At 42.2% G+C, this 72,089-nt stretch overlaps 4 protein-coding genes across 5 annotated transcripts in view; 2 read left to right on the top strand and 2 right to left on the bottom strand.

The window, feature by feature from the left end:
* SFRP2 (secreted frizzled related protein 2) overlaps window positions 1–1,538 on the top strand; it is a 6,569-nt gene extending 5,031 nt beyond the window's left edge. The window contains exon 4 of the mRNA XM_026847953.1: window positions 470–1,538. Coding sequence (XP_026703754.1) covers window positions 470–774 — 305 coding nt within the window. The 3' untranslated portion in view covers window positions 775–1,538. The remainder of the gene's footprint in view (window positions 1–469) is intronic.
* Window positions 1,539–22,764: 21,226 nt separating this feature from the next.
* RNF175 (ring finger protein 175) lies at window positions 22,765–34,584 on the top strand. Its single transcript, XM_026847952.1, is given in 9 exon segments — window positions 22,765–22,837; window positions 22,840–22,874; window positions 29,835–29,986; window positions 30,887–30,980; window positions 32,622–32,692; window positions 32,694–32,754; window positions 32,757–32,783; window positions 33,426–33,559; window positions 34,392–34,584. Coding segments are annotated over 9 exon segments (840 nt in total).
* Window positions 34,585–37,722: 3,138 nt separating this feature from the next.
* On the bottom strand, window positions 37,723–42,129 carry TLR2 (toll like receptor 2). Its single transcript, XM_026848117.1, has 2 exons — window positions 42,039–42,129; window positions 37,723–40,090 (listed from the first exon to the last, which is right to left on the bottom strand). Exon 2 carries the CDS (start codon window positions 40,080–40,082, stop codon window positions 37,731–37,733), a length of 2,352 nt encoding a protein of 783 aa, XP_026703918.1. The 5' UTR covers window positions 40,083–40,090; window positions 42,039–42,129; the 3' UTR covers window positions 37,723–37,730.
* Window positions 42,130–45,496: 3,367 nt separating this feature from the next.
* LOC113479805 (toll-like receptor 2 type-1) lies at window positions 45,497–55,646 on the bottom strand. 2 transcript variants are annotated; one of them, XM_026848114.1, is made up of 3 exons: window positions 55,528–55,646; window positions 50,085–50,215; window positions 45,497–48,245 (listed from the first exon to the last, which is right to left on the bottom strand). In XM_026848114.1, the coding sequence occupies exons 2-3, from the start codon at window positions 50,096–50,098 to the stop codon at window positions 45,860–45,862; spliced, it is 2,400 nt and encodes a 799-aa protein (XP_026703915.1). In that variant the 5' UTR covers window positions 50,099–50,215; window positions 55,528–55,646; the 3' UTR covers window positions 45,497–45,859. The 2 variants fall into 2 exon arrangements, with proteins under 2 accessions (XP_026703915.1, XP_026703917.1); XM_026848116.1 differs by lacking the exon at window positions 55,528–55,646 and adding an exon at window positions 51,416–51,445.
* Window positions 55,647–72,089: the final 16,443 nt, after the last annotated feature.

Raw genomic sequence — 72,089 nt, 5'->3', positions numbered from 1 at the left:
AGCCTAATAAATTAAGTTTAGAAGTTTTTGGCTGCAGCAGAGATCAGGTTTCAGATTAGGTCTAGGTACTTGCCTCCCCACCTCCCCTTCAAACTCTAGTTTCAGAAAGACTGTTCTCTCCCAGCCAAAACCAGAGCTCTGCTTACCCTAACCTGCCCTCTCTCTGTTTGCAAACAGGAGAAAAGCTGGAGAAAATATTAATTTGGAAGGGAAGGAGAAAGAGGGGGAGGGGGAAGAGGAGAAAAGAAACCCAGAAAACTTCAACCCTAAGGTTGATTCAAACTGAAATGACTTGCATGCCCTTTGTGGCTTTAGAAATGGAGCCACCTGCTGCCTCTTCTGTCAGCCCTGACAGTTTAATTAGCAATAGAGCACCTCCCTCCCCAGGTCCTCTTTATGTGCACTAATGGGAAAAAAACCTCTCAATCTCTCTCCCTCTCCCCGCTTCCCCCTCCCCTCACTCTATTAGCCTTGAAGATAAAAGTGAAGGAGATTGCCTACATCAATGGGGATACCAAGATCACCCCCGAAACAAAGAGCAAAACCATCTACAAGCTGAATGGGCTGACAGAAAGAGATCTGAGGAAGATCGTGCTCTGGCTCAAAGGTGGCCTCCAGTGTACCTGCGATGAGATGAACGACATCAACGTCCCCTACTTAGTAATGGGGCAAAAGCAAGCTGGGGAACTGGTGATCACCTCACTGAAGCGGTGGCAAAAAGGGCAGAGGGCTTTCAAGCGGTTCTCCCGCAGCATCCGCAAACTGCAGTGTTAGTGGCTTCGGCTCTGGCTGTCTCCAGCAGCCACCTCTGTCCTGAGCTCTCTGGGCCTCCTGCACCTTCTTGCTTCGGCCCCTCTGAGCCTCGAGATGCCATGGGCATGAGACATGGTGACCACTCTCCGAGAGGGGAGGGAGCCCTCCGTTTTTTGTACATAGGTTAAAATGTAATAAAAAAAAAATCATGACTATTTTTGAGAAGTATTAAAGTATCTTGCTTAAAGCTTTTCTTTTTTTTTTTTTTTTTTTATGGTTGCAAATGTGACTTTGGTCTGAGGTTTTTCCCTCTTCATTTTTGGTAATGCTGGTTCATTTATATTGCTGCTTCTCTGTATACATGCATGTTTGTTGTGGAAAAGTAGAAGATGCAGAGAAAGACAGCCATGTGTGCGACTGGCCTGTTACAGTGGGTACGACTCTTTCGCCAAGATGAAATGGCTTGCCATCTATATTAACGTAATAAAGGTCATGTTACGACTCTTGCATGTGATACATAGGCACCAGTAGGAGTATATTAACCATTCTCACATTTTATTTTCACAAGTCTGAGCCCTTCTCAGAAAAAATGAACAAGTTTTGAAGGTGGTTGATCTGAATGCAACTTTTTCTTATTATTATTTTGAAAATTAAACCATCTCTAGCCTAACTGTAATATACCTAGTGGTTAACCTGAAAGAGTTGTAAAATATTGCTTTAATTAACCTTGTAAATACTCCAGATAAATGTTATATTCTTGTATATAAACTTTACATGACAGTTTACACATTGTCTTAGTCTGTATTCACTTTAATCTGTTTTGGGAGAACTGGGAGAAAGCTATCCAACTGACCTTTGTCATGGCAAAGCAGAATTTAGCCTTTTTCCTCAAGTGGCCAGTAGAGAAGCATGAAGAAGCAGCTAGTGCTGCAATCAGAAAAAACATAGTGGACCTCATTTCCCCAAAGATGAACCCACGAGCAATGGGACAGAAGTTCAGTCAATCCATTATAATATGTGTCTGTTGAGCTCTTAGAGATGAAGTTTTCTGTGGCTCCTTTGTGTTGACTGCCTGCCTTTTCATCTCATCTTCTCAGAAGACTCTGCTTTTTGCTGATGTGGAATTGCAATGAGACCGTTTGCTTAAAAATCAAATCCATTTATCCATTTCTTACACTTGAAAAAGACATACTAAGGAGTGCAAGAGTAGATAGAAAAGTCTCATTTGCAACTAGCAATTCAGAATAATGGTAGAGCAAGGTATGTTTTGTCTGTATGTACACTCACTATTCTTACTGAGAAAGAAAATAAAACCTACCTAATAGTGCAACTAGAGGAATGTTTTTCAGCATTTTTCTTACAAATGTTTTCTGATGAAAAGCATTACCTGCTAAAATTTTGTACTTACCCTGAAAAACAGTCTTGCTTCCCAGTGCTGTCACACTTAAAAAATTCATCTTAGCTTCACTGAGAGGATGAGCAGTCCGCTACTCCAACAACAACATTTTACACTAACAATTCACAGAAAGAATGCAAATCTAATGCTAGATTATTCTTTTAAGTAAAAAAAATCCTATTAATATGACATATTCAGTGTGATTTTTTTTCTCACCATCAGGATAAAAAGGTAAAATCCAATGATCCAACATGTTAAATTTGTCTTAGAAAAAATAATTGTTTGCCCTCTCCCAAAGACTTAATGCACTCACTACACCTGGTACAAACAAGAGCAGGACTCTGAACAAGCAAAAAAAGATCATTCCTCACAAATATCCTCAAAATAATAATTAAAAAAACCCAACCAAACAAAAAGCCCCATTCCACACTGGCTCTTTAAAGTCATTAAAACTTCTTAATGGATGTGGCTTCCCCAGATTTGAGTCTTTTCATGCTATGGTGTAATTATTTTAATACCAGCACTATGTCCATCATCTTACAGAACCATCAGCATCCAGATGTCACATTGCTCTACCCATCTCACTCAGCATATAATGTACCTTCCCCTCAACAGCCTTGGGTTTAGAGGGAATGTGTGCACAGATGATGAGGAGCTGGCTGAAGGTGAGCCTGCAGAAAATGGGTTTGTGAGGCTGGTAGAGGAAAGCACTTTGAAGAGGCAGTCTCTTTGTTGCAATGCAGTCTCTGGGGACCAAAACCGAACAGCCAGGACTTCTCCACTCAGCGTGCCTTACAGATACTAAGTCCTCCTACAACAACTATAAGATTATCTTAATTGGGCTGTTCTAGAAGGCAGCAGTACTGATGCTGATGAGGACAGACAGGTCACAAGTTACTCGCTCTGGGGTCATGTTAAGGCCAAGACTACATAACAGATTTTTGCCAAATCACTTAGATGTATGAAGACACATTACTTATGACCAACATTGCTCTGTCTTAAAAGAACCCAAACATTCCTCTTTCTCCATCACAAAATAAACACCGTTACACTAGCAAAATCCTGTTCCTGTCAGGACAAATTCAGGAGAAGAAGAATAAACTAGACTGGCAAACATTCAAATTTCCTAGTATAATCAGTGTCCTGGATTAAAAGCATCCTGCCATACAGCATACCACTACTGATAAAGCTTTCTGCATGTGGCCCTGGCCTGAATCACTGGGACCATCCACCCTCAGGGTAAAATGGCAGAGGCCGGATTACCTTTCAGATAAACAGGCTTTAGGCAAATGCGAAGGGTAATGGGACTCACATTTTCCCAGTTGAGTTCCATTGCCTTGTTCTAACAGCATTGTATTAAAAGATGGGTCATATTCACCTTCCCAAGGAGAGGGAGCATCAGGGTTCGTTATACTATTTGTTTCCAAAGGTGTATAATCCAGACATTGTAAACTATTAACTCAAAAATAGGATTTTAAAGTCACAGCATGAGGAAACATCATCGCTCAGATGCTGGCAAAGAAGTAAACACATACATTTTCCACATTTTTACCCTTAGTCTTACTTGCTCAACAATAACTGAAAATCTGACTGTGCCAGACAAATAGGGAACCAAACATGTAACAAAAAATTATGAGCCTGTTACTTCTTATCAGTGTGTCACATACACTTCAGAGCAACTTTATTACCTGGTATGGTATGGTTCAGTTCTAGCAGAATTTTGTTTTGTGATTGTTGAAAAAAGGCAACCCACTGTTGCATTTTTCAGACACTTTTTGTCGTCTTCTAATTAAAACAACATTGTTAGGCAGCCAATTATGTAGCTCCCATTGTATTTGCTTTCATAAAAACTATAAAAGCAGTTGACTACAATGGATTAGCTTAAGAACAATAATAATGATACTTGACATTTATACAGAAGTTTCCATTTAAGTTTCTCAGACTGACTTCACAAAAATAGGCATTAATATCCCTATTTTGCAGATCAGGAAAATGAGGCACAGTGAAGTGAAATAACTCATTCAAAACCACCCAGCAAGTCCTTTACAGTCATGAAAAGCAGCATATTTTTTGTCTCCAAGTTTTATGCTCTAATCATTAGGCCACAGCAATCAGAATGGTGTATAATCAAGGCAGCACTTAGATTATGATTTGAAAGCATAACAGCAACCAAGGCTCCCTCCAACTTCTTCCCCTTGAGTGTGTAAAAAAAAATGACTGCCCCAATTCAAATTTAAAACCCATCAGCAATATTCCTTGCAGTCTTTTCCTTTCTTCCTTATTTATCATTCTCTCTATCCTTTAATTACTTCTTAATCCTTTCTTTTCTCCCTCACTTCTCATTCACTTCAGACACCCACAGAGAAGCCACTCAGCTTCTCTCTCACCCCTCTCATACAGACACTTTCGCCCTCAATATGGTTTATTAAAGAACTCATGCAGTATAACTGCACACAAGCCACAAAAATCCTAATGACCATCTTAAGACATAAAAAGACCCATGCGGGAAATTCAGCAAGAGGCATTTAAATTTAATTAATGATTTTCTGTGAGGATAGGAGGGCAGCTAGATGCCACAAGGAGCACCACAGACACATGCTGGTTGCCTCAGGCATGGCCACTATTCCTATTCTGCAGCAGAATATAAACATATTTAAAGAATATAGTGAGCATGAAGAACACACAGATAAAGCACGCCTTTACCTCAGCTCCGTTGTGACAACCCTGTATTACCCCAGTGGGGATGCACCTCTCTCAACCTTATTTCAGATGTCTCACTACCCCTCTTCAGCCATCAAGGGCAACAGCCAAGAGCAGAGCCAGCTCAACTCAAGAATGGGCCACCTCATTGTCCCCCAGGTGCCTGCTGGGGCATGAGTGACCCCCATGCAGTCGGCAGGGCAGCTCCTTTTTTCTGCTGCTTCTGAAGCCTGCTGCCATTTTTGCCACACCTACCAGCCCTGCGAGCCCTCGCAATGTGCCCACAGTTGGCAATACCAGAGGAAGGGTGATGGATTGATTGCTACCAGAGCAGTAGGCAGACTTCCTTGGGTTGGGCAGCCCACGCTTTTGTTATTGGAGCCAGAAGTTCTTATTTCTAGGCTTCAGAAACATGCCTGTATGATTTATCTAGAAGTTGCTTTCTTATCAGCAGATGTAGATTCAGTACAGCCTGACTGTCTGATGAAATGACCACAGGTATGGATCTTGTTTGCCTCTATGAAGAGGAGAGTGCAAGATATTCACATCACAGGGATCCAAGACCCCAAGCTGTCTTACAAACATAAATTAGCCCACACTACATCCCTTTGGGATGAGTTTAATAGACTAACATTTTCCAAATGCATCAACCCCTTCAGGGTGAGCCATGGGCTCCTAAATCACCTAGATGCCTTGGAAAATATTAGCCGCTATCTCCCACCAGAGTTAAAGCCAGTTGGCCGAGGTCAGCCAGCAAGCCTGTCACCCAGCCAGGAGGAACACCTCAGCAATCAGCCAGCCAGCCCATCGCTCTCACGACTGATCAAAATAACCAACTAATGCAGAAATCTGCACCATGAAGCAGCTGATGGAGCAAACTTCAAAACCAGTTATTGCACACACAGGGAAGCTGTTGAGCCAGGAAGACCAGCACAAGTTAAAAGGAATGCTCAGTGTCTTACAGAACAGATCCAAGGAAGAGCATATATACGTTCTAAGACCCACAATAAGGCAATACTATTAATGCTGCTCATTCAAATCCCAAATGCTGCACATCATTCTTTTGAAGTAATTTTCAGTCCACAAAGGTGAAAACCACAGAGTATTTTCTATTTGGACACAACAGGTTGCCATTAGGCGCACAGTCAAAACTGGCAGCAACTCACAGATTTAGGAGTGATCTGAAAGCATAGCAGAAATGTTAATTTAAGCACACTTTCAACTTTCCAGATCTTTGGTTTCAGAGATTAACCCCAGCAATCTTCATTAGACATTAAACTTTCCATATGGAAGGACAATTCAGGAGTTTTCCATTGATACCTGCTTTTATCAGGCAAGAGATAACTAATCTTCGCTGGCAATTTCCCTGCATTGTTAGGTTGCTCCAAATCCCTAACACTGTCTAATTGCCTGTTTTGTTATGTGAATCTCCAACCATGCACAATGGTGAACCCTGGCCGGTTACACACTGAGACAGGTGCTTTAGTGGCTGCAGGGCTCACATCATTAGGCACACACAGAGCTATTAAACATTTCAGTTTACTCTGAGGCACAAACCTGAATTAAGTCAGGCTACTTTCCTAAGCCAAACAATAGCTTAATTGTAATAGGTAAGGCAAAAGAGTTTTGAGAGGCAGAGTTTCAGAAACTAGAGCAACTCCCCCCTCAAAAAATAATCAGGCAAGACAAGAAAATACACTGTAATTTATGAATTAGGGGGGTTAATAATTTGTTTTCAACAAGGGAAGAAAATTATTTTGAAGATAATCTTATAGCCTCACACAGCCTGTTTTCTTCAGAGGCTGGATTCCTCAATATGGGAAAAATTTTCAGTACTCCCATTTACATTCTGTGATCTGTAGCACTGCAATCATCCCAGTGATATGAATGGCAGTGTTTTTTCACACAGTGTGGATTTTTAAATAGAGCATGTGTTTTCAAAAGAGTCTACGAAACTAAAGCATAAGCTCAGTTTCCAAAGTATTCTTAGGGTTTGATTTTTAAGTAATTTACACAACAAAAGGACAAAAAATTAAATTTGTTAGAAGCAACGTAAGAAGGCATATTTAAAATCCCGTTAGATGCTTACAGATGCTTATCTGTTGCTTGAAGTACCCACATATATTTAAAAATTTGGCTCCAATGCATATATCCTTAGAGAGTTTAATGTACTTGGCACCCAGGGATTTTGGAAATGAGATCTAGACTGTTGAAAAAATAAGCAAGTAGTAGTATCATAATCTGTCCCACACATGTGAAATGTTAAAATTGTCTTAACCCTTTTGTTTCATCATTTGACTAGAATATGCGACTTACTGGGAGAGCTGAAATAAGATGTTCTGGCTTCCCCACAGAAACAGACTTTATACATTTGTAAGGTACCTCCAGAATTCTAAAGCTAGCTAGCCCTACCTTCACAAGAAAACACTGCAATGGAAATCAATCCCTCAATCTAGAACTAAGCTTTAGAAATCTTACTGGAATGATTAGCATCCCCCTCAACTTTTTGCTGCTATATTAAGTAGATGCACAAGAAAAGATTTGTGTGAAATACTGCCTTCCACAACACAATGCAGCAGGAAACTACATTAACTGTTAAGATTTGCCTTGCGACTGCTGCAACTAACTACTACATAGCAAGGAGTAATACAAAAGCCAGAAATCCAGTTATATATACTTGTAGTTCATAAAGGGTCTATTACTTAATGAGATTTCTCAAAATGGAAGATGGAAGAGGCACTGCATTTTCTCCTATCTGAAACTCAAAAGGATTACTGGAGACATCTAGAATATGGATTACAATATAGCACCTCTATGCTAGTAGAGTGCCACAGCCTACCTTAGGGTGAAGTTCACCTAGCAATAACTGCACTTAATGGGTGCATATTGTATCTGAATGGGAGCTAGCTGCTCCACAGAGGCTCCATCTTCTGCACCCTACTGCCAGCTGTGTGCTCCCACCACCTTCCTCAATCACACAAGGCAGACAATGCATCATCTCAGCTCTTTTACTCAACTCCAAATGAGCCCTGAATGAAAAGAACTAAATATTATGAGTGGCTTGTGCTGAGTTCAGCAGCTGAGCAGAAGACCCACCTAGTCCCATGGCTGCACCATCAGATGTTCAGGGAGCAGATGATAAAGGTGGCAGGTAGGTCACACAAAGCGCATCCTGAGAATGGGCCCTCACCCCAGACATTTGCAAAGAAGAAAGTATGTTCCAGCAGGCTTAGTCTCAATTTGCTGCTATGGCTTGCCCAGCATCAAGGGAAGTTGGTGAGGGCTATTAAAGAGCTTGCGGTACCAACTTTGTCTTGGTGTGGTCTGTCCCTGAACCACATGAAAGGGTCCCCCAGGGACCTATCCCTTCAGAGCAGGCAAGGAGCAAGGGCTGGGGTGCTGCTCCAGCCCTTTGTGCTCCCACGGGACAGGAGAGCAGCAGGCTGGATCCCTTCAGATGGCAGCCTAATGACCACCTGCAGGGCTGGTCTCAGCGCACTTGCATCTTAGACATGAAAAATACACCTTTTCAGCCTTACGGTTATCTTGATACGGCTGAGTACCTGAGGCCCAGGCTTGCTGAATTCGCCAGCTGGGCTCTCCTCCTGCTTGCCTGTCTCCCACACTCATTCTATCTTTGATCCTCTTAAGGAGCAAAAGGCTCTAGAAGAGCTTGTGGAAAACTTTACACACAGCACCACTCGAAAAAGAGATAAGAAGAAGGTGCTGGTGAATACTGCAATGGCATAATCTACTTCAGTGGGAGATTCTCATCTGGCTGGTGTATTCCATTTCTGACACACTACTGACAGGACTGTACAGAAACAGAGCTTCAGGGAAAACAAAACAAAACAAAACAAAATTTGCCAGGGAATTTGGTACCAACACACATTCTAGGTAGACTTTATGAAGTGTGAAATGATGGCCTAGAGCTCGTCCTAGGGAAATCAGTGGTAAAATTCCATATACATTAACAGAAGCAGAGTAAATCCAGTATTGACTGCTTTTGAGGAGTCTGACTCTTTAACAGTAAGAGTATTTATTTTCTGAATGTCATGCTATATATAAATTAAAGACATCAACAATACAGAAGAGCCACTTCTGCTCAAGCTCCAATTAGAAAAGAAGCATTTTGAATAGATTTAATAGAGCCCCATTGAAGCCACTGCTCTAAAATAGTATTAATACAATAGCTGATTAAGTCTGAATAAAACATATAGTTGTATATAAATGCAATAGCAGAAGCTCTCTGGAAGAGAAAACAGCAGCCCTGATTGTCTCTCTTTCAGCACATAAAGAGGTGGACAAGTGACTGTGGTCAGGATGAAGTCATTCTCACCGTATAGCATCAGGCAACTGGCTGAGTGCAAAGCTGCCTGAGGTTCAGCGAAGTCAGCCTGGTGACACGTGGAGCAGATGCTGAAAGTCTGACAGCTGGAAATGTTGGAAGCTCTTGTCATCAGGAGGTGGCAGGAAGCTTATGTCAGCTGGAAAAGAGCCTGGATGCTTGTTGCTAGGGCAGCAGAGAGGGTTTTGACAGATAAAAGTGTTGGTGAGCAACGACTAGAGATAAGAGTGCAGATCCCTGGGAAGGCAGAGGAGGGCTGGTTTTTCAAGTTTATCTTTAAAGATAGGGATACAACAGGCCACAGTGAACCCCTGGTTTGGGGCAGGGGCTTGCATAGTCCTTAAGTCATCTGCCACTACCTTAACCCCAGACGGGAATTGTTAGTTTTGACATTTCATGCTCATTCTCAGTGTTATGGTATAAATGCTACAGCTAGCAGAGAGGCTGTAGATGAGGAGGAAAGTAAGGGGTAGGGAAAAGAAAATACTCATCTTTGGGAAGAGTTAGATTCACTAGACTTGACCTTGAGAATCTGAATGACCAAAGTTTGCATACACTTAGGTCTGTGCCTGGCAAAGTGCCTTCTTTTTGTATTTTACTTTCCTCTGGAGGCATTCAGAGTAAAGCAACAAAGACATAGCAGATGTGTCTTTGAGTAAATCTTACTTGGACCTGAAAAAAATAGAGAAGAGAAAAAAAACCCAAAGGTTCTTAACTGAGATTGCTAATATAGAAGTATGTTAAAGAACAGGAAGAAAACCTGAGGACTATGTAAAACATATAGACTTCAGAAAGACTGAAAAATAAGACCTTGTTAGTAGCTGGTTTTATTCCAGATCCGTAAAAATACTAGAAAACAACAACAAAAAAAATAAAGTCTTTGGCAAGTTTTTTCTTTTTAAACAAGTTTCCCAAAATGTACAGTATATCTCAGAGATTTTTAGAGAACAAAAACCTCTTCAAAAAGGGTTATAAAAGTTACAGGATTGATAGCAATTTCAGATAAATGGAAAACCTAAGGTCTTTGTCAATTTTCACACTATGAGGAGTTTCTTTAACCAAGTGCAGCTGGCTGAACTTTTTTTCATTAAATGGTTTATTGGTTTGGATGACTCAAATAAATTGTTTCTTTTTCATTTCCAAGCTTGGGAGTGGACATTTCTGAAACTAAATATTCCAGTTTTGGTAGCAGACTTGCACAGTCACTGGCATCATCTGTACTCACTCATGCACACTCAAATAGGTATGTGAGACAAGATGGCAAACACTTTTCTAGGCTGTGGGAGATCTAGGTTTAAATCTGTCCCCTCCTCCCCTCTGTGCTCTGTGTCCCAGTTCAGATCAAGAGCTCAACCAGTAGCCAGAGATTTTGGTAGCTACACACTTGAATGAGAGTATGCTGGGTGTTTCACTCTCAACTTTTACTACTGAAGCTTTTTCAAATTCTATAAAGTTATAGAATAAATCAGCTAGAGAAGGAATAAGCTTATGGTCTGATGACTTACTCACTTTGCACAACAGTGGCAGAACACGAAGTAGAGGGGTCAGAGCCCATCTCATCCTCAGCCTCTCTCTTTCCCCTGTAGGTGTGTGCCATAGCCCCATGTCAGACTCATAAACAGAGAAGATCCAGCACAAGAAAACTGACCAATGAGTTCTGATTTTGCCTGTTGGATCTATTTTTTAATCTAGGCATCCTAGGAAAGAAATAGAGGTCCACCCCAGAATACTTCATTTCCAGTGTTAAGACTTTCATCTGAGTGTTAGGCAAACCTTACCAAAAGCTTCAAGCAGTTTGGAGTCTTGAATTTAAGTTGTTAACGTCCCAGGTAAATTGCCCTACTCACTCAAGCAGTAGATAAAATGGGAGAGCTGGGACTACTTCCCTCTCATGTTTATGATCCAATCCTTTGCTTTTATTAAATGTACCTGAAATCCAAATGAAACAGTTTGCCAGGTGTTAAAGAAATATTTCTATAACCTCAAATCAATCCTTGTTGCTGTGCTGACAATTCTAAAGAAATGAAGTTTCCATTCAGTCCATAACATCTTTTTTTCAGTTCAGCTGCCAAAATACTTTAAACCCAGCAACTATTTGCACAGCCCTATAAATTAGGTTTACTAAAGGAAACAATTAGCAAGCCTGTAGCCTACAGGAATTTCAATTGGTGCTGCCACAGTGCATTGTTTAAGTAATTAGAAAATGATTCCAACTATTGTAAGTATTTGCAAAACAAGTGTGGGGCACATAGATGCTGTCCTATTAATAATGGGAGCTATAAAAAGTCTGCAGAGGAGGTCACATGCTTATTAGTCTAACCAGTATATGCTTTTCATTGTCAGTGAATAGCAATATTAAAATAAAATAGGACTGTACAGGGAAAAGTGCTCCCGCACTGCTAAATTTGTGAGAAATCAAAAGATACACATGTGTCACTCCATTTGAGCTTAAACAGATGAGCATCTGGATAAAGACATGAATATAATAATTAGTGAAGTTAGGGTGTACCACCAGACTAGAATTCTGTACGAAACACTAAGTGGAGCTATAAAATCAGCAGCAAGATGTCATGAAACTGAAATGAGTTTTCAGATTAATGTCTATTTCCAAATGGAAATAGCATCAATCATAAATGTTGATCTTGTGAAAACTAATTTAATGGGAAAACTCAGCAGAGATGCTCAAACCACAATTTAATACACTCTACAATCCTGAAATGCAATTAATCTGCTTAAACTGGTAATACTTCCAAGTAATAATTTGCAGCCTTAAAAAAATTCTGCACTTCAGATTTAGCTATTAAGCTTTAGAGATGGGCTAGCAGCCAGATGTTTATAAACTCTTTTCAGGTTACAATTTAGTTACGGTTACAGGGTTAGACAATGTACTCTCATTTAGCCCTCCAACTGACTAGCTTAACCATTATTTGCCACTACACTAGGCATATGCACCCTGCTGGCTGCTACTGTCCAATGCCAAGTCATCTATTTCCCCGCTACTGCTAGGCTGAGGCTGCTCCATTCATCCCCTAGACAGCCTCCTTTCAGGGGAGCATTACAGGCTCAACAGAACTCTTTGTTGGAGTTCTATTTACACCACCATTTTTTGTTACTTGGATTGTGAATGGAAACAACAGGAGATGGAGAGGAGACGGACTGCTAACACAGTGGACCAGAAGTCATCAACCTCGGTTCTTTGAAGTGATATCCACAGTAAACATGGAAACTATACCAATATGTGAAATAACCTGGCGGTCTAAGTGCCTTTCCCAATAGACGCGTGGATCTATATCTACAAAAAGTCAGCATCATAATCAGCAATAACTGGCAACTTTCCCCATAATTTACAAAGAACTGCAGTGTAATTATTCACCCGTCTCCCATTGATTATAATGGGATTTGCTGGATAAATCCCCATGTAACTCTTTGAAAATTTGGGAGCTTTGGAGCAGTCGCTGCTCAGAGGTGCAAAACCAAACACACATTCAGATGGAATGTGCTCCCTTCCGAATACAGCTAAAATGCAACAGCAAGTACTGTGAGCCTTGGACTCAATTGCTGCTGTCTCAAAGCTGTTGTGAAATGCACCTCCCTGCAGCAGGATGGCACAATGACTGTGCATCTCCCAGAAACATGCTGAACTTTGAAGACGTTTTCAATTCGCTTTGGCTTCAGCAAGACTAAAGCATGCACGTGACTGCTTTGGGGCCTGGATTTTGGCATGTGACCTAGGATGTAAGGCACACAGCAATGGTCCAGAGGCCTCACAGTGGCTTCAGTTGTCAGGTTGTAGCTGGAGAAGCTACTTTGCATACACACCATGCTGCTCAGCAGCTGCCTCCCCAGCACGCCGTGGCCTGGTGCACTCCTTGCCCACACCACAAAGGCTTTTGCAGCCACATCGCTTCACTGCCATGATTCAACTCATCAACTTCAGTGGGAGCAACACTCTGCATTTCAGCAAGCGATAGCAAGACCAAGGCTCTACATGTCAAGGTGAAAGACACACTATGTTGAGCCACAAGCTGAGCAGGAATAAAGGGCTTGGGTTCAGTGAATTCTGCACTGTTCAGACAGATTTCCTACACCAGACAGCAGCTCCAGCCAGGGAACATGTGTATCGCTCATTTCTTTGCTACATGTACTCTGCCTGGAGTACACCTGGTATCCCCTAGCTGTGTTATCTTCTTTACTTAGTGCAGCACCCTATTTAGTTTTCGCTCTAGCCCTCAGCTACCCTCCTCCTTTCTGAGCTTCCCTGAAATGCAGCTCCATGCTACTTCAGTTGTCAGATTTTAAGTTTGCAAGTGCATGGCAGCCTGCTCCCACTGATCATGTTGCCCCTCGGCCTTCTCAGCACTCTCCTGCTCTCTGCTACTATATTCCAAAGCAGTGATGGCTTAAACAACATAAATACCACCAGAGGCAAAAGTAATGTTGCTTCTCTATGATAATTATTTCCCATTTCTACCACAGGACAGATGCCAGATAGTGCTATTGTGTAAGGTAGGTCTACAAGTGTTGCCTTTAGCATGAGTCCACCGCTAGTCTTTCAAAACATTTTACAGGTGCCCAGATTCCGGGGTCCTGGGATTGATAAAGGTCTCACTGCTTTCATGTCGTGAAATGCATATTTTTAGACTTCCTTTTTTTTAAAAAAAAAAAAAACCCAAAAAAAAAAACCTCTAATAGGTAAAAAATTAGAAGTTACTAAGAAGAATGGTACTGTTATTGCAGAAAATTTTCTCTTCCTAAACCAGTCACAAGGAGGTGGGAAACAAGGGGTTTTGGCTCTTGAATTTTCATTATTTAAGGTAAAGAGGTTTGCTTCACTAACTTTGCAGATATAAAGAGAAACACATTTTCATGTCCTGCATTATGGTAGATTTCTATTCTCCCTTGCCTGGCATGCTCTGTTGCTTTTTAAGAGTACCTCCTTCACAAAATAAAAATGTTCTTCTCTTATCTGATAATATCCAGAGGCTGGACATAAAATAGACAATGCACAGAGCACAGGGTGTACATGCCTGTTTCAGCGCATAGAAATTTGCACTTTTAATTTTAACTAGTGCAAATGAAAATTAAAAGCAATAGCCTTTCAATCTTTGCAAGAAGAGATCCCATTTTTGCATTTTATGGGGAAGTTGGAAAAAGAAAATTTTATTGCCTGTATAGGGGAACAATTTTCAGTGATTTAAGATTATAGTGAAAGCAGTTGATGTCCATCTTGCTTTATTCATATTGGTTTATTCTTGTTCATAAATGTATCCAATGAATATTTTTATGTTATTTTACTTTCTTGATAAATTGTGTGCATCATGAGATTTTAAAAAGTATATTAGTTACTATAATCTTTCTAATGGGTTTTCCTCTCCAGTACGGTATTGTATTATAGTTATCACATAGAAAATTTGCCAAAAATTATCTGACCCGCTCTGGAGCTTCAGCAGTTTTGACATTCCCACAAAAGTTCCAAGAAGAAAAAAAATCCATTAATTTTTGCTTCCCAGGAGTCCCAGAATCCAGCCTAGTCAACCAGAAAAAGATGTTCCCTTGTAAGACCAAAGCAAACCTTTGAAGCATATCAAGTTTATTAAAACATAGATGAATCCAGTAAAGCAGTCTTTAGGGGAGAGCTCAAAGAATAAAATTTATAGTGGTTTTTGTGTTGCATTGAATGGTAGGGTAAAGCCAACAACTGACAGGGCTGATTAGTCATCAGGAGATTGAGATGGAAAAACAGGGCCCCAGATGTTAATTGCACATGTCATTTAAAAGCCTAGATTTGGTTTACACTATCTTACACTGCTCCTTACCTTTGATTAGATTTCTGCCAAGTGCTCCAAGACGCTTGTTTGATGTTATAAAGGTACAGTATGCACGTACCAAACATGGGCACTATTAATTTATGCAGAAGCATTCCTCTATCACCTAGACTCACTTTGACAGCTTAGCCCTATTTATTAAAACACCGAAGAAGGGAAGAAGTAGGTTAACAACATATACAAGCTTTCCTTTGAATATTTCCGCTTTGAGAGAGGTAAATGCTCTTTAGCCTTCCAACTTTCAAAAACAGAGATCCTGCTGTTGAACACTTAAAAATAGAAAACTACTACTTTTATAACAAAAATACATTTGGTGATTCAAGGTTAATTGTGAATGTTTTGATGCATATTCTGAGTTAAACAGCCAGTATGGAAGCTATACAATGAAACTGCATAACATTATGACATGTAATCCACTGTATTAAAATATATATGGGGTTTTTTTAATATGGAAGATAGTTTTGAATATTATTATTCACACTGGTCAGGGGCCACAGTGTAACCTCTTTCAGTTGCCCAAGTATCCCACTGCTAGGCCTGTACCTAGTCTTAGGTTCAATTTTCTGCTTTCTGGAAGAAAAGATTGTACTGGTTTCCAGTGATTTTTCACTAACTCTGGTGATGTAAGAGAAAGTATATACTTTTTATCATGTTTAAATTCTTACAGCAATGTAAATATATATCTACTCATAGGAAAATAGCTAATAAAGGTACCACTATCCTTCCTAGATAAGGCCTTTCTTTCCTAGCAGTGACTGGTATTAATTATCTATATTACTGTAGCATTTATTCATGCACCTGCTAGGGTCTGCACACACTGAGGGAGAACTTTGTGGCAAGGGCTGCGCTGGTCTTTCTGGCAATAGACTTCAGCTGGGGAGTTGGTCAGCTAGGAGGGAAGCCGCCATAGCCAAAGATCACTCATTTGCAAACCCAAGCCCCAAATTGCTCCCTACTGGTGCAGAGCTGAGCTGTCCTTGGGTTACTGCAGCAGGTGCCAGATGACAAGGGTCAGCCTCGGCTTCCTTTCGCTGCAGGACTGATGTCTGCTGTTTGTGAGTATGCACTGACTAACTACTGGTATTTGTCCCCCCATACAACAGAGACACACTAAAAACCTCCTCCAGCACCATACAAAAAGCAGAGGACCAGGTGTGAACCCTCGGCAACTTTGCCACTTCACAGCTGTCCGAGACTTGCACAGGTGGCCGTCTTTTTAGGATCCTCAGTAACAGGCCCAGAAAGGACCAGGAGAACACAGACCACCTCCATTCTGGTGTCTCGTGCATCAGATAATGAGATTAAGTAAGTATCTGGCAACAACAACCGATAATAAAGTTCAATTTGCTGCTGCCTTGGCAGCTTGCTTGAGTGACCTCTAAGAGGCTGATTCCCCACAGCTACTTGTCAGATGCGTGAAGCAAACGCAACAGAGAGAAATATAAAGATACGTATGTCCTCTCTCACGTTTAAAATGGATAATGGAGGTGGGCGAGGCCAACAGTGGCAGTCTGGGCTGCACACAGCGGAGCGCTGGGTGAACAGACCAGGGTGCTGCCTTGTCCGCTCCCCAGCCCAGCTTGGGGCATCGCTGCTGCTCATCCCCCGGCCGGCAAGAGCAACGCCAGTAAACCTCAGAGGAAAAAATCCCAACCGTTTTGCATAACGCTTCTGTGACTCGGGCTGAGGGATCGGGGACGAGTATGCAAAGCCCAGCCGGCCCGGCAACTCCCTGCCCCAGCGCCAGCATCTTGGGTCTCCGCGCCCCCCTGCTGCACTGCCCACAAATGGCCGCCCAGCAGCGCTGCCGCGGAGGGGCCGTGGGTTTGGGCGGGCACCCAGTGGCAGCACCTTCCTTCCCACCCACGGCTGCGGGCATGGCTACCGCCACAGCTCTGGCACAGGTCCTGGAGGTGCAGCAGCAGGGCCGGAGGGAGGAGGGTGGCTGGAGAGGGGCTGGCAGCAGTGGGAGGTGTAGAGCGGCTGTGTTGGGAGGTGTCTGGCTGCAGCTCTGCGTGTGTGTGTCTGGGTGTATACAGGGGTGTGTGTATATATATATATATATATATACACACATGCAGGTGCATATGCAAGAGGTGGTATTGGCCATGTGATGAGGAGCCACATTTTCAGCCCCATCACCCCACAGGTTGTGAGGGAGCAGGCGCCATGGGGGAGGCCAGACACTCCCCAGGCCTCTGCAGGCAGGAAGGGGCAGAGTCAAACCCGCACCTCTAAACCTAAACCTGCAGCTCTTGCCCCAAAAAACAGGAGCATTGTGCTTCTCGGCCCATCAGCTCGGTATGACCTACCTCTCCTGGCCCAGTTCAGCAGGGCTGGGCACCCCACCACCAGCCCACTCTTGTGGAGTAAGGCTGTCAGGCCCTCATTTGTCTCTACGCTTTTTACCTTCCCTTTTGGAAAACTGAGCCATCAAGAAACTTTAAATATTTCCCTGCCCACGTACATCTTTTGCAGGATTTTACAACAGCTGGCACAGGGTGAGACAGTAATTCTCCATACAACGCTATGCATTAATCATAATTACTCTTCATTAGGACTGTAGTAGTATTGAAAAGCCCAGGCACAATTTCTGGGTGGCTAAAGCATACATAAGAACATGTGAGCCTTCCCCCAGCAACCTTGCAATCTAGTTTAAAACTAAACACAAACACTGGAAAATGAGTACAACACTGCAATAAAGATGAGATCAATGTTAATAAGCAATGCAGATGTATTTGGAGAAATTACTTTCCTCAAGATTAAAAAACTCCTGAAACTCTCAGTCATCCAACTGAGGAAGTTAAAGCACACCTCAGTGCGTCTGCTTGCCTGCTCTGAAGTTTTTATTTCATCCCAGTGTAAATAAACAGGGATTCACCTGTGCTGTCTCAGAAAAATAATTCTTCTACAAATATAAAAGCTATTCTGCCCATTCTTTTAAGACAGTATTATTTTCCTGTCCTGTTCTGTCCAGCTTTAGGTGGATAATGTTAGTTTACACTTCATTAGCAAGCACTTTTTACCCAACAGCCAGAAGAGGGGCCCTGACTGCACAAATGGCAGCTAGTCTTGATCCCTGTCTGCTGCTGATAGATGCTGGGTTTAGAAAAGAGTTTAGCATTTATACCAAATACCTTTTTGCCAGGTCACAGTTTGCCACTACTGAGGGAACACTGTCAAGGGCAAAGCCTTGCTCGTGGCCATACATTCACTGATCATCCATTACATGCTGATGTTACAGGCCCTAGCTGGGTCCAAAACCTTAAATTGTCCTTTTCCTGGAGGCCAAATAAAACCTTCAGATACCTTAGTCTGTCTACACATTAAAACAGGGCTTCGCTGTCCTCTACCCATTGCCAGCAGCCACAATACTGTCCCTTGTTTCCATGCCACACAGCAGCCCCCAGTGCTCTCCCCTCAATTGTGTACCCAACCTTCACGGCCAGGGTTGCTCAGGGTTACTACACCCACTGCTGCACACACAGCACCATGCTGCCACATAGTATTTGCCTCTACGCACTGTATTTCTCCATGGTCACTGTCAACATACTCCACCGTTCTGCCTTGTGTACATTACTGTCATTATTCATTCTCCCAACCCCTGCACCACAAACTGCAGCACCCAGGTAGCAGTATCCCACAGTACTTTCCCTAACCTCTCCTGTCCATTTTTTTGCCCTAGGGACAAAGTCCATCCTAGTTGCCTTGTTGTGACAAGCCTTCACCTGCTGCTCTGGTCTTTGCCTCATGCAGCACATCCACATAGTACAGGGCAGCCCTCATCACCAAGCCATTGCCACCCACTGAAGGGGAGGAGGAGGACAATCAGAGTTTAAAAAGAGAAGATGTAGATTCAAGGATTCATTTGACTGTGCATTATTCAAAATAGTGTTTAAAACACTGCATGGACTGTAATTTTGTTTCCTTTTCTTAACCACTGTCATATCCAAATTCTGGCACAGATAAATGGATATTTGAAGAAAAATTTTGGGGAAAAAATAAAAACAACAACAAAAAAAACCCACAGTATTTTGTACAAGTTCCTCACTTTAATAAGTTGGAAGGAAGTATACTAATAGAATATGATGAAATACTAGCGAATGATCTGCTGTCTTTGAAATAAAACTAATTTTATTTTTGAAGGCCCATTAGCCGTCCTCTTAACTGGTCCCTAGCTTGTTACAAAGTCAAAATGTAACAGCATACAATGCTGAGAAAATCAGGATGTAAACTATTCTAAGCATATTTCCAGTTTTATTGCACAGTAACAACAGAAATCAGGGTCAATTAGCAAGATATAAATGCATTTTCAGAATCTGCAAGGTCTCTGTTACTTGCCAGCCGGTAAACAAATAAATAATGCAGCATGAATTGAAATGCATCTCTATTTTGAGCTGTATAATGTAATTGTAGCAATTTAATTTGGCTGTAATGAGATTAGAGTCTGCAGATGTGTAGTCCAGCACTTTTGTAAAGGTACATTAGCATACATATGAACTACAAAAGCAAGTCTCCATTTTACAGTATTTGCTGACTAAGACTAGATTGTCAATGCCTTTACTTGACTTTGCAGCAGTGAAAACTTTTTTTTCTTTCCTTATTTCCTCAATTTGACCTTCATGACCTCCAAAGATGAGAGATCAGGAGCCAATTGCCTCATACTTTTTTTTTGATAGAAACACCAAAAGGCGCTGAGGAAGCAGAGTGGCAGCTTGGCATCTAGATGGGTTTGAAGTGTTTGCTAGGTGCAGCTGTAACTTCTTCTAAAAGTGTAGATCTTTCCACAAGTGAATGGTGACTTGCATTCCCTGTTCCTCCCTTAGACAAGTACAAAGTGCCAGACGGTTACTTAAAGCAGATGGTAAAACTGTAATGTATCCCTCAGCACTCAGAGCAAAATTCAGGGACGCATCACCCACAGGGCTAAAATGTACATGACAAAAGCCAACATAAAGTGGCACCCTGACACTTCAAGTTATATTAGCAACAACTACCACCACCACCAAAAATGGTCATTTCAACTGCACAACAGCAAACACTCATAAAGATCAGGAAAAAATTATCTCCTTGAATTCTGGAATTTCTATAGAAAATTTAAACTTATTTATAGAATTGGAATACATTGAAGGAAAAACAAAAACTAAACCATCTTTGATAATGACCTTTTCTGATAGAACCCAGTTTAGAACTAGAAGTACTATCTTTAGACTTCATTGAATGCTCTTGAATTCCCCTTTTCAACCTTGTGTGTGTGTGATCTATTCCACAGACTTTATGGTGTACCTGTACAGCTGCTTAATCAGAGCAGCTGAAAGATCAGACCTAAACCTTTTTGATTAAGTCTAGGAGATATTTCATTTAAACTTCTGCTTGCTAAGTTTGTTGCAGTGATTTTGTCCCTGTGTATTGAAGAAGAAAAAGAGAATTCACTGCCACAGGAGGCCCAGAGGGGCAGTGAAATATCCATCCATGGAGACTAATTATTCAGTTGGACTCAGCCCTGAGCAAGCTGATGTCCTTCACTCTCTTTTGCGCTGGAGGTTGGTCCAGATATCCACCAAGGTCTGTTTTGGCTAAAGTTCTGCTGTAGGTCTCTCAAGTATGCCCTCATCCCTGTTGGTCAATCACCCTGAGGGGATTCATTAGGGGCACCCATTGTACATCACAGCCATTGAAACTGCATGACTGCCATCCTTGGCACAGCTGCAGGTTTCTAAGCAGCTTCCAGGCAAGGGGGACAGAGGGAACTTGCCAACATGTCCAGTAACTCACAGGATGGAAAGGGTGGTGAGAGTTAAGAGAAGAAAACCCATCTGGCTGTTGTTCACCATGAAGTTATAATACTTGTTCTGAATGTGTTTCAGGAAAATGATTTATTATCAACAGAGGAACAATGGAAGTAAGTTAATTTACATATTGCTTGCAAATGTTTTGTTAAATGAATTGTACATTTATAGCAATACCAGAAACCTTTAACATTTTGTTCACAGAAGTGTAGTTAGTAAAGAATTTTCTTTTCTTGAAAAGTTTTACTGGAACTTTTTATTCTGTCAGTTTAATCTGTTTCTCAGCAAAACAATATATGGAACAGCTTTACAGCGATCATTACAGAGACTGCTGTTGTAGTACAATGTTTTCCTTTAGGTACAATAAATATAACGCTTCCTGTTCTTGCAAGTCTAATATAAAGAAATGGTGCTTTAGCCATCTTTTTAATGACTGCTTGAGGGGGGTGGTGAGGAGAAGCTTGTTATCTCCCTGTTTCTGCCTCCCCTTTACTTAGGATGCACATTAATTACGCTACCTCCATCTATAGGCTTGCGCCTCCAGCATACCCAGCACCAGTGAGCCTCCAATAAGGGGCCATCCCTGACAGCAGCCTGAAGGACACCAAGTGCATTACACCAATGGGCTGCTTTGAGATACTTAAGCACACTGTCAGCAAAAAAAGAAGTAGTACTCTGTGGTACTTGCATAAAGCTGGGAGGAAAGATGTTTAACACTGGTATCAGTACCTTCTCTGGTGCTGTGGCATCTGAACGCAGCATCCAACACATAGCAGTTTCTTTTAAATGGAAAAAAGCGTGGCTACTGTTAAACTTTTGCCTTCTGAAGGGATGGGAAAGAACCACATGCTTTAAACCTCCATCGAGATTTCTGCAAAGTCACAAGTTTTAATTGGACTCAAAGTTTGTCCAAAATGGAATAGCAAGTAATAGAAGCAAAGAACAGCTTCATGCTTTTGTGTAGTTCCTTGCTCAAATCTGGATGCCAACTGGTTTAACAGCAACTGTGTCTGAATAGAGTAGCTGCTGCCCATCAGCCACTGTGACACAAAGTCTTGATCCACAAATCATCCAGGGCAGGCATCAACCAGAACATGCTGCAGCTCCCTTCCAGCCCATACCCATGGTGCTTCTTCCCACAGAGAGCAGACCATGGAAGGGGAAGTGAGACAGTGGATGTCTCTCTCTAACTTCGTTTCAGGGTGCAGCTGGGATGCACTCAGTGCATACACAGATCTAGAAGCCAGGAGGTGCTGTTGAGTACTGAAATGTAGGCCTGGAAAGCTCCAGTTCAGCGGAAAACTAACATCCAGATTCAAGATCAGATGAAGATCAAGATTCTTACTATAAGGACATGAAGCACCATTCTAAAAGAGAAACTTACTCAGCTTTAGTTATGAAGGAGGCTAATTTATAGCTCCAAGACAATCCCCTCCTTTCTTAGGGGCTCAAAGAAACTTTCATTAACTCTGAAAGGAAGATAAATACCAGCTACACTTCTCACTTTACAGGGAAGGAAGCTGAAACAAGAATTTAAGCCTTCTTCTGGGTTTGCATTTACCTTAAGCTAAAAGATTATGTGGGACTCAGATCTGTGATTATGAAAGGTCTGCTTAAAATTCGTGGTACTATATAATTATGTCTATATTTATGTTCAGGACTGAGTTACTAGAAAAAGAAAAAAACCCACAAAACCAAAAAACCCCAAACAACACTGCCCATTACTTTACATTTCCTTTTTCAGGATAATTGTTCCAGTTACAAAGACCAAATATTCTTATCTAGTTTGTTATCTTATATTTTCATGCATAACAACACTAACCTATTTTCTCATAACGTATCTCTCATACAGAGGCTTACTGTCACCTTTAGGTATAACAAATCAATCTAGATTTTTTTAAATATCATAATTTCTTTTCAGGTTGCAACATCAGAAGCTGCCCGTGAAGCACCATGGCTGTGAATCAGATGCATTGGGAGATGGTTCTTGTTCTCATTGCAATTTTGGTTGTTGCCCAGATTGTGCTTTTAAGTGGAAGCAGAGCCACTGTTGATCATACAATGTGAATAACTTGTCAGAAAGACAGCAGTTTTGGAGCTTTCTCAGGTAACAGTTGGGTATCATGACATACTCCTAAGGGTTTACATCTAGCAAGACAACTGAGCCTCATGGAAAGCAGAAAGCCATGGGTTTTGGTCAGGTGGAGAATAGCTTTTATGTAGGTAGAGAAAATAATTTGTATTTTATTTTCTGTGTATGCATGCTGATGCTGTGGTCAGTCTTTAGCAGGTCAAAGCTTTTAAGGAAAAGGCTTTGAGTTTTCATACAACTAGGAGAACAGAGTCACTATCCTTATCTAGCTGAAGTAATGCTACAGAGTGTTTTACTGAGAGAATCCAAGGGCCCTATTCATCAAGTTACTCATGCACATGCCTAATTAGAGAGAAAGCTTGTCTTGTGGTTAAGGTGCTAAAACTGGGGCTTATGGTGCTTCAGTTTACTTCCTTTCCCCTACCACAGATTTCTCTGCAAACCTGAGAAAACCAGAGTGACATGATTTCCATCCCTGACCTCCCTATTCAGTAGTTCTAAAAAAGCTAGACATCTCAGAAAGGGCCAGTCCTCTAAAATGAATTTTAAGTAAATGTTAAACAGATAATGGGGATTACATGGGTATTTCACCAGGCAGAATTTTAAGCACACAAGCATCTGCTTAACTTTTTGATCTTCATCTGTTGAGGGGTGCCCTAAACCACCTGTAGATTGAAATCCAGTTTTTGGTAATTGAACTTCTTAGTAGCAGTGATGTCAATAACTGATCAATACTTTATCTCTTGATAATTGCTCTTCTGACTCTGAAGCATCCTACCTTCTCATTTGACAGGTCTATTAAACACTGAAGAATGAAACCTTGATACAATTTACAGAAACTGTTTAGTATAGAATATAAACCCAGCCTATTTACTGTTAGTGGAGTTTCACAGTGGCATAAAATTCCAATACAGAGATTGTGAAATAAGGCTCTTCACCTATACTTTAGAGTTAGGAGCAGTGATGAAATGTTCATCATGACAACATACATACAGGTGAAGTGTCTAATGAAGTCACGGGTAGCTCAATGAGGATTTTAGCTTCACGTCACTAACTCTCTACCTTTACAAACACACATGCCTAACCCTGAGCACTTATAGCATAATCATATACAATAATACTTTATCATTATGTTCTTTTTAACTTCTCTTCTAGACCAGTTCTGCTGTATAATTCAATTATTTTAGGTTCATGTTAGCATCTCAGTTTAGAGGTTTTCAAATGTTTCTTTCCTACTAATTTTTGCCTTACTGATTTCAACAGACATTTAGAATGAAGAACACAACACTGAAGTGACTGAAGTCACTCAGACTGTGCATGTCTTTGTTTTCCATTGAAAATATTTTGCATGAGACTAGTATTTAATCAGTGCTGAAACACACTTGAGCTCTACGTATGCGTACAATGATGAGCAGCTGGGGAAGTCCCTGTCTGCCTGGGAAGGCCTGTGGGAGTCTAAAAAAGCATATACTCTATGTTGCTTTGGCATTATCCTCCTCAGCAGTACTGAAAGTTAATGTGTACTAAATAGACTTAACCTCTGCCAAAACTGACAGTAGCCTACATGTTACAGTTCTATTACTTGTGTAACTTAGTCTTCAGCCACTGAAGCTTCATTCCCAACTAATTTCAACATTAGTTTACAGAAGCCAGTCACACCTACAAAGTGACATAGCCAATATGAAAAAAAAAATACACTTCAAAATGCATTTAGTCTCATTTAGGGAGGCTCCAGTACATCACAACACTTTGATAAGATTTTGTGATTGTTTTTGTAGTGCATTTTAAAATAAACAAAACATCTGCACCAGAAGCATGTTGGGTCCTCAATTTTCAGTGCATAGCTGTGTGGCAGCAGGAAGGCCTTCTCCAGTAAAAGAGGAACTGAAGCAGAAATTTTTTCAGTAAAAATAGAAGTATCGTTCACTTTGCACCGAGTTTTGGCAGTTCCGCTTCATGCTCTGTTTAGTGGGGAGAGTAATATATTCTCACATCTACTATCTATGTATGAAGTTACTCTATAATAGTGAACATTACTTACAGTGGGTCTCTGCCAGTAGATGGCTTATGGCATGTATTCCACATTTGGTAATCGAAGAGTGTTTGTCACCAAAACAATTTACAAGTTTGGGTATTAAGTTATAACTGCCATCATGTTTCATACCCAGATACTTCTGTGTAGCTTTCGAACACGCTGCTGATGTCATTGCATTAGCTTGCTTTCTTTAAAAGCATGTCACGCAGCAATGTTGAAAGTTACAAATTCCTACCTGCACTGTAACCGCCAAAATCTCATCCACTCTACTTTGAAGGCTAACAAACAGGACAAACATTAAGATACAAAGCTGAATAACTAATAAGATCCTTACACAACACAGATGAAAAATTACTAGTATACACTGTTGCATCAGATAAGAAAACTTTCTGACAAGGGCAGAAACCGTAAAGATGGTTGCATTTAGGATTTAAACAACTCGGTTAATGCATACAGGAAATTGTCCATTTGACACAAAAATAAACAACAAAAAAACCCACTACTGCTCCCTTAAGTACAGGCAGGTCTAGACTTCTGCATTACAGTTCTTCCAGGTGGCAGTTATTATGCTTGCATTCATGTGCATATCAATTTTGTTTGATTTGGTAGGAAACATTTAAATAAGTCAAAATTTGAAAATCAACCATGTGCTCACTAAAGAGGAAACAGCCCTCTACTTTTGCTTGCTTACGCATTTCTCTTACTTGCCATCCAGTTTTTGACTGCTTGGTTTATGCCTGTGTAGTTTGTGTATAGGTTATGCACAACAGCGTCTAATACTGAATAGAAGAAACCAAACACTTTCCCCTACTTGTAACAATATGCTTTCAGTTTTTGGAGCAAAAGAGAAGCAAAGTCAGATGTAGAAGTAGAATACATTTTTTTTTTCAATGGGAGGGGTAGACCTATGGCTCCTTTTCTCTCATCTAAAATGGCTTGCTTTTCTATTTTCAGCAAAACAAGTAGCCAGCCCTCCATTACATATCATGGCTTGGAAGGCAGCATCAGCTGGCAAATCTTTCTGTCTGATTTGTTGAGGTCATGTGGGTGTTTGCATGTGTACATCCCTGCTCTGAATACTCATGCTATTCTCAGACATAGTAAGAGCTCAGAGAAAATGGCACAGTTGTATCAGTAGAACTAAAGCAAAGGGTTGCAGTGATTGACTCCCACCACCCCCTTCAAAGTGCTTTGCAAACATGTAAAAAAGAAAAGTTCGGTTTCCCACCCCCTTCAAAGTGCTTTGCAAACATGTAAAAAAGAAAAGTTCGGTTTCTTTTTGAAAGAAAAAGGAAATGAAGGTCAAAAGGAGCATAAAACCAGCCCTAAATGGAAAGGGCATTCATTAGCTTGCTCCAAAGGAACAAAAAATAAAACACAGCAACTACTTACTCGATGCAAGAGAAACAGTGATAGCCTGTACCTTCCAAAAGAACCTTATCCGGGCTTATCGAGAATGCAAAATGTCTCCTAAAAAGAAAGAAAAAAAAAAAATAGGCATGCTAGGGAGAAGGCTCGTATTTCAAAGAGTCAAGAGCAAAAAAGTTGCAGCAAAGCAACCAAGACTCAGCTGGGGATAATTTTGGCAAGAGGGAAGAGGTTGCCCTTCACCAGATGGCTCCATATAAAGTAACATGGGTGTGATCCTAGCATGGAGGAGGGAGGGGAAAATAGGGAAGATGTTTTTCTAGTAAGTCTTAGCCTGAAATAAAATATAGACCACTGACAATTGTGTTTTTTCTGTTTTAGCTGACTATTTGGGGTTACCTTCTACATGATGAGGAAGCAGACTAGAGAAAATGATCATTTCTCAGTTGCTTTTGAGAATTTTGTTATTTGAGATTTTAAAAAATAAATATGGAGCCTGTGTTCTGCTAATTCACATTGTAAAAACATAATTTTCAATAGGTTTGCCTCTGTGTTAATACTCATTTCTCCATTTTTCTCACAAATTTTGTCTTCTTCTAATTCAGTGAGGTGCAAGCAATTATGTGCTTGCAACTTGTATCATATGATCTGTGATGTGGAGTGGCAATGAAGAATGGTAGTCAGAGAATTACCATCCTTGAAAAGCCATTCCTATCCTACTCTCTCCTATCAATTTTTCTCAACATAAGGGCAGTAGTCTGGCATATCAAATGGAGAAGGAAGGAAAAAGCACATTAGTGTTCTGGCTGTGTATTTTCCTAAAGGAAATTCTGACTATCAGCTACTCAACTGATTCTTATAATGCAATTTGCTTGTTGTTGGAAGCTGTCCATTGATGAAAATTAAATAAATGTGATCTATGCAGACGAAGTTGTTCTCCCCTGGCATAATAGAAATCCTAAAATATCTGAGATAGAAAGGCAGATTTGTCGTGGTCTCAGAACAATCTCAAGTACAAAAACCTTACTTCTGGTCCCATAGGTGGTTGCCCATTTGACTGATTATATATCTTGTATCATGTGGCAGTCATGTAGTGAGAACTTACTTCGGAATGTAATAGTTGAAAAAGGGAGTAGCATAGTTATGACGGCATTGATTTCTGTACCTAAGTAACGAGGCCAATCTTGAAAATAAGGTTCGTTGATTTACTTAATACAGAAATCCCTGCCAATTTCCATTGTACTATCAAGTATAAGCATATTAATTTAAACCTTTAAAAAAACCAAACAAACAGCTGACTTATTATTGCTTCCATGCATATGTTTTTGAGTATTTGAATATGTCTGCATCAAAAGAAATTAGAAGTTTAGAGAGCCAGTTAGCTTGCATTGCCAAGTTAACAAGTTCTGGTAAGGTCAGTCTCTTACAATAAATCTAATTATTTACACAGTTATTTTCTTTATGTATGCAGTTTTCACCATATGCTATAAGATGGAAAGGATAGTGGAATAATGCTCCTCTGTTGAATTTACTGGTGATGGGCATTCTTACTCACTCAGAGTTGGGGGAGCATTGTGAGGGAAGCAGAAGACAGATGGGAACTTTTCAGTTGGTGCTTGTATGACCTATTTAATCTGCATAATTAGAAAATGGGAAAGTTGTCTATGACGCTGATGCTGACTTCACTTCTAGGTCTTTTTGAGCTCATTTAAAGTACGGTAATGAGAAAAACATTTTACCTTTGGGCACCAATCTGATTTGTCAGGAAATTCCTCTTGCTATGATGGGTGGATGAGGAAAATTTTGAATAATATGATCCAGATGTTAAAGTTCCCATTTAGCAGCAATGCAGATGTATTATTTTATGGAATTGTCCAGATGGTGACCTTCCAGTATTAATAATAAATCAATGCTGGGGTTTTCATCTGTATGACTTGATTCCTATCTTTGTCCTCATTTACATGACAAAATACTCATGCATTTCATGTAGAGGCTAATAGTATTAAAATTAACGATCTGGAAGACATAAAAATCAATAAGAAAATTTGAAACAATTACTGCAAACAATATATACCAATAGATTTAATAATGGTATTGCCCAAGAGAAGATGGTGAGAACATTTTTTAATTAATTAGAATTTCGTTTTGCAACTAACATAATAACAAAGTTCTGTTATAGATTTGTATTAGAAAGACATAAGATGAAGATGTGTGCCCATTAAGTTTTGGCTTTACCACTGAAATTCAGACTTTACTTTCAGTCTACAGGAAAAAAGCAACCCACAGTATGTAAGCACATTGGAGAGGGATCACACTGGACAGTAACAAGGCAGGCAGGCAACAGGGAGCTTTTGGTAGCCCCCAGTGAAGGCCGGGAGACCTCAGGCTCTGCAACCGGGGATGTGTAGGCACCACTGACCAGTGACATGCCAGAAGGTCTGAGTGGCATGGAAGGAGCTCTGTCACTTTTACAGTCACAAGCAGCAGACTGTGGTCCCATAAAGGCAGGCCTGCAGGATGGAGAAACGCATAACAGTGATGTGACCTAATGATAGTGGAAGATTCAACTTCCATAGAAATAACTTTTTACTCTAGATGGATTGTGCTTTTTGTCTGCTTTTAAAATATCTACCCTCCCCAAACCAAACATAAATTTGGAAACAATCTCCCCTCAGATTTTTTTTTTAATTTATTTTTAGTATCCTTTTTGTAAAGATGCAGGATCTAACTCTACAAACACGTATTAAAGTCAGTCTTGCTTTTACCTTTGTCATCATCAGGCTTCCACAATTCCAAATCCATGGTTTATTAATGTGATCACGGAGAGAACTGACATTACAGGGCTTTTGACTCCAGTGGCTTTCAAATATTTGTTTATTGGAAAAGAAATAGTATATTTCATCACTGTGAGTCATTCAAGCAAATATACATATTAAGTTTGATATAATTTCATTTAGGAAGAAGTTTAAAAGTTTAAGTCACAGCATTTTGTTGTGCTGTAGAGTTTTTAAGAAAAACCTTCAGCAGTGTGGTTATGTAACTGAGCAGCATCCCAAATTAATGCAGCTAAATACACCTTTCTGAAAGTTTGTGAGAGCAGCTCTAAGGCTTAAAGGCCAAACTGCCTCCACTGATTTCAGAAAACCTGCTCCCAAAGCTTTAGTCCTTTGGTCACCGTATATAATTTGAGTTAGAAAACAAACTTTAAACTTTTTTTTTTTTTTTTTCAGTAGCATCAATTCTATCAATAGACAGTTTAGATTTTTGAGGATAGGATGTGGAGGCCTGATGAGTTTTATCTCAGTGTTATAACCATTTACTACACTGGGATCACTAATTATTTACAGGGTGAAAGGCAGACTAACATCATTATTCTAGGGTCAAAGGCTCCGGTGTCAGATGCTGTACAAGTCACGTTTTTTGGTATGAGTTTTACAGTTTGGCAATCTCTTAATCAAACCTAACCATGCAAAATAGAACCACAAGGATGTCATTACTTTGAAATGAATGTCTCAATTTTGCCAACAGTTAGTCACACTGCTGCAGATGTGGGTTGTTCTTTATTTCACCACCAGACTTTACTGGTAGAGATCCCTGTCCACATGGGGAATACTCTCAGTTATTACCAGTTACATCACTTTCAGAGCAACCTGCAAGCCTCTCTCAGGAAGAACATCACAGTATGACCCTTTTTTTGTTGGTTTTGCCTTGGTTGGGGGTTTTTTGGTATTGTTTCTTAAAGGAAACCTGTAGAAGGAGAAGAATAAATAAGAATTTCCCTGGAACAAATCTTCCCAGATTACAAGGGCCATTAGCAGTTGAATTTGAGGGAATCTTTCAACTACAGTATGAATAAAATCCTCTAAATCAATGTTGATCAAACATGACATGCAAATGAAAAAGAATTAAACAAGAGCTAAAATTAAATTAATTCCATCAGTTCCATGTCGTTTTTTTGTTCTGCAGACTCTTACCATCAGCAGTCATCCCAGGTGTTATTAACCCTGAAGGGCTCAATTTAGTATATATACCAAATAGTCTGAATTTATTTCTTCGAGCACCCTCTGCCTACCTAAAAAGAGGTCTGTATTCTTCCTTCTCCATCTTCTGAAACTCTGCCTTTCTGCGCTGGATTTGCAAAGACAATTATTAATGGTTCAGAGATTGCTTCTGCTAACAACTAAGTATTTTAGATAAATTTCATTATGGTATACTAACTTGACTATATATAACTTATTTCAGTTGTTTTTTACCTGTTCTTGCCCTGTTCTGGCCTATGTCTCCCTCCTTCACAATTCTCAACTGTTAGTTTTAATTATGTTAGCAATCTGTTCACAATTACCATTTCTTGTGAAGACTGAAGCAAAACAAAAAGGTTTTGGTGGTGTTGGGTATTTTTCTTTTTCTTTTTTTTTTTTTTTCTCCTGTACTTTTTCCTGTATTATACATTCTTATTCATCTTTAGGTAAGGGAGAAATATAGACATGTAAAACTTCTATTGAATTTATATGAATACTTCAGTAGAAGCTACATATGTGGCATTTTGTACCACTCTGCAAAATATGCAAAGTCTTGAGCAGTCTTTCTTTTCTCTTATCCATAGGATGGTTCCTCCTAATCTGTAAACTGAGTTACGCGATTGGAATTGTGGGTTATCTAACCATAATGGATTTAGTTAATTCTTCAGGTAGGTATCTCCAGGTAAAATTGGGATTGGCAACTGTTCTGATTTCCTGTTTGATAGACTTTACTTTGTTTGCAGTGAAATTGCTCCAGGCTGGTCTTTTTACCACCCACCTCAACATATGAAACCTCTTCTATGTTGTGTAGCTGTACATTCTCTTACTGCTTTATTTTTATTTTTGCATAGTTGATCTGAAGTTTGCTATTTAGTCATTTTATAACATATGTTTGTAGTGTGAAGAGAGGTGGGGAAAAACCTTAAACTTCATACAGCCACCCTGTTCATTCATTTAATCCCCTAATTTAACTGCTGAGTTAATTCTCAGTCCTTCATTTATGTACCTGAAGGAGATAAGACATAAAAAGGTTTGACATAAAGAATAAAAATAGATAAGCACATTCATATCAAAACCACATTATAATTCTTTCTGATAACCATGATTTCCTGCTCTACCAGGCTATAATGTTGCTAGGGGATTCTCTTCTTTTTATTTTGGCTGTTGACAAAGACAATAATGTATGTCCAGATGATTCTCTACCTAACCACTTAATACAGCTTGAATTTTTGCCTAGGTAGGATTTGAATTTTATTTATGTTTATCCAGGATTTCTCTCTGACTAGCAGCCCAGTCAGGGCTACTGTACTGGACTCTGAGGCACTGTCTGACCAGAAATTCCAGAGATTCCTCAAAAGGATGTAGACCAATGGCATAATGATTCTGCTTTAAGTCCAACACTTCTTGGAGGTATTGGAGATACTGCACATAAGTAAATCAGCTGTTCCTTTAAGTATCAGATTTATTGCCCATACATTGTACAGTTGATTAACCCAGAAGTACATAGCTCTGATGGAAAATTCTTGGCAGAAACTTAAGAGTCTTGTGTTACCAAGACTATTAAGCTTTATTCAGTTGAGGTATTTTATTTAACCAGCTAAATTCCACCACCAGTTTATTTCAAAGATATAACTACAAAATTTGTTAGGCCTATTTTAAATGTTCTTACTTTGTGCCCTGTTGCAGCAATAACAAGTCCTTTTTAATGTTAAGAAGCTCCAGTTTTATGAATATTTGGTAGCCAGGTTTCAGCCTGCCAAGACCTGCAACACATACAATCAATCTCAGAGAGATGACAAGAGATGTTAACATTTTTGCAGACTCTATTGAGCTGGGTTTTCTGGGGAGTAGAGGGCTAAATACCACTTGATGTAATTTTGCAAATATTTTATTCTGAGGAATTTGTATTCAGGACAGTGGGCTCTTTCAGCTACAGAAACTTAACAGTTCTTTGACTGGCATCTTATACCTGATTGAAATTTGTCTGATCTTGTTGCTTCTGCAAAACAATGAAATATATCTAATTGTGGTGTATAAGACAACTCTAGGCAAAGTCACCCCCTGTAAGAAAATGTGTCAGCTTGGCCTTTCTATAACAGAGCCAAGTAGCTGTGGCTCCAAAAGCAGTTCATAGCCTAGTTTCGACATTGCTTGCCATCAAGAACATTGATACTTCAAGTATGAGGGTGTCTGCTGCTGCAACAGAAAATGAAACTAAACCTGCAGTTTGAAGGCAGGAGCTAACTGGAGTAAAAATCTTGTTGATATTTTATTCTGGTGTTTTGGTGAAGAACAGACTCACCCAAATACTCTTTTGTGGTTTTATGACAGAATCAAGCCTGATGACTCCATGGATTTTGCTATGACTGCTTTTTTACAGACTGTACTATGGAGTGATGGGAAGAGACTTTGCAGAGATGTGTTCTGACGTTCTGACCACATGGTTTCCACCACTGGTGTAAGTGCCAGGGATCATCATCCCACATACCACTTTCAAGGACTGGAAACTCTTGAAACTCTTGTGCTCCTGGGTTCAAGAGAATAAGATCTACTGGATACTCTTGCACTAAACTAACCTCACTTTTCTTTGAGGAGAGCTGTTCTTGTGCCATGGACAAACTGTTGAACTCCATTGCCGATCTTATGATTACAAAAATAGTCTTAATGAATTAGTAGCCAGTGACATGTGCCAGGGTCTGACCTGGGGTTTCCAACAGGTGGGTCCCTGTGTACAAGAGACTACATAATTTTCCTAACTGCCATAAGAAGACAAGCTTCTTACTTCCCCAAAGTCTGTGAAAGACTCTTCTTCATCGTATCTTCCATTGCCAAATAAGGTGATTATCTCAGCACAATTCCCTTATATTCCAGTTACTTAAAATCAAGCAGACAGTTGCTAAAGTTCTTGCATCATCAATAAGATTTTCATTATTTCTTGGTAACTGTGCCTCCTGGCACTAGTGAACTAAGACAACTTCAGCCATTTTCATGCTATCCTTATCTTTGATGGCACTTAAAATGTGTTTACACATCCTTAACTCTAAGCAAATATATTGTTGTTCTTTGGCTTCTTTTTTTCCTATGAACTTGATCTTAACAGTTTTACAACATCAGTGGCATACCAACAACAAATTTGTCCAATGACATCTGCACAGTTTGCAGGCAGAAAATTTTTGTGGATATAAATGAAGAAGAGATCGTTCAAAATACCTACCAGCTGTTCTGTAATCATGTGTATCCTTTCCATGGAATTATGAAACTGTTATTTTCTCCTCTTTTATGCTGTATTAAAAAATAATAACAATGGCAATACATACCAAGAAAGAGGAACCAAAACCACATTCAGAAACAACGTAGCACAAAAGTAAAAACAGGAGCATAAAATATATTTCAGTTCTGTGACACAGATTGAGAACACACAGCTTTTTGACAGACAAACTGATGCAAGAGTGGCCATAACCCTACAGTTTCAGGCCTAAATCCGCCTTTCAGGCACTTTGTGCCTGTGTGGGTGTGGCTGGCAATATGTTAGACCAGGCTTGCTGACCCACTGGCCAGTGCTGCTAACTCAGGCTCCCATGTACTGCAGAGGATTTCCTCTGGCTGTGCCTGGGGCTATCTTTGCTGGGTAGCTTTAAGGCAGATGTAAAACCCTTCTCAAAAGATGGCATACCTTACAGCCTGACAGAAGACCCAGTGCCTCAGACTCGGGCCTACCAAACGACTCGGTGTTTTGCATTCCAGAAACTAAAATGATAGGTATCACATATGTGCTGGAACAATGTTACTAACCACCCCCTTCTGCAGTTCTTAAAAATATCCTGGCTTCTTGCAAGATGGAAAATATGAATACCAGTCTGGATGTTCAGTACATTGGATTCAACTTTAAAATAGTTCAAAATATTCTAAATATTTTAAATAATTTGAAACTGCTCAGTTATAAAACAAGGCAGTATCCATAATCAGTCATTAAAATTATCTCTTGATGGTTTGACTAGGTTTGTGGATGTCAGCACAGGGCCTTGTTTATATTTGAAAGATTCCTTAGCAATACACCTGATAGCAGGTTTTATGAATCCTGCATCTGTGGTTGGTGCACTGTTGGCAAGAACCAGAATTTCCCATACTGCCCTGAGAAAGTTGATTTGAAGAGGAAGTTAAGTAACCCATACCCTCTCTCTGATAAGTGTGCTTTTGATTTTCTAAACCATAGCCTGATTACTTACAAATTTGTGTTTCAATCTGCAGTGGAGGGATGAGGTGGCCACATTAAATAAATGGAAAACTAATAATTACTAAGGAACAATTATATTTAGGGAAGAGGATAGTTCTATTTTACTTTATCTTATCTAAGACCCCAAAAAAGCTAGGAAAAGAAAGTGCATATATATTTTCCTTCTTGATTTTAGGACATTTGGAAATAATTTTTATAATGAGAGGACCATATTAAAGAATGTAAATCACAGTTTTAGAAAGACCATGCAGTATATTTTGCCCTTTAATGAAATAAGAAAATTGATACAATCCACTTTCAGAACAAGTGCTGGTTTTTCCCCCCTCTTCTCTTAGTAGTTAGTAAGCAACATTTTTCCTTTAACAAATGTAATAATAGTTGTAGATCTGCTGCTGCACCTGTAGAAACCTTCTTGAGTGGAAGCAATATTTGGCTTCCTTCTTTGAAGCCCATTTTAACCTATATGTGGGGAGGATATTTAATTTTTACCTTACCCTTATAAAAAAAGGAAATTAATCAGAAGAGTTGAAAAGAAAGCATTTCAAGATTTTAACCCAATATATTTTCTTTGATTCTAGCTAAGAAAAACACCAAGATTTACCTATTGTTGCATTTTCTCTTCAGTTTCTTCAACAACAGATTAGGTGAGAACGCACACGTATTGTATGGACAACTTTTGAACTGGCTTTGCTAGCTGGTGGTCTGGCATCCAGTTGTTACAGGCATTGTTCAAGGCATTAGTTAATCACTGGGTCTAGAATAGAACTTGGATTATTAGTGAGAATGCTAAGTGTTGGATATTTACCTGCCTAAATAATATGCATTTTCTGTACTTAATTTTAATAGACTAGAGAAATAGCAGTTAAACTCTGGTGTGCTATACACCCTTTTTCAGGACAGTACTTCTTTTTACATTACAGCAAGATTGTACAGCATGCTATTAAAGCATGTTTTTATTTTCTCAAAGTCAGAATTAAAAGAAATTGCTTCCTTTAATAAGAAGATTGCACTAGGGGAAAAAAAAAAAAAAGGACTTATTTCTTAGAATGAATATCCCATTAAAAAAAAAAAAAGAAAATATTTTAAGTTTGCTTATGAAATATATGGTAGTGGCTTCTTGCTAGTTGAAATTCTGACTACAGAAAATTGTGCAGTAGATAAGGAGAATTTTGTCAAATAATGGCTTTGTATATAGCAAATTCTGAAAAATGTCACCCAGATCGTTTGCTCATTTGGTCAATGTAAAGTAATACAAGATTACCATTAGCTTTTTTCCCCCCACCTCTTTCAAGAGCTGTTGTATGGTAACTCATACATCTTCCAATAGCCGTTTACAAAAAGCTCTAACCACGGCAGTGTTTAATATGTGCTTGGTATTCAGATAGGCCTATATATGGAGGTCCTATATGAAGTCCTCTTTGACTTACTGTCACCATGCTCAAAAGGCCCAGCTTCCAATAACCAGCTTCTCAGACACAGAATGAAGTTACAATCTCTAACCACCAATTCCGTATTTTGCTATTGCTTTCTTTTTCTTTTTTTTTTTTCTTTTCTTTTTTTTTAATGAAAATGGATGCATAAGTCTTGCTGCTTAGTGGCCAAATGTTTGACATCTATACTACCCTGTCCACATTGTGAGGAATTAAAACATGGTGTTTATGCAAGAACGGGCAGTTCTGTTTAGGAATCAGAGAAGCTGGTCTTAAAATGTAATTAGCCTAGCTGAAGTAGCTTTTAAAGTCAGATTAAATATGGTCAGTATTTTAAGAATCTTTGTTCTTGGAAATCATAAATACAGATTATCTTAATTTACACTTTAATATATATATGAGAATAAAGCAGACATTGTGTGAAGCCATATACCAATGAAGGTAAGGTTTAGATGTTAAAAATAGGAAATGACACGATTAAAATAATCATTAAGTAAATGAAAGAGCAAATCTTAAGTGCATAGGAAGAAAGTGGCTTTGTTTGCTTAGATGAAGTAACAACGTTAATAATTCTTATAATGAGTTATGCCTGTATTCATATATGCAAAAACTCATGTTAATAAATCGTTCATTTGCGTTACACTGTCAGAGTTGCCTAATTGTGAGTGTAATGGAAGAATGTTTGTCTTATGCCTTCTCAATGTCTAGCAAAGGACAGGGGGACTTCTGCTCTCACGACACATTGGCTGTGTGGAGAAGAACTTCCTAAAAGCAGTAACACGGTAAGTAACTAGCTGTGAGATGATGCTTCTAATGTACCAAATATGTATACAAAGAATGCAGAAGAACCCTTGGCTAGGCAGACTCTCTCCTAAAGCTTTTACAAAAATAAAGATATATAAACTAAGTAGCTGTGTATCTAGACAACTTTTCATCATTATATATTTACATGAAACAGCTTTTGCTAACACTTCTGATTAATGTATGTAGACAATTGTTGTGGTTTAACCCCAGAAGGCAGCTCAGCATCGCACAGCCGCACTCTCACTCCCCCCACTGTTCCACGGGGAAGAGAATTGGAAGGGTAAGATGGAGAAAATTCGTGGGTTGCGATAAAGACGGTTCAATAGGTAAAGCAAAAGCTGCACACAAGCAAAGGAAAATAAAGAATTCCTTCACTACTTCCAATCAGTAAGTGGATGCTTAGCCTTCTCCAGAAAAAGCTCCATCACGCATAACAGTTTCTTGGGAAGACAAACATCTCAACACCAAACATCTTCCTTTCCTCTTTCTTTCCTACAACTTTTATTGCCGAGAATGGCATTATATGGTATGGGAAATCCCTTAAATCAGCTGGATAAGCTGCCCCAGACTGTGGCCTCTCCCAAATTATCATGCACCCCCAGCCTACTCACTGACAGAACAGCATGAGAAACAGAAAAGGACTTGATGCTGTGCAAGCACTGTTTAGTAATAACTAAAACAACCTTGTGTTACCAACTCTGTTTTGGTCACAAATCCAAACCATAGCACCATAGGAGCAACTATGAAGAAAATTATTTCAGCCCAAACCAGTACAAAAACTCTCAAACATGGACACAAAAAGAAAATAATCTCACAACAACTAATAAAATTTACAGTAGTTAAGCTCTCTATTCTTGAGGTACAGATAGGTGACGGGATGAACAAATAAGGGAAACAAATCCAGAGTATATTTGCTATTATTATTTAATGTCCCTGTCTAGGATTTTAGAGCTATTTTCAAATTGAACCAAAACATCTCCTGCTGCTCTTCTTCAAGAGGCCACTCCAGGTAGGTCTTTGTGTTCATGATCTTCCGCAGCTTGCAGAACCTCTTGGGAATCGCTTTGCTCTGGATGGGCTCCAGGAGGACGAGAATTGCTGCATCGTTGTTCTCGTCAAAGAGACGGAAGTGTGAGAAGTCCAGCTCATATTTGCACCACTCGCTCTGCACAAAGTGCTCAGACAGCACAAAGAGCGTTTTGTGGCTCTTCTCTATGGAGTCAATGATGTTGTCCACAATCCACTTCCCGGGCACAAAGTCCCGCTTATGGAGGCAGAGCCGAAACGGGGGGCAGGCCTGCTCCAGCTCCCGCACCATTATGTTTTCCACCCAGTCAGAGTCATGCTCGCTGTAGGAGACAAAAGCATCGTAGCAGATGTCCTTCAGGGGGACTCGCTTGGGCTTCCACTTGGCTTGGAGCCACGCCCAGGTCATTCTCAGGTACCAGACCGCGTGGTACTTGTAGCCGATGGCCACGAGGATGAGCATGACCAGGACCACCAGGGTGCAGAGCAAGGACACCATGAGGGACCTGTGGCACTCCATCAGGGACAAGTGCACAGCTCCAACCTGCACCCCTCGCACTGCCAGGGGAGAGTCACAGATGTACTTGTCTGGCCACCCCACCAGCACCTGGGCTATCCCAGCCTGGTGGTGGATGAAGGAGAGGAATTCACAGGAGCAGATGAAGTTGTTGTCACTGGCATCCAGCAGCTCCATTTTCCTGAAGGACTCAAACTCTTCTCTGGAGAAACCGTTGAGCTTGTTTCTTCTGACTGACATGGCCACTAAGTTAGGAATGGGTGCGGCACCAGGCAGGGTCTTCAAATGGTTTTTTGCGAGGTACAGCTCTTTGAGAAACGGGAGTTGCAGTCCAAACTCCTTCAGGTTGTTAGCACTAACATCCAAAACTTCCAGCGTTGGAGGAATGCACGTTGTTAGCTTAGGAATTTGAGTGCTGGAGAGGTTTAGATATTTCAGGGGTTTTGGCCATTCACACACATCTGGAATATCACCAAAATTATTTTGGCTAATGTCTAAGAGAATTAGATTTCGTAGATGAGACAAACTTTTACCTGTCATTTCTAAGTCACTCAGTGAATTCTGACTTAAATTTAGAGTTTGTAGTGAGGGCCAAGCACCCGGACAGGCTGAGTGCTCCAAACTCTGGTCTCCAAGCAAATTTGCACTAAGATCAAGATACTCTAATGACAGAAGATATTGTGAAACACTGCATGGTACTAAAAAGACCTTGGTGTTTTCAACTGTGACTTTGGTAAGAAGTGATAGTAGGCCATGCACAGCATGAAGATCTGTAAACAAATAAAATTTTTCTATAAATAATTTCTCTATTGTCAGAACTCTAAGAGTCTGTGATTGGTTTGCTTGAATTCGCATTTGCCATTGTCCAGTTCCCGAGAGTCTGCAGTCTATCATCTCCACCTCCACTAATTTTGGCATGTCTTCTAAAATGCTGATAATCTCAGGCACAGTAGCATCTGTGAATAAGGTCTGTTTAAAAGAAATTTTCTTAGCAAATGAAGAAGACATGACTCTCAGTAGTTGTATTTCAGAGAGTATACTGAATGCTAGTTTTCTCACTTCTAACCAAATGACAGAGTACAGAAGGTCCCTGACAATTGCTGAGAATAAACTAGTATTTTTTAGGTTTATGATCATGTGGTTTATCTTCTTAATTGATTTCAAACTTCCTGGCTTGTACTGCCTGAGTCCGCCACCATCAATCCACAACTTGTCGAGAAGCTCAATGCCCTCAAAGTTCCCTTGCCTTATCGTGGAGAACCACGGGTTGCCCAGGTGGAGAGAGCTGAGGTTCCTCAGGCTTGAAAAGGGGGAGCTTTCGCCCAGGTCTCTGTAGGAGTTCTCCTGAAGGTGGAGGTGCTGAAGTGAAAAGAGGTGCTCAAACCACTCAGGGGACAGGTGAGCCAAGCTGTTATTTGATAAGTCCAAGAGCTCCAGTTTCCCAAGGGACCAAAATGAATCCTTGTCTATTGAGCTGATTTTGTTGGACTGCAGCAGCAAGGCTCTCAGGTTCACAGCCTGCTGCAGGTCTTGGGATCGGATGTGCTGTATCCTGTTATGGGCCAGGTTTAATGTTGTGATTTTGCCCGTGAGCCCTGGCGGAATGAAATCCAAGCCCATGAAAGAGCAGTTGCAAAGCTGAGTGGCATCACATGAAGGACAAGCCTGCTTCAGCACTTGTTCTTCAGAGAGGCTTGGAGCTAAGACCATGTAGATGGCCCACACTTGCCAGGTGTGTGTGGCCATTATTTTGCCTAAAATATGAAATACAGCCAGAACAAGTATAAAATGGTTAGTTTTGAAGAAGTTATTTATATAAAACATAACTTTTACTCTTCTTCCCTGTTGCACTATAAATATATTTGTCTTTAATGTTGTTCAGCGATGAAAAGGATTAACCAAAAAAATAAATATTGTACACGAATATTCCAGAATCATTTGTTAAATGCTACGCACATTGAATTTACTCTTTTGTTCCCTGTGTTTTATAATTTTGGAATGAGGACTATCAAATCAATTAACAGCTGCACAAATGTTTTGTAGATTCAGCTAAACATCTGAATAATCACATTATTACTAACCTGATCCTTTGCCTGTTTAGGAAATAGTCCTATATATCCTCCCTCAGCCCCACCTTAAGTCCTTTTCTTCTGGATCTGTGAATATTATTTTGCATATTAATTTTTCACTACAGGGAGTCTCCTGTATGTTTCAAATCATGGTTACATCAAGAAGAGTTGGCATCTTGTGGGAGACAGTGATGTTCACATTTAATACTCATTTCAAGTGTATGTCTAATCTCAATTCTGACAATAGGGAGAAGGAAGCTGCATATGTTTCTGTCCTGTTCTTCATTTTATCTGCCTTCAGCTATTTTGATTGTAAATATGCTAGGAGCATAGAAATAAATATTTGCCTGGATGCGTAGGCCATTGTTACCATGTTGCCATCAGTCTGATACTTGCTAAAGAACTTAAGATGGGAAAACTGACCATTGTAAACTACTGACTTTTAGCTATTCCTTTTTACTGCCACATCCTCCTCCTCTGTCAGTGGCCTTTTCTGCTTTGGGTCTTTATGGCAGAGAGAAGGTAAGGCCCAGCCACGAGGAAGAGCCAGGGGCTTTTGGAGCCTCCTGCAGATTGGGTCAGACTAGATCAGATCAGACTAGGCTTTTTCTGTTCCTCATCATCTGGACTGAAATGATACGAGAGAAGCCACATAGCTGTGGATCCTGTGTCACTTCTGTTTCCTCTCACAGATGTGCCTTTCATAGTTCTGTTTTGACATGGCTTTTTACATTACAGAGCTTGCTGCAATAGCCAGCCCATCCTTACTCCCAACAAGGTGACTTTAGTATTTCTGTGCCTCTGAGGAGTTAGATTGAATTGCATATATTGAATTATAACCCTTTTTTGTTTATGCTTCATTGATAAGGATCAAAGAGCACTTTTAAAGTATAACTTTCCCCAGTGTGTCACAAATCCCCCTACCTCAGTAGGTATCTTACTGAGGGTGAAAGGAGTGAACCGACCCCAAAGATACTAATGAACAGGTTCCCAAAGACCATCATGGGTTCTGTATCAAGTTAATCAGGTTAGACTGTCTCACTGAGGAGTACTTTCTCCTTCAGTCATCTCACTGAGACTCTGTGCAGATCTACTGTACTTTGAATTCATACTCTATTTTGTTTTACAATAGCTGACCTACGCAGACGAGTTCATACAGAAAAGTCCTACTCTTCTAGTTGCATTATTTTTAGCCAGAGTTGCTATTAGTTATTCAAATAGCCCAGAATTAGCTAAGATTGTTTGTGCATATGAGGAGGAAAAGTTGTGAATAGTTTTTTCAATCATTCCATCTCTTCCCATCTGAAGGACTATAAACATTTTTACCTCTTGTATTATTTTCCTTTAATTTCTGTCTCTCTGATGTAGAGCTTTGGTCTTGAAGAAAACATTCCTCTCCCTGTCTTTAGATGCCCACAGCTGAGCTGATCACCCACCATGTCCTCCAACATCAATGGAGAGAAACAACTTTTAGGAGCAATTCACATCGTGTCTCTTAGTCACTCACATTAAGATGTGATTACTCCAAGAGAAATGACCCCATCAACTTAAAATGAAGGACCATGGTTTAGATACCTAGATATTTATGTATGTGAGTCTGTTCCAAATAATTGCAATCTGTAGTCACACCCACCTACTGTCCAGCTGAGGCTCTTTTATGGGGCTCTTTTGGTCTTGCAAGTCTGGTTGGGTAACGCAGTGCTGTAGGCCATAGGAGCAAAGCTATGAGTAAGATGAGTTTCACAAGCAACAAATTTATAGTGAGATTTTTAAAGTTGCTATCACAACTGTTACAGAAAGAAACAACCAGACAACCTGGCCAATCAAAATCTATCTATCGGTAGGTTATTTACAGATGGAAAATTGGCAGCATAGAATACAACTGGCAGGTACTGACGTTTATGCTGGAAGTACTGGCTGAGCCTAACGGCTCTTCACCTTGCTAGCTTGAAACCAGGACTGCAGGACTGAATTCCATTTGGTGCTACAGGATACTTTTCTTTGTTGTCATTTCCCTGAGCATCTTTTCCAGGTGCTTTTGCTCATCTGTAACGTGAATGGACTGTCAGAAAAATCCAGTTACCAACCTCATGCACATACAGCCATTCACTTCCCATCCCTATTCCTGTCTAATAATTCAGCTTAAGACCCTGACTTAGAGGGTCATTTCAGGCCTCTCTGCACTCATTCAGAAATAAGTCCCACTCCACAATATCATTGCCCCACCAAGGAATTACTTTTCCCTGTTGCGCTGGGAAGACAAAAAGCCACATAGAAATTGAAATGAAGCTAATAACATGGAAACTTGCACAGGTGCCCTTAATACCACAAGGCACTGTGATGAACTAGACATGTTTCTGGGTTATGGGCAAACAGTCCAAGCCATCAGACATGCATATGTTCATATTCTCAAACAAAAACATGAGTGCCAGCAGAGTGAAGTTCTATAAATGCTAACAAATGCTAGAGGCTGATGTTAACTGCTGAAATAGAGCATGCCAATAGCATGCAAATTGATTCTAGCTTGGGGGATGCCATCAAACTAGGTGAGGGCTGGTAAGTTTGAGCAGTACTATGGAGTCAGCAGCAGGAGGGTCACTGGTTGGTGAAGGGATTGTTCCACAAGCAGACTTGGCAAAGCTGCTACTTTCCTTTTGGCTGTATGTGGGTTACACACATCCTGGCTATCTCCCACCAGCATTGCCTCAACAGCATGTATGTTTATACACACATGAGCACACATACCTCAGCATGCCCCCTCTTGTTTCCAACATAGAGGATGTGCAACAGGGCAGTTAGGTGAGGAGGTAACTGATCCCACGGCCCCAAGACCATTGCTGAATGAGCTCTTTCTTAGTCGAATTCCTAAACAAACACAGCCCACCTTCACACCCAGCCTTCCCTGGGCAGCTGGTATTGACACACAAGTGGGACAACATACAAACAGGACAAAGCACATACGAGGCACTCTCCCATGAAGAAACTGAGCAGAATTTGCAGTGTCTGACCCAACCTGTCTCTTTTTCATTTGCTGCTTTCCTCTCTTCCCTTTCCTGAAGGACACGGCTCTCATCCGCATGTCCCAGCTCTCGCAAGGATCGTTCCTTTTGCTGCCTGCCTTCCATGCAGCTCTGCCAGTTGCCTGCAATTGTACCGGCCTGCTCCACTTCTGCTGGCAGCCAGAAATCCCTCCCCGCTCTGCACTGCTGCAAGAGCAGCCCCAAGCACCCTGAATGCCCCATGCAGAGGAGGAGGACTTGGTGGCAGAGATCAGCCTCTTCCCAGTGCTTCCTCCTTGCTTCCTGCTCTGGCATTGCAGCTCCACTCTCCTTGCATCTCCAGCCTCCACCCACCTGCAAACTCACCTCTGAGTAGAAGAGATTCCAGGGGACACCAACTCCAGACCGGTGCCTACACACCAGTTAATCTATGTCGAGTTTCATCTGTCTCTTGCTGATCGCTGTTTACCCAGCTTCCTCTCACACTGATGTTTCCTTCCCGCTTCACTTCTCTGACTTGGCTGTGTAAGTAGGGGAATTCCCACCTAGGGGATCAGATTGGTCTAAGAGCAGTAACACTATCAGTCCTTTTAAATGTGCCAACCCATAGAAGCCTGGGTCTATGTAAGAGTGTACTGTGTGAAAGTCAAGACTTCTACTACCTCTTTTTCTGACTCTTTCTTTGAAATGACTGGCAAGACATATTTCCCTCCTTACCTCTAGGCATGCAGTCTCCTAATCTGATATATCAGTGCTTAGTGTTTGTTATCAGATGATTCACTCATCGCTTACCTGGAGTTCAGTGTTGATTAGCCTGTGAGGTTTTCTTCTCCAGGAGAGCAAACAGAAAAATCCTTTTGTAGCAGACTTTGGACTAACCCTAGAGATAGCATTATAACAGGAAAGTAGAACTGAAAGTGGTGTTTTCAGGCTACACCCACAGAAACTATCATCCTATGTGTGTATATACGTATACACATACACACATAGGAGTGTGAAGAAATATAGATGCATAGGCATGTACACAGATGTACATATATGAATCTGTACATATATACGAACACAGACACGTGTATAAACTTCTGCCAATTTTTCAAATACTCAGTCCATATGTGAATGCTTTGGTATTTCACCACAAAATAATTACATGTATAAATTTTAATCAATCTTCATTTAGACTCTCCAGCAACACAAGCAAAGTGCAGCATGGAAGTGCCGAGTTAGAGAAACCCACACCTAACTTTATCCCCTCAGAGACAGTATCAGGTTTCCACAAAAATAGATAAAGCACAAGTAAGCACGGCTGTGACTCCAGGCACTCAGGGTGGGACCAGCTATCTTAATATAAACATCTGCATCTACCTGCTTGTCTAAATTCCCTTTATAATTGGTGAAGAGCAATACATTAGTTCTAGGAGATACCTCATACTGAAGCAGAAAGATTTGTTGCCTCTTATCAGTGTGATTTTCTGCACCAGTTACAAAGGAAGGTATGTAGAGTTATAAGGGGTGCATGGCCCAGTGATTACTTAAATGTGCTGTGCAAAGTGGCAAAGCAGAAACAACAAGTGAGCCAGTCTGCAACACCATCTAGCCCACTCATTAGAAAAATATCCTCATGTCCCACAAATGGAAGGGTTCAGCTATTTCTGTGGGTAGGTAGAAGGAAATGTGGTGTTGACAATGCAGAGAGAAACAAGCATTCACAGGAAGAAGGAAGACTAAGAAGAAAAGAAAACAAAACAAAACAAAAAAACCTGCAACAAAACACAACAGTAATTTAATGCCTCTGGATTTTGCCACAGTCATTGTACAAAGTGCTGGGATACTTCCTTCACAGGTGTTGAGTAAACTCCAATCTGTGCATGGTGGTATGGACTCTAGTGTAACTAGCCAGAACAACAGACTTGTGAATGGAGGTACGTATTCAGTACTGACTTTTTTTTTGTGTTGCACAGCAATGGTACGGCTTAAGTAGTCCTCAGGGTTTTTTTCAGAATTTAATGTTAATTACCCTGCTGTCCATGAGAGCACTGAAAAAAACCCCAAAAACCTAAAGGAGAACAACAGATATGGGAGAGTATTAAAGCACTTGGTTATTATTTTCATTTGTAAATTACAATGACATTGTTAGGAACTAGTTGGGGATGTGGTAACAGAAGAAAAAGGACAGAAATACCCACATTCAGCTAGATGTATTTAGAAAAGTGTATAAAGTCCAACAAGGCTTCCAAATACCACAGTTATTGGCAGGGATTTTGAAAGATCAGACTATTAGATCACTGGAAAGCCTAAAGTGGGTCTTCCTCATTTAGTAAGATGATAATTATTTCTATACAAAACAAAGCAAGTTCTCCTTAGGCAGAAAATTAATAAAGAAAAATTTTATAGCAGGAAGAAACACCAACATATATCCTTTGTGGAAATATACTGAAATGGGGACTGCCAATTTCTTCTATGACTTCAAGGCTCCCTTCAAGTTTTCCCAAAACATCGCCTGCTGCTCTCCTTCAAGAGGCCACTCCAGGTAGGTCTTTGTGTTCATGATCTTCCGCAGCTTGCAGAACCTCTTGGGAATCGCTTTGCTCTGGATGGGCTCCAGGAGGACGAGAATTGCTGCATCGTTGTTCTCGTCAAAGAGACGGAAGTGTGAGAAGTCCAGCTCATATTTGCACCACTCGCTCTGCACAAAGTGCTCAGACAGCACAAAGAGCGTTTTGTGGCTCTTCTCTATGGAGTCAATGATGTTGTCCACAATCCACTTCCCGGGCACAAAGTCCCGCTTATGGAGGCAGAGTCGAAACGGGGGGCAGGCCTGCTCCAGCTCCCGCACCATTATGTTTTCCACCCAGTCAGAGTCATGCTCGCTGTAGGAGACAAAAGCATCGTAGCAGATGTCCTTCAGGGGGGCTCGCTTGGGCTTCCGCTTGGCTTGGAGCCACGCCCAGGTCATTCTCAGGTACCAGACCGCGTGGTACTTGTAGCCGATGGCCACGAGGATGAGCATGACCAGGACCACCAGGGTGCAGAGCAAGGACACCATGAGGGACCTGTGGCACTCCATCAGGGACAAGTGCACAGCTCCAACCTGCACCCCTCGCACTGCCAGGGGAGAGTCACAGATGTACTTGTCTGGCCACCCCACCAGCACCTGGGCTATCCCAGCCTGGTGGTGGATGAAGGAGAGGAATTCACAGGAGCAGATGAAGTTGTTGTCACTGGCATCCAGCAGCTCCATTTTCCTGAAGGACTCAAACTCTTCCCTGGAGAAACCGTTGAGCTTGTTTCTTCTGACTGACATGGCCACTAAGTTAGGAATGGGTGCGGCACCAGGCAGGGTCTTCAAATGGTTTTTTGTGAGGTACAGCTCTTTGAGAAACGGGAGTTGCAGTCCAAACTCCTTCAGGTTGTTAGCACTAACATCCAAAACTTCCAGCGTTGGAGGAATGCACGTTGTTAGCTTAGGAATTTGAGTGCTGGAGAGGTTTAGATATTTCAGGGTTTTTGGCCATTCACACACATCTGGAATATCACCAAAATTATTTTGGCTAATGTCAAGATGAATCAGTTTGTGCAGGCGAGTTACAATATATGCAGTCTGTTTCAGAGATTTTAGAGAGTTCTGACTTAGATTTAAAGTTTGCAATGAAGGCCAAGCATCTTCACAGATTGTCTCATTTAAGCGATTATTTACAAGCAAATTATCATGAAGGTCCAGATACAGAAGTAATGAAAAATTTTTTGCAAGTTTGCATGGTATCATGAAAACTCTAGAGCTTGCAATGGTGAATCTTTTCAGTTTGTTTATTTGTGACTCCATACCATCCAGATCAAAAAACAAATAAAAATTCTGAATCGTTACATTTATTATTGATACTGTTTCAACAAAACTTTGCCCACTGCTTGCAATTGCTTCAACATCCCATTTTCCTTTCCCCTCAAGAACACAATCGATTGCCTCTAACTCTTGCAAAGTTGTGATTTCCTTCAGTAATATTATTAGGAGGCTAATATATTGATCTGTGAATGAAGCACGTTTAAATGTAAGTTTTTGTATCATAAAAGGAAGTGTAGAGTTCTGCACCAAGCTTTTTTTTTCAATCTCTAATTTGATTTCTCTCACTTCTAACCAAATGACAGAGTACAGAAGGTCCCTGACAATTGCTGAGAATAAACTAGTATTTTTTAGGTTTATGATCATGTGGTTTATCTTCTTAATTGATTTCAAACTTCCTGGCCTGTACTGCCTGAGTCCGCCACCATCAATCCACAACTTGTCGAGAAGCTCAATGCCCTCAAAGTTCCCTTGCCTTATCGTGGAGAACCACGGGTTGCCCAGGTGGAGAGAGCTGAGGTTCCTCAGGCTTGAAAAGGGGGAGCTTTCGCCCAGGTCTCTGTAGGAGTTCTCCTGAAGGTGGAGGTGCTGAAGTGAAAAGAGGTGCTCAAACCACTCAGGGGACAGGTGAGCCAAGCTGTTATTTGATAAGTCCAAGAGCTCCAGTTTCCCAAGGGACCAAAATGAATCCTTGTCTATTGAGCTGATTTTGTTGGACTGCAGCAGCAAGGCTCTCAGGTTCACAGCCTGCTGCAGGTCTTGGGATCGGATGTGCTGTATCCTGTTATGGGCCAGGTTTAATGTTGTGATTTTGCCCGTGAGCCCTGGCGGAATGAAATCCAAGCCCATGAAAGAGCAGTTGCAAAGCTGAGTGGCATCACATGAAGGACAAGCCTGCTTCAGCACTTGTTCTTCAGAGAGGCTTGGAGCTAAGACCATGTAGATGGCCCACATTTGCCAGGTGTGCGTAGTTCTTGATTTTTGTTTTGTTTGGTTGAACGTTTTGCTGTAGGAAACAGAAAGGAGAGAAGGTAGTGTCAACTTGTAGTTTTGAACAGCAACTGAAAACAACTGAAAACCTGTGCAATTTTATTAGGAAATTCAGATTCATTTTTTTTCTTGTAAGAGTTATCCTATGACATCAGTCTTCCTCTCCTACTTCAGCTGCTCAGCCCTGCAAATATGGCATGCTACTCATTTCTGAAGTACAGCCTTGCCATGTCTCAGCAGTGATAAAGGATCGTTCTCAAAGGCCTGTCTTTTCATACACGTTTGCTATGGCTCTTGCTTCTTACATCTCTGACATTATGCTCCCTCTCAGCAATGAAGCTACATCTGGATGTTTCAACCGTAAACAGGGAAAGATGATTAGGTCTTCAGTGATCTGGATGAGGGAATTGAGTGCACCCTCAGTAAATTTGCAGATTACACCAAGTTGGGTGGGAATGTTGATCTGCTTGAGGGTAGAAAGATTCTACAGAGTGATCTGGACAGGCTGGATCAATGGGACAAGGCCAATTATATGAGACTCAACAAGGTTAAGTGCCAGGTCCTGAACATGGATCATAACAACCCCATGCAGTGCTACAGGACTGGGGAAGAGTGGCTGGAGATCTGCTCAGTGGAAAAGGACCTGGAGGGTGTTGGTCAACAGCCAGCTGAACAGGAGCCAGCAGTGTGCCCAGGTGGCCAAGAAAGCCAAGAAAACTGTGGCTTGTATCAGAAGCAGTGTGGCCAGCAGGACTATGGAAGTGATTGTCCCCCCCGTACTTGGCACTGGTGAGGCTGCTCTTCGAACACTGTGTTCAGTTTTGGGGCCCTCGCTACAAGAAAGACATTGAGGCGATGAAGCGCATCCAGAGAAGAGCAACAAAGCTGGTGAAGGGTCTAGAGAATGAGTCCTGTGGGGAGAAGCTGAGGGAACTGGGGTTGTTTAGTTTGGATAAAAGAGGCTCAGGGGAGACCTTATCACTCTCTACAGCTACCTGGAAGGAGGTTGTAGAGAGGTAGATGTGTTTTCCCAAGTAACAAGTGATAGGATGAGAGGAAATGGCCTCAGGTTGCACCAGGGGAGGTTTAGAGTGGATATTAGGAAAAATTTCTTCACCAAAAGGTTTGTCAAGCACTGGAACAGGCTGCCCAGGGAACTAGTTTAGTCACCATCCCTGGAGGTATTTAAAAGATGTGTAGACGAGGTGCTTAGGGACATGGTTTAGTGCTGGACTTGGCAGTGTTAGGATAACAGTTGGACTCAATGGTCTTAAGGGTCTTTTCCAGCCTAAACAATTCTATGATTCTAAATCCCCACAACCTTCACAGTGTTAGTCTGTCCATCTAGTGTGGCTACCCATGAGGCAGAAGCCTGAACAGAGCATGTCCACACTCTTGGCCCTTCAAGTGGGTTGTGGCTTCTGACACCAAAACTTTCCTGACAGAGATTTTGGAGTCCCCTGCCTGGAGTGTCACCAGCCTTAGGGCTTCTAAAAAGCAGAACTGTGCAGCTCCTGGCACACCCTTTTACACACTGTGTAAGCAATTTACATTCTTTACTGAAAAGGCAGACAAGCTGATACAAGGTTATCGCCCTTTTCTGTAAATCAACACTGGTAATAGATGGGAATTGGATGTTACTGTCACCCTACAAACAGTAGAAGCAATTAGATCAATACTGATTTTAATTTACAGAAGGGATGTGTTTCCTGCCACAGGTGCCAAAGAACATTTCACCATTTGCTACAGCAGAAAATAAGTCACTTACTAAAGCTCACGAGCTGCTGTAAACATCTCTGGTACTGCAGACAAACAGTATACCCAAATCCTGAATATGCAAAGAGTAAATACTTACCTTGTGCACTGCATACTGTGTTTCAGTCTTCTTGTGTGCTGATCATGTACTCTGGGATCCAAGTTGTCACCTCATACTCCAAGTACAACAAAAGCTGGAAACCCTTTGGTAGGTCTGATGCAACGACAGTCCTGGAGTGAGAAAATGTTTCAGGCTGTGCTCCTCAAACAAAACTTTATGTTGACAGTTTCCCAATGTCCTCTAACTACTCAGCCAATGAAGCATACCAGTTTGCACAGCTTTTCTTTAGTGGCTGCTCCCCTGAGGAAACTATGGCTTCTGAAGAGTCTAGCATTGTCCAGCACACATAACACTGCCCTTCAAACTCACATTACAACCACTTCTACTGCTGCTGCTGAATGGGGACACAAAAATGACCACAGATTGTGTTTTCCCTCTCTTCTTCGCCAGCTGAAATTCAGTGTCAGATCTCTCTCCCTTTGTCAGTCATTGCCCATCGCTGGAAAAGCTGATGCAACCATTTTGCGCAAGTCATTATTTCACAATCACTTCCTCCAGCATTAAGTGCAGAAATAGTTCCTAGGCAAAACTGCATTCACCTCCCTGTATCTCTGTTTTTGATACTTATTGTTTAGTATGCACTGGTGGGATGATAACTACTTCCTTCAGAGGTATACCTGCTGTGGCACAGACATAACTGTGGCCACTGATGCTTTGAGGTGTACCTGCTCTTGTGTGGACATATTCATGGCCACAGACGCTTTGAGGTGTCCTGCTCCCATGAGTATTCATCCATAGGTCACAGTCCCTTCAACTCAAGTTTACAATTGAATTCTAGCCTGTCCAATGCAGCAGCCCAGAAACAGCAGTGATGCCCTGACTCTCTGCCAGCCCAGGTGCACCGTGATTGCTTCCATCAAAATGTTCCCAGGCACAGCAGAATAAAATGATAAGCAGTGCAACAGTACAGTAAGCAGCAAAAGTGAAAAGCAGCCACTAACAAGCACAAGACTCTAATTTACGTTAATGCAAGCAAGCCCCATGGCAAGCACAGAATCCTGTCAATCATACGCTAAACAGCAATAACAGCTATAAATTTGATCTAACACATTCCAATCAAATCCATTGTTATCTCGAACCCTTCAAGCCCCATGTTGGGCACCAAAACAGACTGTCATGTTTTAACCCCAGCCAGCAGCTAAGCCCCACATCCCAGCACAGGAGGGATGGAAGAAAGAATCAGAAGTGTAAAAGTGAGAAAACTCGTGGCTTGAGATAAAGACAGTTTAATAACTAAAGCAAAAGTTGCATGTGTGCAAAGAAAAACATGGAATTCATTCACCCCTTTCCATCAGCAGGCAGGTGCTCACCCATCTCCAGAAAAGCAGGGCTACATCACATTACTAGGGAGGACAAATGCCATCACTGAACATTCCCCCCTTCGTCTAGCTTTATATTGCTGAGCATGACGTCACAGGTGTGAAATATATCCCTATGGTCAGCAGGGGTCAGCTGTCCCATTTGTGTCCCCTCCCAACCTCTTGCGCACCCCCAGCCTACTTGCTGGCAGGGTGGTGTGAGGCCTTGACTCTGTGTGAGCACTGCTCAGCAGTAAAGAAGACATCCCTGAATTATCCACACTGTTTCCAGCACAAATCGAAAACATAGCCCCGCACTACCTGCTATGAAGAAAAATAACTCTACCCCAGCCAAAACCATCACACTGAGCAACAGAACATCTCAGCACAGCCAAGTTATTTTGTGTAGGTTCTCTAAAATGTAAGCAACATATAGACTGATATATATATATATATATATATATATATATATATATATATATATATTATATTGATACAAATGTTAGAATCAAACTGTTTAGTCAAAGAGAACACTAGAGAAACACTCGGTATCATTTCCTTTCCTAGGACACTGCAGTCATACTTAGCAACAAATCGAAAATGCCTAAGAATGGGAATGATGTTCTGTCTGCAAAAGAGGACACAGTTTGAAATAAAGTATCCCTCTGTAAACATTCACGGCAATTTTGAGAGGGGAAGTTTGGTGATATTTATTTTAGCCTGACTGAATGGAAACACATGGCTGGTCAAATGGCCAAACATGCTGCATGCATAAAGGGGTAGGGAGTCTTCCTACAGCTCTGAAAGGGACACCCATTGAATTCAAACACCGAACCTTCCTACTGCAGTTTTCATTATTCTTCTGTGCACAGAAATTGTCATGATCTCCTGCCTGCTTGCACCGAGAGGTACCTGCCTGAGAGCAGACAGACAGACTGATTCCTGCCACATGTCAGAGGGTCTGTGGTGGCATCTGTGTGCTGAAGGGTTGCAAAGCCCAGGCAGAAGCCCAAATGAGTCTCATAGCAACTTTCAGTCCCACTGCATTGAAATTAGCATTGCACATTAGATTAAGAACTTGATGCTTCCCCCAAAAAGGAATTAAAAACTAAGATACTGGTGCATTTTCTGCCTGCTACAGAGGATAGATGAGAAGCATAACAACATTTTAAAATAGAGACAAAGCAGCTGTGAGACACAGCAGAAGAGGGAAATGGTCTTTTGGTGAAGGGATGTCATTAACTTCCTCAAAGCTACCTCTTCCCTCTTGCACCTCTCACTTGGAATGGTTCTTGTTCTTCAACAGGGAAAACTCTTGAGTTTTCAAAATGCTTGAAAATGTCAATTCACAGTTTGATGTGACTTATTCCTATATGTTTTTGTCATCAAAACCGCAATTCCTTGATAATGTTAAATATAGTTAAATTTGTGAAGAGCCTTGAAGAAGATCACATATGAGGCCACGTACTTCATTAATGTGTCGTGGTTTGAGCCCAGAGAGCAGCTGAGCACCACACAGCCATTCAATCACCCCTTCCTCTCCAGTGCTGGGAAGGAGAAAATAAAGAAAAAGGCTCAGGAAACAAGACAAGGACACGGAGGGGTGTCTCACCCCTTACAGTCACTAGCAAAAGACAGGCTCGTTAGGGGAAGAAGATCACTTTAATTCAAACACTAAGAAAACCAACACCTAACAGCTGGGACAGTGAGAAGCATTACTACATCTTAAAAACCCTCCCCCCACCCCTTCCTGGGTTCACTACCTCCTCCCCCAGTGGCGCAGGAGCAGCGCCCCTTCTTCCTCCAAGGTGAGGGGGAAGCACTCTTCCGCATTCTTTCCCTTCTTCCACATGGCATCCCTCTCACAGCAGCCAGTCCCTCCATGAGTCCTCCCCACGGGATGCATTGTTATTGAGATGCTCTGGCGTTGGTCACCTCCATGTGTTGCAGTCCTCCCAGCACCAAACTACAACAGCAGGGGTTTCTTCTTCCCACAGAGTCTCAGAGGTCCTCCACAGGCCTCAGGCGAAGCTCTGCTCCACCAGTGACCTCCATGGGGGGGGGGGCAGCCCTGCTGTCTTATCAGGGGAATACAGGAGGGCTCTCTGCTTCAGCACACCTCCCTCCCTTCCTCCTACTGACCTCAGTGCTCACATAGGTGTCCTTCCTGTAACTCCTCCTCGCAAGTCCCAACCCGCTCTCCTGTTCCCCTTAAAAATGTTATTGCAGAGGCACAGTCACTGTTGCTAATAGTCTCAGCCTTGGCCAGAGGCAGGTCTGACTTGGAGCCAGGGGAGCTTTGAGAAGCTTCTCAACAGGGGGCCACTGCTGAAGCCCCCTCCCCTGCTACCAAAAACTCCCACCAAACAAACCCTGCACAGAATGTGAACTGGGCATGCTTTTCTCTCTCCTACAGCTTCACCACTGTGCATTCATGGAGACTCAAGGTAGATGTCAGCTATTTTTTCAAAAGTACTGACTTTCTCCTAACATTCAGGCTCAGCCCACTTTTATTATACTTCCAAACTGGGCTGGGTTTCTGGCATCTCTCAGAAAGAGAAAACTGGAATGACCCTGCTCACCTTCCAATGTCATAGTTTACAAACTAAGGACTTCATTTCAGCAAGGTGCTTAAGCCAAGAAATCAGGGTAGCCTTCTCCTTTTTTCCATCAGAAGGGAAAAAAGTCTACAAGCAGCACAACTTCCTTCTCTCTTACTCCAGGTCAAGTTGTCAGGATTTATCAGGTTATCTGGAGTCAGGAAGGTCCAAGGATGTTCAAGGTGGTCAGAAATGCCCTCCACAATCTGCCCCAGAGAGAGAGGCAAGGTGCAATCCACCTGCTTCCCAGAGCATCATCCTCCAAATCGAGACACAGCCTGGACTCAAAACAACTTCTTTTGAAATCAAAGTGTCTAAAGTAGGAGAGAGCTGATGTCTTTTAAGGTAAGAATACCATTCACCTGCCTTTTTTCCAGAGAAACTGAATGTTTATCATTGAAGGTTGCACCTTGTGGGTGCTTTCTCTCCTCCTCCAAGTTTAGGCTATGATTATCCTTCTTCTTCTACGGTGTTTAAAAAAAGGCATGTGCCTCCACCTGTGCCAACATTACTTTTTCCCAGCAGAAGGGCACAGATCTGCAACAATCCTGTGCTTTTGTAACTGCAGATGTTCCAAACAGAGATGCCTTTGTCAGCAGATAGAGAGGGCTGAGACAGAGCCGTGGTCACAATTTTTGAAGCTCTCTTGCTGTAAATGTTCCTGTTTATCCAACAGCAGCACAAGAAGCACACATTTCCTTCAGTCAGGTCTTCCCTGACTCCCAGTCACCCCCTGCTCAGCATCCCTTCCTGCCACTGCTCAGTGTCGGGTCCCTGCATTGCCTCTGCTGGCAGCGGGACAGGCTCCTGCCACAACCCTCCTCCACCAGGAAACTCCTGCTGCTAGACGGGGCAGCAACCAGCGATGGGGGGCTGTATGAGATGGGTGTTGACCAAAATAAATGTAGAAACAAAAATACATTTATGTGAAGCAGAACTCCACAGGAATGGACTTGCTGATCAAAAGTCACAAACCAAGTGGCAACACTAATCCTCAGTCAGTCTGCCATCAGTTACGAGGGTTATTTCAGTTATATCCTCACTGCCTCCTCTTTCTGCATCTATGTTGTATTACTCTGGGGAACACGACTTTAGAATCAGGCTCCAGTTGCTAGATCCCGGCAGCCCTCTCCCCTCCGCCAGCCCTCTCCCCTCCGCCAGCCAAGGGTTATCGACTCCTCCATTTCCTGCAGTATCTGGGCATATTGCACTCTTTAAACCACTTCCCCTTCCCAGTTCCACATTAGAGGATCCTGCAGCGGGTCCCCTCCCTTCCTCTCTTTTGTCCTGTATGTCAGCATCCACACTCAGAGCTGCTTTTTGCTTTTCTGCTGAGGAAGGACAAGTAGAAGTGCAGAAGGAGCCCAAGTCTGGCGACACCCCGCCCCAGACCCCTGCCTCAGAGAAAAAGCAGAAGCAGAAGAAGAGGGAGGGAGCTCATGAATCCATTGGCCATCCTGAAAGATGAGCAGAAATGCCTTCCAAATCTTTTCAAGCAGGGCAAAACTGCTTCCCAGTACTTACCTCTGTTAACCAGAGTGCGTCAGCGCGTCAGCTCGGCTGCAGCAGTGCCAGCCGGGCTGAGCCCAGGGCACTCTTCTCCTAACCCCACCTAGAAACGGCTGCTGAGGGAAAGCAGTTAAATGTACTCTTGCAGTCTTTGGAGCAGGAGGTATAATACTTATGTAATTGAAAGCAGAACAGCTTGGCATCCTTTCATGATCCTGGAAGTGCAGCCTTGGCATGCACTGCTGGTGCCTATGCTTTAATCTGACTTGCAGGGCTTCAGGTATTTGTCTTCAAGCTACAACAAAAAGGAATATTATAAATTAAAAATAAACAATTTTAACTTTGTTGTGTTCCATATCAGGCCTGCCATGCCAGCAGCTCAATCCCCTGGTTAGATCTTCAGACTGAAAGTTTAAATGCAAAGGAGCAGATTCCCTTTATTTTTCTTCTGGCCTGTCCTTGCCATTGCGGCAGAGTGTGATAATGCTGTGTAAACAGTTACTCATTCAACAGCCTGCCTTCGGAACTTCCTCTGCCAAGGAAGCAGGGTTGTGAGATTTTTTTTATCATATCCTTTCTGAAAGCATTCAGTCAGAATAACGTGATGCTGATTTCCAGCCTTAACAGAGAAGGACATAGCAGGGAAGTCCACAGGCTAAGACACCAAAGCTTATTCTAAACATATGGAAAGTTTTGTCTTTGTAGAACAGTTGCATCAGCATGACTCAACGGGGGAAAACCCCTAATTTCTCTGAAAATAGTCCTGTAGAGCATTTGAATCCCAAGGAAATTGCATCAACAGAAAGGGGCCTTCATGTGAGGCAAAGCTGGACAATGTAGTCCCTTTCTTAATTTGCACTTTCTCAGATGGGGTGAAAACAATTTGTTTCTGACAGGAACATTAGGATTTTCCATTAATACACAGCTATAAAACAGTAAACACTACAGTAAGTTTTGGCACCCTGTTCTGAAGACCACTATGACAAACACACAAACCCCTATTATCAGCACCACACAAATCTGTTACTCCAGAACAAGACTTCTGAGACAAGTCATGCAGAACGGATCCTCCCAAGCTGCTTGCTTGCTCCCCAGACCTGCACGGGGCTGGACTCCAGCCAAGCACGCTGACAGGTAGCTCCATCGCACACAAACACTGGGGCACACAGCAGGATCAAAAGTGCCCGCGTACGAGCGCGCCTGCTGCAGGGCTTCCTGGCAAGCTGCAGGGAGTAAGGCAAAATATAAACTGATACCACCAACTAAGGAAATTCCCTTGGCGTGCGAGGGGGAGAGGCCTTATGGTTAAGTATAACTTCCTCCAAGCGTCACCCAGATCTTCCTGCATCCCTGCGAAAGAGGTCCAGCTCCCAGAGAAGAGGCAGGGATGGCAACCAAACATGGAGGCAGGTGCCCAAGACCCATAAAAAGGCTGCTCAGAGCAGTCTTGATCTTGGCTTTTCTTACAGGCTAGATTGGTTGTATCAGCCCTTATACTTCCCATATGCATAATCCTGCATCTCCACAGGCATCTCTGAAGAGGCTGTAGGATTCAGGAACCTGAAACACAAACATCACGGTACTGGGGCCTTGGAGGTCAGGCCAAATGGACCCCTCATCACCTGGGCAAACAGGCTCCCAGCTTGCTGCTGCTGAGGATCCATCCCTTGAAACCAACAATCTGGAAATCACATTTTCTTTTAATATATTTTCTACAATTTTCATACTCTTAATTGGGTCAACATTATCAATGTACAAGGCTACTTCTTCAGCTTTTTAGACACCATCAGGAAATACCTCTGCATGGCTTTCTGAAGTACCACATGCTTAGTATTGTGATGGACTTTTTTCCTATCTCTACATATATTACACTCTTGTGTCGATCAGCTTGTTTTGCTGTATCCCAAACTATATGACGGGGCCATCTGTTACGGGCTGTCCAGAGACGTATTTGGAGATGTAAAATATATTTCCAGTGAAAATGAAGTGCTATGCCTATTTCAAAACAGGGATTTTGCAGGTTTCTGGACAGAGCTACAACCACCCTGGGCTCTGATATCCCAGGAGGTACAACACTGCTTCCCCAGCACGTCTCCAGCCACTGGGGCCGCTGTAGGTACCCCAGGGTTGGAGTCCTCACAGACCCTACAAGGCACAAGCTGCACTACCAGGCAGTCATGGGGAGAGAGGAATGGGATCTCTTATGCTTGCTGTTGGATGGCTTTTGCTTCATTTCAGCTCATCGGGAGAGAAAATACCCTGTCACAGCCCACTGGGTGCAAGCCATCACTGTGGCTGTGAGGAAGTTAGGGTTTAACATCCCGACACTAGAATTTCCCTCAAGGAGGAAAAACAGCATTTATCAGCTCCAAGGAAGAACTCCTTCAAGACACACTGAGCAAAGGGACGTGTGTCAGTGTGCTTCAATGCAGGAAAGGTTGAGAGGAACACATAGACGCATGTCTCATGCCTAAGTCTATCTGATGCTAATACACTGAAAAAGCACTTTCTTTTTTCTTTCTTTTTTTTTTTTTTTCTTTTTTCTTTTAACAGAAGGGAAACATTGCAGAGCCAGCTAAAGTTTGTTTCCTGCACAGAGACGGAAAACACTGTGCTGGGATGCAGAGATACATATTTAACTGCTTGTTATACTACTAAAAAAAAAAAAAAATAAAAAAAAATAAAAAAAAAAATTGTGTTTAACATTTGAGCAAGAATCTTAGCAGGAAATGAATCAGATCATTATCATATGCAAAAAAAAAAATCAAAATTTTTGTATTTGTTCCAGAAAAGACAATGTCAGGACATATTTTGCACAGGTAGTTCAGGCTCTGCATTCAACTGCTTCCTCCCTCTGTGCCTGATGTCATAAATATTTCAGACATGATAGTGCATTTCAGAAAGAGAAAAACAGTCCATTCCAAATCTTTGGTTTCAGTTATTCAAGACCTCAGAACCTCTTTCTTCAGTGAAGGTACTTTTCGTGATATATGTGCTATCAAAGCTCCAAATTTAAAAAAAATAGGAAAACTCTAATGAGCTATTTCCAAGTTTTTCTGCACTGGAAAAATTACATGAGTTTCTTGCAGGGACTATTTCTATTGTGTCCTTTTGCATTTGATTAATTTTTTTTAACCAACTTTTTAGAAACTTGAATACAGGAGTTATAAACACTCATGAAAAAATCACTTTTACTAAAAATGAAAAACCTGATTATAAAATTATGTCACTAAGTATTTGAAAAGTGTGTTGAACTGACAGAGCCACCAAAACATCTTCAAATAATTAGCTATTTCCAATATCTGACCATTCTCTGACTTTCCAGACTTAAACATGATTGAAAACAGACATTCCAAGCTGGTTTTCAAGTACACACTCAGCTATTTTAATCATCCCTCCTAAATTATCCTCAGATTGCATTTCTTGCTCTTCTGTAAGTTTTCTTGAGTGTAGCAGTACCAGCTTAGTAATGACAGATTCAGAATGGCCTGTGTAACTAACTCTTGTACCTGTACTGCAATATGGCTTTTTGTCTTCATCGTAGTATCTACAGAAAGAAACACCCCATACTAGGGATCAACCCCCAAAAGAAGGTTCTTTCTACTGTTGTGAAATACCCATATTTACAAACTTTGAGTTGAATTCCTCTCTAACATCTGAAGTTACCTGGACATGGTACATAAGGCACAGCTGTGCCTTGGCAACACACGTATGTCCAGGATGGTCTGGAGATGCCTCCACAGCCAACTGTATTCTCCCAGAATGGTGTGATTAGTCAACAGCTTTAATGAGAAATGTTTTCCTTTTCTTTCTTTAGGTTTTGTCTCAACCCAGTAGTTTCTGCCAGGTCATAGTGTCTATTTGAAGAAAGAGAGTACAGACTGAGCAGCAACGGCATGGACTTGAGAGGGAATAGTCCGTCTTGGTGATGTCTCATTATTCCAATAGTGATTGTCCAGAAACATTGTCAACCCCACAGACCTTTTAGCAGTATTTAGGAACTCCAGCAGAGACCAAAACCCCATTGCAATAGGTGATTGCAAGCACAGGGTACCAGAAAACATAAAAAAGAGCACAACTCTTCACTTGAAAGCAAATAGGGAACATATACAAAGATTGCAACAGGGGGTTGTAGTAATGCTAAAAACAGTTTTGTAGACCTCTAGTAAGTGTAGCATGCATGGTATCTCATACTTTCAAGTAATTTGCTCTGTAGTTTGCAGCTTTGGCACAGAAGAGTTATCAAAGGAAAAGGAATCAAAGGAAAAATAAGCAAAAAAGCAGTGAAACCAAACAATTTTCATCTCAACAACTGGAACTACAGAACAAGAATAAGTTAGTTCAGAGATAATCATAGGGTAATCAAATTTGTCTGCCTTACATCTGCTCTACTGTGGGAAAGAGCATCAAGTTAGGTGCACTCTCTTACCTTGTATCATTTCAGGTGATATTTCTCCAATACTGAACTCACTGTGAGGTTTGCACCTGTGGGCACAAGACGATCTTTGTTTCTTTGGGTCTCAGTATCCAACATTTAACAGCTCTTACCCAATAGACTGGCCACCTGGTTTGTTTTCAGCTTATAACTTACACAAGTGTTAGTATAAAGATTCTTTTCTATTTATAGAAATTATGTTACATTTGCACTTCTTTCATGTGCTATTTTTATGACATCATTTTAAATTAATTTCCTGTATGTTCCATGATTAATAGGTTCAACAAATTTCCTTTAAGATTTGTATTCCTTTGGAGTACTTTATTTCTCTGTGGTTGTTTTCTTGAACTCTATGTTCCCAGCTCACATCTGGGACCAAAAGGCCAAGCAAAGCATACAGAGATGTATGACTCTGTTGAGAGGACTAGGACACTCTCTCTCAGTCATCTCTCTGGTGTCTCCACGTTTCCATTTGATAGTGTCCTCTTAAACAAGAGGCAAAGCCTTCCAGTTGAACAGTGTCTCTCAAAAGTCATTAACAATAATGCAGAGAGTAATGGGAGAAGGGATGGATAAGGTGAAGGCTAGCTGGACTCTTCTATTGTTGAGAGGTCTAATTTTCTGTAAATAAGTTTTCCTCACAACTTATCATGATGAAACACAGCCTATGAATGAGTTAGACTTGTTCCCTGTTTCTGCAGGTGGAGAATTCCTGTCTCCAGTCTGGGCAGCCCCTTCTCTTTCAGGAAGAACTTGGCAAGGAGCTGCCAAGCTGTTTTGCTGGACAAAACACACTGTGAGCTCATAACTTCTCACTGAGTAACAGGACAACATTGATACCACTGACTCACTCTGGGTAAATCAGGTCTGCAACGGGATTAAGGGAGGGGGGAGTGTTTCCATCCATTTTGGCTCCGTACTGCTCCTCTTACTGAAACAGCCTCCCACCCGTGAAGGAGCTGCTTTGTGTTCTGCTCTGCCTTTTACTCCTGCTAGAAAGTCCCCAAAAGACACCTCCCCCATCCCCCAGGAATGCCACTGATCATAAAGTAATCCCTACCCAATTTGCTTTCCCTAACTCTGCTGGCACAACAATGACTACACGCGCTGCCAAAGTTAACAAGCAGGCACATTAATCCCTCCTCTTGCCAGAGAGTCTTTCCAGACCTACCTAAGATTTCTGCTGGTGGCTGCGCACTGTGCAGGTTTGTCTCAGGACGATTCCTTAGAAACCTATCTGCAGGAGAACTCAAGTGAGCACCAAATCTGAAATGACTAAAGCACTTGAGGGCAAGGGACAAGCTTTGCCCTTTGCTGTGCAGCTGGATTTTTCATTTGCAGTTTTTCGTTTGGGTGGTTTACTTTGGCTGGTTGTCTTTGGTAAACATCCCATGACACTGAAACCAGGAAATACGCAAAAATAAATACAGAAATGGTGATTACTAATAGATCTTCCTTTGTCTTCCCAAGGATCAGCTTTACTCAGGCCAGATCCTGCCATTCCAAAAGGAGAAAAACCTCCCGGGGGCATGTTGTGGGTGCCGGACACCCCCAGCACAGGAGGCAGATGGGATGGGGGAGCTGGCTGGGCACTGCTGGCCTCAGTGCTGCCCGCCTTGTGCAACTACCGCCACGCCTGCCTGCCTGCCTGTACAAGTTTGGAAATCGCAAGAAGGCTGTGCAAGGGCCTCACCCTAGCTGCCCTCAAGGCACGGGGAGATGAGAGGCTCACCACCGTGCTTCAGAGGCTCCTCTGTCCTGTTTTGTCCTTAAAGTTTTGCACTACCCACTCCAGAGTTCAGCCAAGGGTTTACCTGCCCCTCTGACCCCTGCTTTTCCCTATAACTTTTGGCATGAAGAACAACTTTTGTAGATAAAGCTTGTGCCTTTAACAGTGTATTTACTCTCTAATTAGATGGACCCCTACTGCATTTAAAGAGGAAATCAGATTTCTGAGGAAATCAGGCACTGAGGTGCTGCAGGGCCATCTGTCAGGAGGGGGACTTGCATCCACCCCTTCTTGCTCCATTCCCTCTCCTCCAGGGCAGAAAGCCAGAAGATGGGACAGACCAAAGACAGTGAGATCCCCCAGCTCCCTGTCCCTACCAGTGGGAAAGTGGCCGAGAGCTGGGTTGTTGCAAGCATGTACGCTTAATCTGGCCTGCACAGTCGGTGAGTAGCAGGACAAGACTACTCCTGCATGCAGAGGTACTGGCTTTGCCTGGCTCTGGAAAGATGTAATCTTCTGCCCGAGAGGCTATGACAGGAGGAAATCACTGAGACAAACTGTCTTTTTCCTACAATAAGCAGGATACCTACAGAAACTCAGGTCAGATACCCTATGATTTCTCCAGTCCTGTGGCAGAAGGGATTTTTTTTTTTGAAGCCAAGGGCTCCGTAAACCTCTGCATATGATCCTACAACTGAGGTATGGAAGAAAAGGAGGTGCTAGTTTCTTCTCTTGTGGACGTGTTTTCTGAAGGAGGCAGTTGATTGGGAACTGGATTAAGCCTTGCAGAAAAGGTGGGCAGAGAAGATACGAGCAAGAATTTAACCATGGGACACTGGCAGGGATGATTGGCATCAGCTGCGCTCAGACATCCTGAGCATTCTCAGAGGCAGAGCCAGAGACCCAGCAGGAATTGTGGTACCTAAACCCCAGGGCCTCCAGATATGAGGTGCCAGCTGAATATGGGACACCCAAGAACTAAATGCTAAACACATGCCTAAAGGGGCAGCAGGATCCCAAATGCTGCCCAAGTCTCTTTCTCAATTGTTACTGAGGTAAGACTGTGTTGTCTAATTCTTAAAGCACGTTACAAATGTCACTATATGTGACTTGCTGATGATCTGCCTACCAAAAGAAAACTGACCTTCTTTCCTTTCCTCTTTATTGTAGGAGACATATTAAAGTCTAGCGGATAAAATGGAATTAGAGGAAAAAATCCCTGCCACAGATTTTTTGTACAATTTTTGGAGGTGACATTGACCTCCAGCTTCTTGCATTGGCCTTCTGCAAACTCAAGTCCAGGCCATTTTGGTGGGGAATGCAGAGGAAAAGTACCATTACTAGATCCAGAGGTTTCTTAACTGTGTTCTATGTTTCCATCTCCACTGCCAAACATGTGCTTTTCAGTCAAGATAAGCAAAAGCTTAGACTCCTTAAAAACAAACAAACATGCACATAACAAACGAACCAGGCAAACAAAACGGAAGCCCATGTCCTGGGAAGCCAAGTTTCAGTAAGGTAAAAGGAGCTAAGAGTCGTGGTGCGCATAGCACCATTCCCTTCTGATAGCACGGGGTTTGGCTTACAGAGCGGAGCGCAAGGCACAGGAGAGAGATGGGTTTTAAACCAGTGTTCACTGTTTGTGGAAAGCAGAAGCAGCTGTTTTGCAGACAAACTAATAAAAGTCGGCATTTCACATAAGAGCAAGCTTTAGCTCAACTGTAATTCTGAAAAAGTCTGGACTCCAGGCTTATTCCGGCTTGGGAGAAACGGCCTCTTCTGACCTCACAATAAATTGTACAACCAGAAAACAGTTTTCAGAATAAATTGTACAATGGGAAGATAGTTTTCTAAGCTTGAAGCAGCAAGCACACAACATTTCTGCTTGTTCCCAGGCAGCGCTGCAGTTCCTGTGGGTTCAAACACATTAGACATCGTACATACGACCTGTCTGGGAGACCACATTGCAGTACAGAGCCAGCTTGTACCAGTCTAAGGCACGTTATGCTCTTAATTCTGTCTGTCTCTTTCTGGAAGTTCAAATAGATACGCATGAATAAGTGGATTGATCTAAACAGAAGTGGATACTGACAATACTTAGCCCCTTGAGGAGACTTGGGCAGCTTCAGAGGCTTCCTGCTTCCTCCTCACATGAAACACTTCCCTACCAGGATCTCTCTCGGACCCCAGACTTGCAGACTTCTCTTAATATCTGCAGTATGTTTGAGACAATATTGGGTCCACAGTAGTAGTAATAAAAATTAAAAAAAAAAAAATTAAAAAAAAAAAACCAAACAAACCAGAGAAGTCTTTAGGCTTTATTCACTGCGGGAATACATGGCGGAATTTGAAATCGTCAAGTCAGACCCGTTACTGTAAGGATACGTTTGGTCTGCCATCTATTAAAATGCATGGCTGCGTGTGCCTGGCAAGTGCTTTAAAGTTGTTCTTTTGATCTTTGCAGATAAAATTGTAATATTTTTGTAGGTTTATGAGAACATTAGTTACTGGACTAGTTAAAAAACACTTAACTTTTGAAACTGGTGCCATCTGTTTCCTATTTTTATTTATAGAACTCAGTACTTGGTCTCTTGAGGACTTCTCTAACAAACACTCTCTATACAAAGTATCAGTGATGCTTTGGCCAAGACAGCTGAACTCCTGCTTGACAGGTCTGTGGATGCAGCTGGTCAACTGACAAAGGACTACTCAGGCAAGAAGCAGCAAGGAGAAGGGCAGAAGGAAGGCCATCAAGAAGCATTTTGCTTATCCCTCAAGTCAGCTCTTGAGAAAGAAGAATACTATCTCGGTTAGGCTTCAGGTTTCTATTCTAAGGCAAATGGCATATGAGCTTCTTGCAATGAAAACCAATCCTGCAAATTAGTGTAAACATGTAAGCTGTTCTGGAGAATGCTTACAGGCTTAGGTTTCACTAAGGAAACTAATAAATAAAAGTTAACAGTTACTTTATGTCTCACTTAAGGATTTTGAAGCATGTCTACAAGTCATTATTCAGTTCTCAACAAACTGGTGGCAAATTTTAGTCTTTAAACTGATAAATTATTAAAAATTTTTCAAGTGAACAGAAAGGTTCTTTTCTTAGAAAAAAACCCCAAACCCTTCACCAACCAGTGAATGTGCAGGCCAGCTATAAAAGACACAAAGATATCTCTCCGTAACGACATTGAGAGTTGAGGGCTTCCAAAAGTTGCACATTGCTGTAGGGCATCAACTTGAGTTATGAATTTCAGCTATTGCAAGGGAAACTCATGATCTGCCTGTGAACCTCGCTCAGAAGGCAGAAATACTTACAGACAAGGAAAGCTTGTGTCACCATGAGCTCGGCCTCTGCAGGCTGCCCATTCCCAGCATCTCCATCAGGTCTTTGTGTCCCAGGTTTCTGCTTGCAATCGGGAGCATCCCACTCCATAAGCCACGGATGGCTCAGGCCAGACCATGCAGAACTGTGATGTTCAAGGCTGCAACTGAAAGCATAAGCAAACCCTGCAAGCCATGAGAAAGGGAGGCCAGCTGCTCTTACTGTGATGTAGTGGGGGTGAAAGTGATAGCAAAGCGTCAGGAGAAAATTGCTCAGTGACATCTATGTTCATCAGAGCCACAGCGTGGGGAAATTGCACAACTGAGCAATTAAGCAATAGATACCTACGGTCTGATTTCTTGCAGCCCTGGCAAGATAATTACCTGCCAAGAGTAGGTATACATACAGAGAGGTATACATACAGTAGGTATACGTACAGAGAGGAAAAACTGAAACTTGGTACACAGTCATTTGGTGAGAGCATGATCTGAACACAGCACTAACAGTGGTAGCTCAGAGGCACAGGCAATGTGAGCCTGATGTCCTTAGCCAACAGGAATGGGTGGTTGGTGCCTAATTAAAAGCTAATAATCGAACGAGGAACAGAAACTGTGATTAAGCAGAGGCTTTCATGAACAGAAGTAGGGCTGGCATCTCCTCTGGTTAACAACTGCTCGCTGTCCGCAGAGAGAGGCCAATCAACCTGCTAGCAGCTATGGAGACAGCGGATCGATACAAGCCCGCTACTGAGCTACAGAAACACTTTTCACTACAAACCACGGGTCATGAGGCTGAAAAGCACTAAGGGAGCTGAGGGGGAGTGAGGGCTTCCCACACTGCTCCAGAATCAGGGCAGCAATTAGGTCATTTTCCATTCCCTCTTGAGCACCACGCAACCCCATCCACCGTCACGAGTTGGGCTGGAGGAAGAGTGAACCAGCCTGCGTGCGAGGAAGGCTGCCAAGGTGCTGCCTTTCTCATGCAAGCACTGTTGAGAAGAAAGCAGTAAGTTTCCATGGCCATGCCACTGTCTCACAGGTCTGAGGAGAGCAGTGGGAAGGTTATGACATTTTCTGCTCTTTCTGCAAGGTTCCCTTATCAGCCTCAGCATCTGGTTTGCACTCTTCGGCATTTCCTACGCCACGCTGCAAAACACCTTTCATCTAACAAGGCTGTGTTGAGTGAATGAAGTGAAACATTTCTCTCCCTAAATCAGAACCAGCAATCACAGTAGGTTCTCGTGGGGTGTTGATGGCCAAGTGCTTTGCTGCAGCACCTGAATGTTGCATGAGAAGGTTATTTCTAGTTTCAAGACAGCCCCTCACCACAATACCCACTGTCCCCAGCCCGGTGAAGGCCTTCCACATCGCTGCCTCTGGGTGCCGGAGCGAGTCCAGTGCTCAGGCTTTCTCCACATCTGTGCTAACAAAGACGTGCAGAAGCATTAGCTTCCCTTCACGAACTGTACATTCAGTCAAAATTAAAACCAAACAAACGGCTCCCAGCAAACTGAGCATTTTGCCAGCGCGGTTGGAGAAACGAGGTCTGGCAGAGCCTGTCACCCTATGGGTATGGCTAGCCCTAGCCCAGAGGGTGGTGGGGATGGTGAAGGTATGGACCATCACCTGCTTGAAATCACTACACAGAAGCTGGGTCTACTGAAGAGGATGGGAGCTTTATGGTCACTCGTGGAGGCGACATGCTCCTTCCAAGAGATGTATATGTACACAGTCAGTTGCGAGCCAAGCCTAGCTGCTGGTAGTTTAGCTGACAATGATTAAATAACTGGTTTATGCCAGATGAGAAGCTTGTCCACAGCAGCCAGAGCAGCTCTTCTGGCACCAATTCATATACCAGGGAGGCCCCTTGTTCCAGGCCAGCATGGTCTCTGGTTGCACAGGTTGCTGACAGCCTCCAAACAACAAAAACGCCGGAGAGGTATGTGGGGCTGCATGGAAATTCCAAATTGCCATCACCCCCAAGCAGGGCAGCTAAAACCCCAAACACACCAGGGAGCAGCTCCCATGCACACAGGAGCAGTTAGGAATGGCCACACTTCAGAGCAACCCAGAAGTTAGAAAAGGTTTGAGAGTTTGGGCTCCTGTTGTTATTGGAGAAAGCAGCAAGAAATGAAATACGGCAGAGGTCATGGAAAAAGCAAGATGCATGGTGTGCAACCCACAGCGACAATGGAGGCATTTTTGTCAGGCAGGCACGGACAGAGAGCTTTTGCAGGGAAACCCACTCCAGAGATGGTGGGAGGAGCAGTAACATTCAGCTTTCAGCAGCAGGGGAGCGCCTGTGTCCGTGGATTAGTGTGGAGCTGCAGAGGAGGGTGTGAGCTCCCAGGACTGCATCACCGCCTTGTAGGGCTGGGACAATAAATCCTTGACTGGCTCTGCTCTTGCCACTTGCCCACGACAGGGCAGAACACAGATCTCGCACTGCCTCCTGCTCCTCCATGTCCCCCAGCTTGCAGAGACAGGGAGCACTGCTGGGTCTCGCTCAGCAGAGCCTCTTCCAGTGCACGACCAGGCAACTGCCCCAACCAATGCCAAAGACCTCCTTCTCCAGTTGGGACACATACCTCTGCCAGCCTCCTGCCTGTCAGAAAGGTGGGGCGAGTGTTGCATTGCCACTGGCACAGAGGAGAGCCGGACCAGCACAGCAGTCCTGGGGAGACAGTGACCCTCAGCCCATCCAGGGGTGCTGCAGAAGAGGATGCAATAAGCCCTGCCCCTAGCCATTCCCCCCACCAGAAGTGGACAGGCAGACTGAACAACTAGACGGGGCAGAGTAATCAAAGTACAATTAAAATGTGCCCACAGTGATGGGGGTGCTGCTGTGCACTTTTTCCACAAATTGATGGAAGCAAAGCAAGTATCTGGAGAGGGCAAAAGAAGATGGAGGTGACTTGATGACTAAGAAAAACAACATGTGTTCCTGAGGCTGGAAGGGAAGAAAGCAAATGCTGGAAAGCAATGCCCAAGCTATCGCTGTAAAAGACTGACCAAGAGCTCACCTGGCAAGACAGTGGTGCTGGCTCTGCAGGAAATTGCGGTGCTGCCAAGGCTACAAGCTTCCCGGGTGGTACCTGGACATCTCCCCAGGCAGAGCAAAGTTGGGTGCTGGAACCAAAGGCACTACCAGTCCCTGTGCAGGTGGTGAACACCTCCCCTGATTCCTCCCCTTCTGCCCTCTTCAGGGGATTAAGATATTTAAGGCTCTCTTTAATGAGCTCATTTGCCCTCCAGCAATCAGATCTGTCAGCTGCCCTCAGACTTTTCAGGCTCGTTTCTGCAAGTGCAACAGCAACTTGTTTGCTGGTCATCATCTTCAAGCAGTGGAATGGTCCTACAGACCCAGATCCAGCTGCAGAAGCTGTAGGACAGACCGAGCAATTGCCACCGAGCAAGCAACAACCACACTCCCCAGGTGAGCCTGTCAGGGACTTGTCCCCCACGTGCTTTGAACCCCATGTGCTTTGAACCCCACTCACAGTATTTGCAACTTGGTCGGGCCAGTCTGTTGCTCTCAAGTAGTTCAAACCCAGCTCCCAGGTTGGACTGGTGGCCACCAGGCTGCTGGGCAGTCCAAAACCCTCCCTGCAGAAGCAAGCTCAACACTGTAGCAGCCCCACTTACCAAGAAACAGGGTCCCAGCAGAGCACTGCCCTCTACTACCGAGAAGCTGCGTTGGATGCTCTGCTTCCCTCAGCTCTCCAGCTTAATGCTGTGAGGGCCTTGAGGCAGCCTGACAAGGCTATGGTACCTGCACACCCCCGCAGCAGATGCTTTGTCCAAATGTTTTTTCTCATAGTACCTATAAACATACAAAGAACAAGCCAGGAATATTCCCTGGCTCCAGGATGGAAATTCTGGACAAACCAGACAGGTCTGGCCAGCATGTCCTGTCCAAATACAGCAATAACAGTACCCCCAGCTTCCAGTGCACATCTAAGAAGCCACAGACCCACAGGGAGCAAGGAGCAGGGGTGGCTGCTGCTTCTCCCAAATCTTGTCTTAGAAAAACACTGAATGTCCTGAGTTTATGTAGTGTCCGTACTCTGACAGAAATAAACACCAAATGCTCAGAACTGCCTGTGATTTTCTCCCCCTCCGTAACCAGCCTTATTAGTGAACTGTGCAAGCTGGTTTGTTTTTCCCTTTGAAATCTTAAGCATTTCTTGGGTTAACTGAGAACTTCTTTTGCTGAAGTTTCTCAAAAAAAAAAGGTACCAGTTTCAGAGAGATGAGTGAGGCTCCCAATCCAGGAATTCCTGGCACAAGGCAAGAAATTAGGAATTATTTAGCTCACAATGAGAGGTCTTTATGGCAACCTCTCAAGTTTCACTCCAGTAGGATTATAATCATTTCAGTACAAAGAAATTTGTAGTGGAATCATATATTTCATCTTCCCCTTTACTGAAGGAAGAAAGATTTTTAACCAAGCCCAAATCCACTTGCATTCAATGGATTGCTAATTAAGCTACAGATGTCTCCTGATGGAAGCAATTATTCCTGGTAACCTTAATGAGCTTGTTACATTCCTTAGTTATTGCTATGAAAAGTTGTATGAAATACTTTGCCTAATACTACACAGCTCCCGAGGGAATTATGTCTTGATCTGTTCTGGTTTGATTAAAGAGATTGTTTTCTTTCTTAGCAATATTTCTCAAGTTGTTTGTGGCTCATTTCCCTTGTCTTATGCTGGCACTTCAACAACTCTAACCAACTTTTCCAGAGATCTTCTTTTCCAAATATTTCTTTTTGCTCTCCCTGAACTCTCCAGTGTCTTTGCTTGGTTTACTGCATGGCTTTTTCTCTCTTTTTCAGTGATTTATTCTGTCTAGAACATACACGTTACTTACAACAATGACTCGCTGCCAATCAGAACTCTGTGGGGGTTTTGTTGTTGTTATTACAGTATGTTGCAGATATAAGAAAAGCATCTCCTTACACTGGTACTTGAAGAAAAGCTTCACTTGCAGTGCACAGAAAATACAGATTTCCTTAAAACAATTCACAGAATTAATAGATTGAGCTGGGTAAGTTAACAGTACAGCTTTGCATGTCCTCTCTGCTCCTTTGCATGTCCAAAATTCAGTGAACATGCTTTACAACAAGCAACATTATCCAGAGAATAAAGAACTTCACTGCATTTCAAACCAACTGATCACTTTTTTTTTTTTTTCCTCCATATTTATTGTGTTTGTGCTCCCACTCTGTTTCTTCTGAAGTCTCCTGCCATTTGCTTAGTGCTGATTTCAGGAGCATCAAAGTTCATATGAACACGTGAACTTTCCTTCAGAATCACAAGTAATTACGATTAAACTCCAGAATCAAACAGATTCCTGCCCAGCATGACACATCATGGAAATCAGCCAAAGTCTCCAGGCACTAGTTTCTGATCAAACCATTAAAACACCATGGCTTAGAAAAGCATTCAGTGACGATCCCATTTTTCTGACACAGAAACCAAAAGCAGGCTTAGGAGCACCTTCCACATGAGCAGTTAAAGCAGGTAAACATAGCAGCTTTTGGCTATTCCACCCAGTTGCTACCTCTGAGCTAAATCAAACACACGTGAAAGCATAGCTGGCAGGGTATCTTTCAACAAAGCTTTCTCTGAAGGAACTGTTGATGTACTGAAACAAACTTTTTGCAGAAATGTGCTGTTTCTGGTGAAACATTTAAAGAACTGGGATGGCATTTCTACAGGAACTGGTCTGACAGCTCAGCAATGCGGTGAGACTGGCAGGACCAGAATTTAGGTCTGGGAGCTCAGACTGCCGAGCAGCCTTGCACACAGGCTGTCTGCTATCTTGCAGTGCCTTTTCTGCTCTGTCTTTGAATAAAAACAAATATGAAAGCCTCAACATCTTGTCAGAGTTCTTGTCTTTCAGTCAGTCTGCATTCGAAGGACAAGAAGAAAACAACTGAAGTAGCAAAAAGTATGGAACTCGCTCAAGTTCAAAGAATCCTTAAAATGGTGCCTGGACCCTCATGGTCTCTAGTTCGACCTCCCATGACGAGCAGGACTGCCACCACCACTAAAGCAGGTCACGTGCAGCTTCATTCAGCTGCGTCATGAACACCTCCAAGCAGAGATCTGTCCACCCCATGGAGGACCCAATTCTCCTGCAGCGCCACCCTCCAAGTGAAGTCACTCTTCCTCACGTTCAACCTGAACCTCCCCACGTGGCAACCTGTGACTCTTCCCGTAATGCCTGCAGCTGCCACACAAGCTTTGGTTCTGCCATCTTCATGGCTCTCCTGCAAGCAGCTGTATGAGGCTGCTACTGGATCACACTTCACTCTCCGTCCAGTCGTAACAAGTTCCCTTGCCAAGGACATCTCTGAACCTAAGGGATGCCTTCCCCTCTTTTAGACACCTAAGAGTGAAGATGACCAGACACACTCTGCCATGCCAGAAGAAAAGGCTCTACAGGAACAGTAAGCAGAGACAGCTTGCATGATGGATTCAGCCCTGACATGGGTGGCAGCACTCCCCTGGTTGCCTCTCCCACCACAAAGTTTCAGTCTTGTAACATGAGCTAACACAATGTTTTTCTGTTTTGGAGAGTGGTGTGAACTCTGCTCTCAAAGAAATATTTGTTCCAGTTCAAGCTTCGGCATTTTAAACAAGGGCAATTAAATGCACTGAAAATGCTATTGCAACATGAAGGCTAAAAATATAAACACAAAATGTCAGGAGTCGCTCACAAGAAAAGCTCCTGGAAGAAATGCCTGCTCACCCACACCGCACAAGCGTAACATCATCCAAGTGACTGCCTGCATTTTGAAGCCAGATAAACAAGCCACAATTCAGCCTCTTTTCTACTGCCAGAAGTTAACATCCACAAAAGTCAGCAGGAGAAGTGACACCACTTGAAAAAATCTCTGATCTGCATCAACAGGTAGGTCCCCAGCGCTACAATTTGGTACAGATGAGATTACTTACAGGTACAAGTTTGTACCTACAAATGTTGAACCACTCCTACTTATACCACAGTATGTAAACTTCAGAAGAAACACATGCAGTACAGGTTCATGGATGCTTTTAAGAACCTAATACTGTCCTTATTCTTGAAA

This window comes from Athene cunicularia (genome assembly GCF_003259725.1).
Source record: "Athene cunicularia isolate RWA chromosome 4 unlocalized genomic scaffold, athCun1 chr4_part2, whole genome shotgun sequence".
NCBI classification, from domain to species: Eukaryota; Metazoa; Chordata; class Aves; order Strigiformes; family Strigidae; genus Athene; species Athene cunicularia.
This window is presented reverse-complemented; position numbering and strand designations above follow the sequence as displayed.

Bases quoted from the DNA above. Each gene is read 5' to 3' on its own strand.
- TLR2 (XM_026848117.1), bottom strand. From the start codon at position 40,082: ATGGCCACACACACCTGGCAAGTGTGGGCCATCTACATGGTCTTAGCT.